Source organism: Mytilus edulis, chromosome 7 (genome assembly GCF_963676685.1).
Source record: "Mytilus edulis chromosome 7, xbMytEdul2.2, whole genome shotgun sequence".
Taxonomy (NCBI): Eukaryota; Metazoa; Mollusca; class Bivalvia; order Mytilida; family Mytilidae; genus Mytilus; species Mytilus edulis.
In genome coordinates, this window is record NC_092350.1 from 56,995,088 (window position 1) to 57,067,176 (window position 72,089).

A 72,089-nucleotide genomic window follows, 5' to 3' on the forward strand; every position below is an offset into this window, starting at 1 on the left:
CTGTGACGAATATCATTATATCATGACATGTTAAGTGTTGGATGTAGCTACAGATAGACAGACATTTTATACTCGTCTGGAATATTGCTGCAAATTTTATATCAAAGGAATCGCTTTCACATTCTATACTATTCTGTACTATATTAATACACACTTAATCATGTTTTTTAAAGTTCAAACTCTGAATTGAGACAGCACTATCGGTCATCTTACATAAAAATAATCTAAATTTCTACAAATGTTACAGGTAAATTGGTCCTGCAAGCTACATGCAAGTTAAATCAAGGTTTTTTTTCAACCAATGTGCATGGTATTAATAATTGTAAATATATATTTTCTCTGTTACTATGAAATGTAGTTTTAAGGTAATAAAGTTCATTCGTTCATTATAGTATTCTTTTTAAGATACTGATCTGTCTTATAAATATTCTAAATTCTAATTCTAAACACAAGGACACCAGTATGGGTTAAGCCAGAGAGCTTCCGAAAAGGGGAAATCCCACCTATGTTTACCTAACCAAATCACTCATTTCTGCTCAAAATATCAAAAAGAAATTTTACAGAAATTCTCTTAGATGACCTTACATTCACATTATAGCAAAAAAATGGGGAAAAATTCAAAGGAAAGGCAAAAAAAACTTTAAGAAAAAATATACTGAAATTAAAGGGAACTATATTTGTGAACGAAAATTGACAACGAAAATTGAAGGGGGATAATTGTGTTCCCGGACCAGTACTAACAACACAATTCATAAACAAAAATAAGATAATCCGATCAATTTTGTTGATTCAGGGACTTTCCTGTTTGGTTGGATAATTCACGGCTCAGTAATTGGTGTCATTTTTTCAAAAGAATTAACAAATCTATCTTAGTTCGATTTCAAATTCTACCAAAATTTAACTCTTAGATAAGCAGCGTGTAACGAATATATGCATCCATCCTGTGTGCAAATACGATGAATATGAAGGATCCTGAGTGCACATTGTATGTCCTGAGTGCACTCAGGAGGTCATTAGCGGTATTCAGACGTACCCCAAATAAAAGATTGGATTTTTTTTCAAACTTAGCGCACATGCAATGCAACCTCTTCGGAGTCCTCCAAAAAGGTAACATTCACATGTATTTGTATATCTGGTGTATGAAATTCATTGTGTATATATTACACGTTCCATCTACAATATACGGCAATGACACGGCCGGGTATTGTAAAGCTATTGAGGGACTTTTAATGTCAAATTCATATCCCTGGGCGAAGAAATTACCGGTTTGTGAAAACACTGTGTGAACGGCTTATTCTCATTTCGCCTTAGCTGTCAAAATATATATATATAAAATTAATCCCAGTTTGCCTTAGTACAAATTTTTAGGTACACAAGAATTAACTAAGGTGAAATGGGAGCTTCTGTAAACAATGTAATTAAGTTAAGTTTTGTTAGTATTGCAATAAGTTGATATTTGTTATTTTAACCCATTTTGATGTCAAATTCTACCATGAAATACTTTTTTAAGGAAAGATATTTTTTTTAATTTTTGGGGTCGCACTTTTTATAGTTACTCTTTTTTTTCTGAAAGTGTTTTTTTTTTACTCATGTGTTATATTTTGTAAATAAAGTCTTATTAGAGATTTATATTTTAATGAATAAATAAAGACAAATATCATACAAGTACAAGGCACTGATATACACATATGAATGTTCAATGTTCATTTAGTTTCCAAGTTAGAGGATGTAAGATGCTGCATCACCATACTGAATATTATTAGTTACACAGTGTGCTAGTGACCTAATACGGTATATATGGGGTCAGTAAATTCCATATGGGGTGCCAGCCCTCTAAATGCTTATTTGTCCTTCTGTCTGGTGGTGGTTCCAAGTTGGTTGCGGGTATCTGCCATCTCTTCATATCACCGTTGAATTATACGTTAACTTGGTGCAGGCATTAGTTTGTGGTGCGTTGGTTAAGTATTTGGTAAACGTGATTGCAGTTTTGTCTGATAGAGTACTAATCTCCTGCTTTCGAATACCATGACTTATAATAGTGTGGTTTTGGTCTTTCACGCTGTCAGACCTTTTGTGTAGACACCTGTTTCTTGTTGAAGACTAAACATGCGCTCTTGATTCATTTATGATTTTTTGTCGTTTGGTTGCTGTCAAATTGAAATATATCCCACATCTCCTATAGTATGTGTTCCGTTTGATTAAAAAAGGTAATTATAAAGAGATAGATTATTTAAATTCCAACGATCACAAATCTAATCTAAATCCGATTTCAATTATTTCGTAAAATACGTTTTTTGACAGACATTACCTTTATCTGATTATCATAATATTCCCAGTTTAAGGAAAAGAAAAGACATTTTTTCTATATATTTTTTTACAAAGTTGCTAATGGTTTAATTATGTCGTAATTTGCTAGGTCAGTGTCGGATTCCGGGCGACATAGCGTACACTTTCCTTTTAATTTTTAGCGTTATTAATATCGTAATTTTTGTATCCTTGCTATCCTTGCTAAATCTTCTACTGTATATCACAGCTATTGAATACGTCTAAATGTCCGTACAGTGTATAGTAAGATCTTTTTTCCACACATGGACATTTCATTAGTATAGAAAGTTCGCTATAGTGTTCCATCATGGTCTTAGTGCAGTTTCGTGAGCTTATAGTGCACTAGTATACTAATAGTATAATATTTCCCTTTTAAATAGTAATTGTTATGAATGATAATATTTTATATGTATGCTGTCTTAGTTTTTAAATAGTTATTTGGTTAATATGGTGTCTCGTAAGTCATTTTTGGACAGGATATTTTTGTTTTATAGTGTATGTATATTCTGCACGAATAATTTTTATCGCTATCATTATAAAAAACTAGACTATGTGAACCGTATGAGATCGCACACAAGACAGCTGATTGGATAAATGGGATGAATTGTTACGCCTACATAAAACTGATATCCAATCGAATGCCTGCAGACACCTGTCAGTAAAAACAAATTGTAAGCGTGGATGGTTAGAGATTTATTTGTGTATTCGATATTTGAAAAATAAGTTAGATAGTCACTATTCGTTTTCCCTTTTTTCAACCGGATTTCAATAACTGTTTTTACACTTTCTTAATTAACAGAAAGGTATTTAAATAGAAGCGCACCACATGTAACAGAGATTTACAAGCATTTAATATAGCGACTTGTGTTTTCCGGAACGTCCTATTTTCAATAATTCACAGACTTTTGCAATAATATTAAACCTTTATTTTTTACCTTCAAAAACTGCTCAAACTTTTATTCTCAGACTAGACAGCATGAAAGACATAAACACTTTTATAAGTCAGTGTACACACGGTGTTTTCCAAACTTGGTAATTTCTTCGCCCAGGGATATGAATTTGACATTAAAAGTCCCTCAAAGCTTTACAATACCCGGTCGTGTCATTTCCGTATATTGTAGATGGAACGAGTGATATACATACACCAGACATACATGTTCCAATACAGGTACATTTTACCTTTTTGGAGGACTCCTAAGTGGGGATGCGTTGCATGTGTGCTAATCTAAAAAAAATCCAATCTTTTATTTTTCTAAACTGCGTTACATGCAAATGCGAAATAATTAGTGTTGTTTGTTCAGTCCAATTTATTTATAAATATTAATTTATTCTTTTGAATAAAATAAACTACGCATGTAAACTTCAATGAATACAATAGTATTTAATACTAGTAGCCTAAATGTAAAACAATTGCAGCAAGATTTGAGGTTGAAGCGGCTCGATCAAAACGTGAATAGATGAGAAATTGTCATCATTCTTCTAATTAATTACAAAGTATTTTGTGAAAACAAATACTTATATTTTAGTGATGGTGATTCATTGTTGTTTGTCTCAGTCACCTCCAGTGGCAAATATTTCATTCGTGTTCATAACGAGAACACAAGTTTTAAATATAATAGGAAGAACTTCAAATAGTCGTTCGACAATAAGATTAAAAGTAAACTTGAAATACCACTGGATAATGAGAGAAGATTTAATAAGGATAGAAATTTAGCCTTGCAACAGCTCGCTACAGTGGGACCACTTACATAATTGAGGAAGAGTTTTCAATTTGCAGAGAGCGATGGTCCTCTCAATCTACTCTGATGTCGGCCATCTCTATTCATACGTGTAGATACCAACATCACATAACGGCATCTATTTTAGATAAGATCATGACTTTAAAATCGCATTAGTAACGGTGATAATTCTGTTAAACTGTATTGTTTATTATGCTCGAGTTTTTGGTATGACTATGCGACCTCTCTCCTGGTTGGTCTCGTGAGAATAAGTTCACCTCGACAGCGAGAGGACTTTAGTCCGAATCCCAAAGGGGTCTAACAAAGAGTTTTTTCTTTCTTTCGAACTGTTAGCTTGTGAACTTACACGTTAAAAATCCATCTCAGTGTGTCGGTCTAGTACAAAGCAGGCTTAATTTTCATATTATATTTCCATATCATAGTTTTGTCCTAAATCTACTGATTTATATCACACCTGCTATAATTTTCAACGATCGAAATAAAAAAAATGGTATGTGAAATATTTCTACGGAACACTTGCATTTTTGTCTAAAAAAAAATCACTGCTCCCGTATTATTTAGTCTTGTTGCGGTTTAGGCTTTTTATTCTGTATAGGTTTCTTTCTATTACAAAAATCTGTTGACTCTTAATGTTTTGATTGATATGTGTCGTTGGGTTGATGTCGTATTAATGTATACCTTTAAAATTGTTGACTCTTAATGTTTTGATTGATATGTGTCGTTGGGTTGATGTCGTATTAATGTATACCTTTAAAATTGTTTTCAAAACCAAATGATTGATTGGGTATAGAAATATTCACTTGACTTACCCCGTTCGACAGTATATCTTTGCTAAAATTGGGTGCGGACGTTTGGTTGTTCGGTTGTATAAAGAAGCAGCCGCATTTGGTAGAAAAAAAAATAGTCTATGCATGCATGGTGTAGTGAGAGTTTCACGCTATCTATTATACGTTAAAAAAAATTGAATAAATCGTTGAAGGGATATACGAACTTCGATTGAAATTTCTAAAAACGAAAAAGGTCACCTGAATCTCCAAGTAAGCCAGTCGCATGGTTGAATTTAACACTTTAAAAGAAACGAAACGGCCAAAATAAGTTTAGTCTTATTATAAATTGTTGCCAACTTTTTCGTCCGTTTTTGCTTTTATGACAACTTTACCAGATATATATATATATAAAGATTTGACAGTAATTGTTTCACCAAAACGAGCTCAACTACATGTCGTTGTTTTACGCTTCAAAATAAATGCATATGTATGTATACAATGGAGACTGTTTTCTGTTCTACTGCCCTTGTCTTAGATTGGCTGTATACAATCTAACCCCTGACACGGACTACTTTATTAAATGTTTACAAACAAATAAATGCAAAGAGAAAGATTCGGAAAGAAATTCTAAAATTTACGCTAAAAAATAAAATACACAAAAATGGAAACAGTTTTAGACAATTATCATTTGAGAACTATATATAATTAGCATGCATCACTAAATGAAACTGATAAATTGATTGCTCCCTTAATGTCCAGTGGCAAATATATCACGCATATTCATGACGAGATGCGAAATGGATCGACCTGAAGCAAATGATTGATACATCACCAAGACAGAGAGTTCGCTGAGGTAAAACGTATGACGTACTAGAATGCTGTATGGATTTTGCTCACTGTTAAAGGTCGTACAGTGACCTTTGAACGACTTTGACCCCCCCTGCAGAGCTATAGAAAAACAGTACATTAATGGGTGTTACACAGACTCTTTTTCGATGATACACAGACTCTTCTTAGTTGTTACACGGACACTTTTTATGAATAGAATCACTCGTGCATGATCAGTGAGTTCATGGGCACTTTAATTTTCAATTAGATTTGAACTTTTTGGTTCACTGACTTATTTCCTGTCTTTTTATTGGATAAAATATTTACGTTAGCATCAATATCTATTTTCCGAAACATTTCCAGTAAAATACTATTCATATCAGTACACTAAGGGATTAGACATTTAACTTCAAAAGGGGGGGGGGGGAGGGTATGGTATAATAAATCAAATTGTCATCACTGTTGGGTTTCTCGTCTGAATATTTTACATTAACTGTGTCAGATGCCTCATTACAGGCTAAACCTTTTATAGGGTGCTCATTATAAAGTTTTAGTTTTTGGTCATTGTTGAAGGGTGTGCAGTGACCTATTATATAGTGACTAACAAGTAAATCACTTGGTCTACATGGTTTAAATGGTTGATAGTCGTCTCACCATATCTCCTTAGGCCAAAATAAAAATTGTTTGTTTCCCCTCCCCACACCCAGGTAAAAAATAAGCCCCCTGGGATGGGAAACAGACATTCTTTTAAATGTGGCCTTATTGATGATCTTTTTATTGAAATTCTGTAATAAGAAGATTTTACTAGTCTATAAGTATCACATAAACTTTACATTTTATCAATAATCCATTAAAATGCAGTCCAGTCAAAATAACCATGCCAGACAGATATACATGTATGACAGATAATTTCATGAATTTCATGAATTTCTGAATTTACACAGTTCTTCCATACCCCAAATTTATGGTTAAACGTTTATAGTAACCATAGAAACAGAGAAACAGACTAAACATAAAAACCATGAAAATGGTGTCATTGTCAGACGAAATAAGCCATTCAAAAATGTCAAACATGTACAACTTACATTTATTCCATAATTATGCCAAAAGTAGTGATCCTATACATGTACAATGTAGCTTATAGCAGTGTCAATTTTATTAGGAAGTATAAACTGAGAAACAAACCTTAACCACTTAAATTATCCATGAAGGTCAGGTCAACCCAACCTGATAGACAAGTAGATCTTTCAAGATACTCATATTGAACAGATATATCATGTTAAGGAGGGGTATTTGCGAAAAATACCAGTCGAGAGAATGTTAAATTTCACGAGCCGTAAGGCGAGGGAAATTCATTCTCAAGACTGGTATTTTTTGCAAATACCCCTCAATAACATGATATATCTGTTTAATTACACCGAATGTTAATGTACTAAAACGCATTGATGATCGTGGCGTTACAAGCGTCCAGTCGGATAGAGTATTTTTTGGAAAATACCACGGCAGAGAGGGTAAAAAAGGCATATCCTTTTAGCAAATACCCCGGCGGCGTTAAAAATGAACGATATTCATTTGATGACAGTAAATTGGTGAAAAATACACTGGCTATTAACCAATCAAAACCCCGGATTCTAACATAAGGTGTAATTAACAATAAAATGTATCCAATTACATATATAAAATATACAGTAAAAGAGAGCATTTCATTGATTAAGTAACAGTATATTTTACATGCAGTCATTGAACCATGAAAATGGGGTCAGGTGCAATGTACATATAATAGCAAACTGAAACATCATAACATATTAATTAGCTACTAGCATCTGAATACAAGACAAGAAACATCCAGCTCGTTTAGCTTTTAAAATGTAAAGCTCTATAAAATAGCTTACATCATCACCCCAAGACTGTAATACAAATTTCTTGTATACAACCAACTTTCATGACTTTTGTGTAAGGCGAGACAAAATAAAATGATACTTTGAAGTACATGTATTGTTTAATATGTTTGACTACTATTATAAAATGCCAGTTTCAGAATGAACAGTAATTTAGAAGATTATTAAAATACATGTAGATACATTCAGACTATTATAACTATACAGCAAGCTGTCATTTGACTCTAACCAACAACCATGCCAGGGCTGTAAAGCTTGTCTAGGTTGGTAAAAACTTCCATCATCATGCATATAAATGACACTAACCAATAGTGATGGACCGTGACAGACCCTCATGGAAAGTAAAGGAGGTTTAACACTCCCTGGTGGTACATGTAGCCAACAATAGCAATGGCAGCATAGAAACTCTTATTATATCCAAATTCTTATTTCAAATGAATAATTATCCAAGGTGAATCAGATGATGTATAATCATGATGCTGCACTTTTAGTATTGACAATGATTGATATTCACTGAAACTAGAAATTTCCATTATTCCAATTTTCTATTCTTAATGTCAGATATAACTATCCAAGATAATCATGGAATTAAGATATGATGCACTACTAATATTCCTAGAAAACTTTAAATTCTCTTTATTTCAAATTGTTAATATTACTTATTTCAAATATATATATATATATATATATATATCAAAGGTATGCTCTGTCACCAAGTAATGTAGTACATTGTATTTCCTACATTTTTTTTATGAATTGTAAGTTTGCTATTTGTTCAATTCACAATTTTCTTTTTGCCCAATCAGATCATCCCATCAACTGTACATCATGACATAATGCTGTTAGCTCTATCAACGTTATTTCCAAACCAATAAGTAACACAAAATTATGAATGAATCCACCATTTCACAATTTATAGCTACAGGTACAAATGAGGTACCATATGAGAGTAACTTAGTGACACTATATATTTCCTATATATACATTGATATACATGATATATACCGCTTCATAATCTGGCTGGGAATCATGCTCAAACCAATGTGATATCTTATCTACAAAAAAAAATATACATTAAGAATAAAGTATTATATATAAACTTGTCTTTATCTACAAGAAAAACTAGCAATCATAATTTGCTTGACAACAAAGTTTAATGATGTAAAGAAATGAATTATGACTTATACAATTTAATTGATAAGTCCCTTATGAGAAGAAGAATAAAACCCTTTTTTGAGGTTCTATTTCTAAAACAAAATGTTCTCTCTTTCTACATCAATGTTTTCTTAGGTGTATACTTCATTGAAGGGTTACTGTCTAATAGAGGCTATAGCACTATACTTGTTGTGATCAATTTATAATACTTTTTTATTTTGAAATAGAATTTGTTGAATATTACTACCATCGTGACAGGGTGACAAAGCAAATAGTATTTATAAGATTCTTCTTCTTCTTCTTCTTCTTTATAATCCATCAACATACTGATGATAACGTGTCGGGCACTTATTTAACTATGCCGCGCATGCGTGGGATCTAATTTTTATTTAGTCATGAGTCATGACAGTGAATAATATACAAAAGATAAAAATAAAAATTTCAACATAATTTCTTTTTCTTCTGTTATAACATATATTTAAGTTCTACAAAATTTAGAGCATAACAAATCATTTATAACAAAATAATGAATCATACCCGGTAAAATCTTAAATTTCTTATCACAAAAGATGAAAAGTGTTAAAAATTGTTGTTAAGGACACAATGCCGTCTCATCATTTGGAATCAGGCATATCAGGGCACAATATCAATATACTCTTTTTTTGCCACGGGCAATTTTGAGGTTATTGCATATATACAAACCCAAGCCTTGAACATGTTGAAGGTATTCATAACACATACATGTGACAAATTATAATTATTGAACATCACCCACCAGTGGCTATATAAATAGGTATATCATCATCGTAACTAGTCCGAGATTACTCTGACGTCCAAACGGCTGTTTTGCCAGACAAGCTTGTCTCGGACTACATCGTAACATGTGAAGATTGGTCGGTTATTGGTTAATAAAAAAAGTGACAACTATTTCATGCAGATTTAGGACGTGACAGTTATCAATACTATTAGTTACATAGTCATTTACTGACCGGGTACGGAATTTACCCTGGTCAGTAGGTTTGATACCTGGTGAGGCGAATTTACCCCATCGATTCACATGTTTGAAACGACAAAAACCTAATGAGATCAAATGCCAAATGATGCACAAATTTGAGACAACTTGCCAAGTAATGCACATGTTTGAGAAAACAAAGGACTAGAATTAGACAACAAACAACAAATGATGCACATGTTTGTGACAACAAATGCCAAGTGATGGACATGTTTGAGACGACATTAAATGATGTACATGTACGTATGAGACGACAAATGCATACTGATAGAAATCATACATGAATATAAATAGACATGTTTAAGACGACAAACAACAAATGATGCGCATGTTTTTGACAACAAATGCCAAGTGATGGATATGTTTGAGACGACAAACACCAAATGTTGCGTATGTAAGAATCGACTGGCTTTTTCTTTGTTAAATACTACAAATATAAGTGTAAACAAAAATTTAATTCAACAATAACAACACCATGGCATGAACAACTAATATCACAGTCTCAGTAAATTTTGACAAATTGTGTCATTGAATGTTAAGAAAAGATCATCAATGTCATTTTGAAACATTAAAATTGAAGTTAATTGTTCCAATTGTACATCCTGAAAATGCGGGCAAGATTGGTTTATTTTGAACATTTGAGATATTTGCAATTGTCTCAGTTTGCAATGAACTTGATTGAAAGTCAGCAAAGAGATCAGAAATATTTAAACCCTGCAACTCTGAAATGGCGACTGAACGACAAGCTGAAGGTCCATCCCCACATTCTTTAATCATCGGCACAATACTTGTGTTTTCATTCACTGTTTCAGGTGGCGGCAAGGCAAGTAAAGTTGAATTTTCAGGTGCTGGCAATGCTAGAACAGCAGAATTTTGGGTGGCTAGACTTTTTCCCATTGCATGGCCCATTGCAATTTTCTCTTCAGTGTCAGTTCTCTGATAAACAGTGAGAGACTGAACTGATTTATGTCCGGTCACTGCCATTATTTGAGATGGATTAAACATACTTTATGTCAATATTGTTGCTCCAGTTGCACGAATGGAATGATTTGTGTAAATTTGTGAAAGTTTAGCCCCCTCACTCAACTTTGTCATGAATTTTGCCAATGTTTTTTCTCCTAATCGTGAGTTACAATACCAAATTGTATCGTCATCATTGAATGATTCCTTCGGCCTCTGCCATAAACTAGTGCATAAAGGATGAAGTTTGCTGATATATGTTTCATAAGATTTGACAGGACTGTTGTGATCCCGAGTAAATACTAAGATCAATATATACCTTAGATGGTCGTTCCTGCAGTCAGGAACGGCCGATTGCTCTTCTAGTATGAATAGACGTCTGCATTGTAGCCATTAGTTCAACTGGAAGAGGATGGTTTCTGGGAAGTTCTTCGGACATTGTAGATGGTCTGTCTGATGACCTAAAACTACCCCCCGGATACTACACTCCCCCCAGTTTTATTAATAAGGCCCCCTCTACTGATGGGGGCCCTGTGATTTTCGCCCAAAATCAATAAAATACTGAAATAATACCAAATTTAGAGAAAATATGCATCAATTTAAAAAAGTATATACCCTATCCCCCTAATAATTTTTAAAAGAATAAAACCTATCCCCCCAAACGGACCCTTTGTATCCATGGGTCTACTGATTAACTAAAAGCTAGTACAATGGGTTCCCAACCAATTGGGAACCCAGACAACTGTGAATTGTTCTTGTCTGGATCGTATACCAACTCTTCCCTGTCTTTATACAAACTAGAACCGGGCCATTTAGTGGCTGCCTGTCCACTATATAGTTGGACCCAGGAAGTTGTGCTGATCCATTCTCCATCGTGAAGAGTTTGGTTTCATTTTTCCTCACTTGCACTGTCTTTATGCCTTTGTTTGGGTAGGGAATTCCAGGGTCCCACTGTCTTCTGTTGGGACCCGATCTAACTGTGCTCACACAAAAGACTGACGCCCCACTGTCTACTGGTGGCGGCTTCTGCTGATTAAAATACCTAGTGCCAACATTACCTGTTTTGAAAAGTAGCCCCAATCCCAAATCGAGGCTTTCTGGATTAATGTATACAGATTCCTGATTGACCGGATTGTTACTTTCTGTTGCGGCTTTTCTGTCAGTTTCTCCCGTTGAGGAAGGGTTCTCAATTGGAGGTGAATGACTGTTTTCAGTATTGTCGGTCATTTCTCCGTCAACAACAGGAGTAGGGAAAACTGTGACTATCTTCTCATCATTGGCCCCTTCTACCAAGGTGGTATGTGCCTCACTGTCTGAGGTGGAGTCCCAACTTTCTTGGGCCTCCTCATCCCTTGCCGAAGTTGTCTCTGTTGGGGCAGCAACCTTTTGAATGCTACTGTTATTCTCAATTGCCAAGATAGCTCCGTTGGGTCCCCTCACAATATTGGCTACTGGACCCTCCTGGTCTCCTGTGAGCAATGCTAAAGTATCCAAGTTGCCTTGGGGCACCTCACATTTCTCTACTAATGGTATGGCTGGGGTATCCACAATGAAGGAATACCCCTGGTTGGCCCTTATTTTCCAACAACCACTGTCTGAGTCCTTTATTAAAGTGAACCTCCTGTCCACATCAACCGTGACCAGTTTATGAATATCAGGTAAGGAGTACCTGGCAAAGCCTGGGTCCCTTTTAAGGATTTCCTCAACTAATAAATACCCACCTGGGAGAAGGCTGTGGTCCAACCCCGGTGCACCATGCCTCAATATGTTCGCGAGACAGTAGCAGTCCAATCCGCCTGAAGGAGTTGCCTCTTTGTCAGAAACAGAGCATTGCTCTGACTCGATCTCTGCTTTGACCTGTACTGACACACTGGGTTCTCTGTCCCCCTCTCTGTCCCTTGCACATATCCCTGGGCCAATTATAGCTATCTCCGCTACTCTTCCTTGGGGTACAGACTCTACTACTGAGAGGCCTAACTTTATTTGCGGGGACTCACTCCGGCCTCCTGAGTAGTCCCGTTTAAGTTAATAGTACTGTTGCCGTTCTGCTTGACTGAATTGTGGAGGTAACAGTTCTATCCCTCCCCTGTAAATCCAGACAGTCTTTCTTAACATGTCCAGGCTTAAAACAATGGTAGCACACTCCCTCCCATGGAGGCCCTCTATCAGTGGAGGGACTCCCTGAGACAGACTTACCTCCATAGTTTGGGCATTCCATTTTGGAATGGCCCCTCTCCCCACAGTGGTGGCAACTTTCTGTCCCTGTTTGTCTGCCAGGTGAGCAGCTTCCTGTTATGGGGCTTGTGAGGAGTTGTTTGAATTGGTCCATCATGTCGTCTAATTTTTCGTTGACTTTACCAAGTTTGTTTTCAAACTTCTTATTAGACTTTTCTAACTCCACTTTCCATGTACTGGCTGGGGCCCTCTCAAGGGGCCCCCGATACTCACAGATGGCTTCATGGTGGTCTCCATACTGCCCATCAGTTACCTGTCTAACCTCACGCCTATTTGGCTTCCCATATATTGCCTGGGTATTATGTTGGAATAGCCGTATTTTATCTACGGCCTCCTCTATGCTTTGGGGCTGAAGGTTGGAGACTTGCACTCCCAACTGTTTGTTTTCAATACCCTGGCACAGCCGCATTACGGCTTGCTCATACATATATTCTTCAGGGAGGTTTCTAAATGCCCTGGTGGCCAAGGACAACACCAGATCAGCCCAGTCCTCAAGAGACTCCTCAGGGGCTTGCCGGGCATTGTTAAACTGGACCTTGGCAGTCTCAGGGAGTAACTTGAAACCAAAGCGCTTGTGAAGCTTCTCCACAAGCTCCTTATAACTCACCTCCCTGTCTCTTTCTGTTATAAGGGCAAAATATCCGCTGGCCTTTCCCTCAAGGCACCAGCAAAGTTGGTCCTTGCATTCCTGAGGACCCCATTCACAAACCTCTGCGTACCTTGCAAATTTTGTGAAAAAGGCCTGCCAGTTACCCTTTCCGTCATACTTAATATTTTTTGGGGCACTGGTAACTTTAGAGACGCCACCTAAAGTTCCTTGTGTCCCATCTCTGTTGTCAGGTGCCCTTGGGTTTTTTATAGGCACCACTGTATACCCTTGATTATACTGGTTATTGGGTTGCCTATCCCCATAGTCATGAGATGGGGTCTGCCTTGTGTCTGCACCCCTATTGTCTTGTCTCTTGCCATACTTACTACAGGCCATCTCATACTGTCCCCCACCAGTGTAAGCTGGTTGGGTACAGGGTGCTGACCCCTGACCTGCATAGTTGCATGCATGGCCCATTGGATGTGAAGGTGTGCCCCAATAGTTTGGGGTAAGTTTGTCCCATGCACTGTCTTTACCTGCAGGCCAATACGGCTTGTTCACAATACTACCCCTGTACATGTGATGAGGGGGACTACCTTGGTTTGGGTCACCAATTTCATGGTGACTCCACTTTTTTTTCTGTAACTGTTCCCTGTAGCCCCCATCCAAATTCCCTGTGGGTTCAGATCTAGCATTAGCATCCCCGGGATACGGACTATTTTCAAGGAAAGCAGAGTCCATCTGCCTGCCTTGGGCCTGAGGTGGTGGCCCAATATTTTGGCCACCTCCACTTGGGCTAAAGTCCAGCCGGGATATGGCCCCTTGTTACTCGTAGGTGGGAGATTGTGGCCAAGTCTGACTCGGTTACAAAGCCCTTGCTCTCCCTAATGTCCATTATTTGCTCCCCAGTTTTTATGCCTATATCTGGGAGCTGGAGTAACTCTTGAAAGCTACAAGTGGTTAGGTTTACAACCGACATTTGTAACTGTAAATAACTCAACAACAATTTGTAACACAGTTTATTTATTTAAAGAATAAACAACAATAAACAACACACTTAAACCACAATTTATATATTTACTAACACAAATACTTCTGCTTCGGGTAACCCGTCCTTCTGGTCTGCGGTTATCGAAGTGAACAAAACAATAACAATACGACTGGTAACCCGTCCTTCTGGTCTGCGGTTATCAGAAGTAAACAAAACAATAACTTGTCGACTGGTAACCCGTTCTGGTCTGCAGTTACCGGTGACTGGTACCCAGCTGTCCCTTCAGGGTCAGCAAGGTAACCTGACATCTACTTGCACAATCCTAAACAACCGTGAAGTATTCCTCCAAAATACTCCACGAGTGCCTGAAATGACTTATTCCCGCGCTGGAATAAACCAAATCACCTTTCCCCTCCTGCCTGAAATGACTTATTCCCGCGCTGGAATAAACCAAATCACCTTTCCCCTCCTGCCTTACTATTTTTTGCCGTACACTACCGGCACGGCAAAAACATAAAAAAATATCCCTGAAAGCAATAACACTACCCGCTTATTGCTCGCAGCGCCAATGTTGTGATCCCGAGTAAATACTAAGATCAATATATACCTTAGATGGTCGTTCCTGCAGTCAGGAACGGCCGATTGCTCTTCTAGTATGAATAGACGTCTGCATTGTAGCCATTAGTTCAACCGGAAGAGGATGGTTTCTGGGAAGTTCTTCGGACATTGTAGATGGTCTGTCTGATGACCTAAAAAGGATACTACAGGACAATAGGGTGATCCAGGGAACTCGGGCATAACGCCTGAGGTTGATTCTCTGTCATTACCTCTATGATTTTTTGTGAGTTCATCTTCACACTTTGCCACATATTTAAGTCCAGTCTTTGGATCATTTAAAACTTTAAATGTAGATTTTGTCATTCCATGCATATTTTCCTGTGATCTTCTACAAACATATAGCCTGATATCAAATTGCACTTTGTTCAGTAGAGCTTCTGGTGCGTCAGGGATCATTATAATAGATTCATATAATTTCATACGGTCTGTTTCATTGATGACTGGGTGGTGGTCAACACTGCCTTTACCTAACCTTTTTAACTCTGCAAGCGCTGCCTTAAAACACTCATTTGCATCACAAAACTCAGGGTCCTTTATTATATCAATCTTCCGGCTGTAAGGAACCCCATGTAGATGTCTGTTTAGAGCATGTCTGGTGTTTTCGAACGATGTAGCTTTGTAGTGTTCACCGTCTTGTTTACGTGCGTTCATGTAAAAGTGCCCCAACACTTCGTTTAGTTTTCCTGAGTTATATTCCTCAAACTGTTCGTCCTCGTCTGTTGCTTTTAAATATGCTTTAAGAAGTCTTGCTGCTTTTTTGGTTACTTTTGATTGTTTCTTTAGAATTAATCAGCATTTTCTTTTTTTCAATCTCGTCTGCTGTCAGGGACGCAAACCGTTTCGTCGCCATTTTGAAATTTTCTGTTGAGAGCAAAGAACGATAACTCTATCGTTGACAGGGTATTGCTAAAACAGTGACCGGGTATAAAAAATACATGGTCTCTGTCAGGGTATTGCTAAAACATAAACCGGGTATAAGTAATACATGGTATTCACGTGGTGCTAATTAAGGACAGGGATTGGTTGATTTCTTAAGAGGTGGGGTAAATTCACATACAATATGTAGGATTACTCGATCAGGGGTTTAGGTCTTGTAAGTACAGTACTGTTGTAATAAGCCATCCCGCACAACCATACCATTGTGAATACCCCACATGTCAATGCATGTTAGGCAATAAACAGGGGTGGATCCAGCCATTTTTAAAAGGGGGTTTAAACCATACTAGTTTATATGTAACTTTTTAAATCATGCATTGATCTTCCAAAAAACATGAAAAAGGGGGGGGGGGGTTCCAATCACAGGAACAATTTTTTAACAAGCCCAAATTCTTACTTTGCCTTTGAACAGGCTACTATCCAAGAGTGTGGAGTATTGGAACGTCGATTCATACCTGTATGCACAAATTTAACAAATGTGAATATTTTTCCTTCAAACTCTTGGATGATGATTCATGATCAATGATTATTCTGATAGACATGTATTAAAATATTATTCATTTCTACTCACCAATTGCAATTTCCAGCTCAGCTTATATTGTACTATAGTTTCCTTCTACCATGTCAACGATTTTGTGTAAAATAAGTTAGCTATTAGAAGCGCTGACACTGCCGACACACATGCGACATGAATGCAACAAAAATAAAGAGGGTACGGTAACGTTAAATCGTTTACGGGCGAAGAATTATTTTCCGTTTTTAATAAAACTTGTCAGATTTGATTAATTATCGTCGAAAAATTTCCCTTATGGATGGTCATTCAAATCAAACCAGCTTTATTATGCTGTATACGTGTAATATATATGTAACCTGGTCTTTAAATGTACTTTAAGTACAGTGTCTGACGTATAAACATTTTCTTGATTATTTATCCTATTTCAAATATAAATTTGAATGAATTTATAAGCCTTTTTCTGCTATAATATTCAAACTTTATTTTTTAACGAAGGCTTCTGGCATGTAGTTTTTTTTACAAAAGGCTCTCGAATTATAGACACATTAAAAAATAAAGATGGAAAGTCAAACGCATGAGTCTGGCAAAAATAAACGGACAATGTCATGACAATAAACGGAAAACGATAAAAGAGCTATATATTTTTTTCCCTGCCTCAAATTTACTCAAATGTAATTTATATAGGTAACATAAAAAGATAAATGATAATGCGTTCATTTACAATATTTAAAAATAGTTACATCTTAAATTTAATTTAACATATTAAGATCACGTTTTCAAGTGTTCACGGCCGACATCCGTTATTATTAAATAAGGGTGTAAAAATGAATGACAAATTCTTCACCACGTACGGCAGTCTGTAATTGCATATAAAACGTATTGCAATCACTTGTAAACCATTAAATATAAAGGTTCAGGTGCTTATATTCAATAAATAAATATTATTTCGGCAATCTGTTGATTTTTTTTAGTCAATTCGCGGCGATTTGTGCAGCAGTATGACTTTGAGCTACTTTTTTTTAATTTATATAATTATAAAACAATGTTAAATAATTAAATAGGAAGAAGTTAGAATTCAAATTGAATATTTGTTTTATTTAAATAACATGATTAAGGGGACGTGGTAGACTTTCAGTTAAAAAAAATCGTCTTCTTTCACAGTTTTATTTTATTCTTGAAAGGGGAGCAACCCCTGATAAATAATGGGAAAGTTTCACTCGTTTTGTGTCCAAATTATTAAAATCTGAACACGACTGGACACGGTCTGACAACATCTTGACGTCAGTTTGTATCCATGGTCTGTTTTGGTCTGACACGGTCTTAACGGATCTAAACAGCTCGCTAGAAGATACAGTCTTAAATATCTGGACATGCCTTAACGGACTAATTTACCTAATGAGACTATCGATCCGAATGGAGACTTAACGATCTGACAAATCTTGACGTTTTCCTCTAGCGGTAAATCCAGTCAATTAAGATACGATCAGACCAAAATGACCGTTTCAGACTGAAATCGTGCTACTAGTGATTTGATCTTTACTGTTGTAAGTTCCACTTGGTTTACCCTTGCATTTATTTCGTAATCAATCTGATTCAACAGTATGTGTGTATAAACATAGTTAAATTTACTAAATGGATGAATAAATGTACAGCCAAAAAAAAATATGAACGACACGAAAATGGGTAAATTTTCTAAAATAAACAAAGTTTGGATAATCAAATTTGAACAATTTGTTGCAATTGCATACAGGAAATTAATATGAATTGAACCACTGTGCAAATATTTATCATGTATCAAGGCAGGAATATTGCAGTTGTTTTAAAATAGTTCGTCACTATGAAACCACGTCAACTTTGTGTTTTTATTAGATGTATTCTATTTGTATCCATATGTCGAGTTAAGCCTTTTTCTGCTGATCGTTACAGTTTGTTCTATGGTTGTACTATAAAATCAATGTCGCCAGATGTTGTATGTGCCTTTCCTTAGTCAGGATTCTGTTATTCAATGTTCGTCGTTTTTTGTTTCGTTTATTTTTTCTTTCATTATTTTGTACTAACATTAGGCCGTTAATTTTTTTCGTTTGAATTGTTTTACATTTGTCATTCCAGGTCCTTTTATACTCAGTGTATGTAAAGTACGGATTCTAAAATATCATTTTTACTGTATATGCCATAAATGTCTAATGTAGAATGATAAATAAAACAGACGAACTTTTTTTAATTTTTGAAGAAAATGAAGAAAATGAGTTAAAATGTATATGTTCAGAAATACATAATACTAATAAAACAAAGTAAGAGATGCGAGCGGGGTTTTATCGCGCCTAAATCCATCCAGCTGTGAAATATATACCAAAATAAGTGAATATTAAGGACATTTCACGAACAGATCGTGCAGGTGCTTTATAACTAACAGGTAAGATGTTGTTGCAGTAAAAAATATTCATTTTAATACAATTAATTAAAGTTGTATAACGTAGAATATGTTTTGTCATTCAGTTTCTTCATATTTAACTAAATTCCACTATGATGATTTCGTAATGCTAGTCATGTTAACTGTCGAATAATGATACTATTCTTTCATTTTTACTGTAGAGCGAATCATTAGTATTGTATATGCGGTGCATTTTCACTGTATAATTTTATTTTATTTTATCTATTACAGGTCATTTCTTTAAGCATGTAGAGCAAGCCTTTGGTTGACTTGCTTGCTTTTTTTTTATTGGATAATCATTATGATAACACTCAATTTAATTCAAATATTAAAAATACAGGTTAAACTATGCCTATTCATATTGTTTAAAAATGTCAATCTTATTTACAAAGTTTGTATAAACAATTATACAAACAAAGCAAGCAAGCCAACCAAAGTTTTGCTTTACATGCATTAGGAAATTAGCTGTAAAGCCTTAATTTAGCCGACTTGCTCAAACAATAGATAATGTAAGAGAAAGATTTGATAAAATTTAACTTACGGAGGAAAGTTTGGTTTTAAAACACTCTAATAAATTCAATAGAAATAACATTTATTTCAAATGTATTCCATTTAGTTTCTTATAAAGCGTATAGGGATCTTTATCCTTATTTTTTTTATCCATTTCCATGACACTTCACCACTAATTACGTACATCTTAATATAGATTGAACCTTTGTTTTCCCGTTTAAAAGGTTTTACACTGGAGCCCTTTATAACTTGCTGTTCGGTGTGAGCCAAGACTCCATGTTGAAGACCGTATTTTGACGTATAATGGTCTACTTTTATAAATTGTGACTCGGATGGAGATTGTCTCATTGTCACATACGACATCTACATATATGGCTCAAAAACGAAACGAGACGGGATAAAAAGGGATAAAAAAAATCAACGCTACTTCTTTAATATATTTATAATGGGCTTAATATGAGTAAGAATAGAGTTAAATAGTGGGTCGCATTTGGATATTCGCATGCGTATGTATTGCGTGGAAGATAACGTCCTCAAATGTACTAGTTTCAATTTTACACAGACTGCACTTAAGGGGGTACCCAACACTATACCCCAAAAAATTCCTGTCGTTTAATTTTTCTTAATTTTTTTTCATTGATAAACTAGACCAACCTAAACATCTTGTAAAAATTTTAAAAGATTTGAACCATAGGTTTAAAAGATTTGGCAATTCAAATATGGCATCTTTTACATACTAGTATCGGCCAAAACTGGAAGTTTCTGAAATATGGGTATAGGGTAAAATTTGTTAAATTTTTTTAATTTAATCCTAAATTGACAATAGCATAGCTAATAATGATAGCTGGAGAGAATATCAGTTCACTGATACCCCATTCTTGTAAGTTTTGTAATCCGGTTAAAAAAATTTGCCAGAACTTAAATAGGGGGTATCAGAATCAGCCCCGAAAAGTGAATGCTGTGCTTCTAGTATTTGAAGAAGATTTTTTTTTTTGAAAAAAAATGTGTCGTTTAATTTTTTCATAAAACTAAACGTTTGGAGTGCTATACTAGTTGGTTGTTCTTGCAAATTTTTTTAAAAATTTAACCGTTAGAATTTTTGGAATTTGAGTTTAAATTAGGCCCCACCCTCAAATTGGTTCATTAAATAAGAGCAAAATCTACTCAAAAAGTACATAATGGCCATGATTTTGTTTGTCTTTTGAAGTAGTGCTTAGCTATTTGGCATGTGGATGTATCATCACAGGGTTAAGTGTCTTGCATCATGATGACCTTTGTGTGACCTTCAGATGTGACCTCAAGGTCAACTTTAAGGGTGTTTTTCCGTGAAAAACACAACCATGTAGGCCATAACTTCTTTGCCTTTTGACCTAGGCCTTACATCTTTGGCATTTGAATGTATCACCATGAGGTGGTGTGCCTTCTTTAAATTTTGACCTTCATATGACCTTGAACTTTGACATCAAGGATGATAATTGTGTTTTTTTGGTAAGAAACACTTGTACAGGCCATGACTTTCATGTACATGTAGTTATGAATTCATATTTTTTTTTTAAAATCATATAGCAAAAGCTTTAATCGACCATACAACACATTTTATGACATTTCAAGCCATTCAATGTACACGGAATACATAATGGACATGAAGTCACATACAATTGTTTGAAAAGGGAATCGTTTCTATTGTTCACAAAAGCGCAGTGTACGTACTCAAATACTCAACAGACTGCGAAGTGAAAACTTTCTAGGAATCAAACAATAGGAGGAGTTATGCCAAATTAACGATATATCAATAAAGGGACAGACGGACAGGGGTAATCCCCCCCAAACCGACAATCAGTTGCAGGGGGAAGAGAAGGATGTAATTGATTTTTGATTTGAGATACGAGCTGTTGAAATTAGAAGCATGACGCACCAAAAATACACATCATACATAGGCAAAAGCTTTAAAGTTGGCAGATGCTTTACATGATCAAGATTTTAATTTATTGGTCGTTTGGCCAGATTAAAAAATATACGATTCAAAACATAACGTCAAAACCATTGGTGCAAAGAATTACGGCTTATGAGAGATGAAATAGAGCTATATGTGCAAAATCCTTATACTGTTAAATCAAGTTCGTTAAACATAGACCTTTTTTTAGTATTTCTGGAGAGGTTTATAAATATGACCAATAGATACTACTGATTTTTAGTTAAAAGCACGGCAGTTACAAGTTTCACATTATTTTTGGGCCCCTTATTATGATAGAGAATGATTACTCTATTCGGTAATAATCTTGAATTGAGACTTGAAAATAAACATTTTCACTAGTCACTTGCAATAACACCACACTTTCTTTTTTATATTTATTTCAAAATTGCATTTGATAAAAAAAAACAATCGGAAAGATACACAAACATGACAATGGAACAACTAAAGAAAATAACAAATTTTGCTATCCCTTCGAAATTGAAATTTGATAAAGCGAAAATAACATGTTCTATTTATATCATATATTTGTAGTTTCAGTTTCAACTATGATTCTAAATATAGACTTTACTTTCCCTAAAATTGCGGACGGAATAGAAGACACCCGTTAATTTTCTACACATATGTCAAGATAAAGGTTGGAAAAAGATACTAGATAGATATATTTTTTTTTTATTCAGATGAATTAAGAAAGCAAAAAAAAGTGAAGTGTTTTTTGGACTGAATGAGATGTTTTTTTCTTCTGTTTCCTTGTTCCGTGACATGTTAATGATGCACTGGTTGTTGAGTATCCCTCTGGGTATCTTCGAACTTTTTACATGAATATAAATCATTCAATAAAATATTCAATTGCACTTTAAATAATATGACAGCAATTATAAAATCAGGAATTATTCGTAATCTTTTTTACATTACTACATGTATAACTAAGGCCAAAGTGTATTTTATTTAAAAATACTAGTTTTGTTTAACAAAAAAAAAGAGTGAGAAGTCAATTTAGTTTTGATTTAATCAATTTGATAAGAAGATCTACCTCAGAGATCTACAAACATAAGTATTGTGTAATTGTCCAGGGATTCTTATTTATTTGATTAAAATTTTATTGTCAGAGGGAGCTACCATTTTAGAGGAGGGTAGGAGGGGTCCTGATTCCAAAATCTCGGCTTAAAAACACAAAATCCTGAGGTCCCGAATTTAGATAAATCTAAATCCTGAAATCCCAATATTCGAAAATAGAATTTCTGATCTCGAAAGGGTCAATCCCTAAATCTTGACATTAGAAACACTCGATCCTGGAGTCCCAATAAAGGTCCTATCCACCCTTATTTGAGGAGGGGTCTTGGATGAAATTTGAAAAAGGCAAGAGAGGCTTTGGAACAAACAACGGCAGGATCAGTAATTTAGCATAACAGGATGACAATTTATGAAAACAATTTCAGTAAACTAATGAAAGTTACAGGTCCGTAAAGAATGAAAAATAAAAAATGCAGGACAATATAATGACGAGTTCAACTAAAAAAAAATGCAGGACAGAGTTTTATAAATCCTAGCCCTCCCCCTTAAAATCAAATGGTAGCATCCTTAGACTTTTTGCACTTTATTTCATTTTATTTAAGACCTACATGTAGGCATTGCCAAGTAAAAAACGAAAACAGTTATGGTCCCTTCTCTTTCTGTTTCCCTCCTTTTCAAACGTCCTTGTTTTCTTTTGGTAAATTTATTTCACTTTGAAATTTCCTTATTATATGTCTCATTGAAGGTTCATTTATTGAAAATGATTAACTTTATATGATTTTTAAGGATTAAATAAATAACAAAGGGTGTACAGCTAGTCTTAGCAATAATGTAAAAATTCTGATCATGATCTTTTAAAAGCTTGTATATTGCACATAATTTTAAAACGCAGCAATGAATCAGACTATGAGTAAGAGTTATCTTTTCTTAGGTGTTCTGTACCCCCTTAAACTCCGCCATATCAATCTTTAACTGCAAAAAAATATAAAAATATCTTCTAAATTTTGGTTAAAATCAAGGAGAAACGTAATCTGAAGAATACAGTATGATATTTTGAGAATCGCTTTTGTTACAAGTTTGAAAAGCTATATATTTGATGAAGAATGAATGAGGAGTTTGTATTTCAATTTGGAAATACATGTATCATAAATCCCAAAGTCATCAACTAAGTTTTTTCATTTGTTGCAAGTGTATTTATCACATAATTCTACAATAAAAATTCCTCGCATCTTTGGAAATTCTACATTAATAATGACTGCACTAACAGTGATAATTCATCGCATCTATAGTTAAAATGGATCGCTTTCAATAATCGATATGCTATATTATGATGCTTTTATAACACTTATTTGAACTTTAATGCTATGTTTGTATATTATAAAGACATATCACAATGAAAATATGTTAAAACTTACCTTCAAATCACTTAACTTGATATTTTCAAAACGTAAACAAATACAGTTTTCCCATGATCCTTTATTCTACAATAGACATACCCGCATATAACAGTAAAAATGAACTAGCTGGATTCGCACTTTATATACACTGATACTAGTAGCTGACTATGCGGAACGAGCTTTGTTAATTGTTGAAAGCTTTACTTTGGCATAAAGCTGTTCATGTATGTGTCATTTGGTCTATTATGGAGCGTCATCTCATTGGAAATCATGCCACATATTTTTTCATACTTGATGAGGATGTAATTTAAGTCTCATATAAAGTGAAATTAGACTATGTTGTCGGTAACGTTTACAGCATTATTTTATGCAGGTAAATTCCACAATCGTTAATATTGCACTGTGCTTGGACTGATTTTGGAAATATATCATTAATGTACGTGTAATCTACCATCAGTTTATTTCTTGTTTACACTCAATGAAAATACATGGTATTTTGTAGAATTTAGTTGCGGTATAATTGTAAGACACACAATATTTTCATTTTTTTTGTATTATTTTAAATTTTGTTAAACAATGCTCATATATTTGATCTACTTGAACGGTCATGAGTACATGTTGTGGTGGATTATCATTCTTTTCTTTATAGTCCAAATGAAATCAATGGATATCCCAGTTGCTTATTCTGAAATATTGATCGCCCAGCTGTATTACAATTACGATGATTGCAATCTCCATCAAGATTTTTTTTTTGTATTGACAAAGAATTTGGTTGTGTACTATTGTTGTTGTTGTTGTTGTTATTTAAATTGATTTCTACTAAATGTTCCCATGATAATTCAAAAGCCAGGTAAAATCAGTGTTTGTCATTAGATTGAGTGAAATACAAATAAAGTCATCAATGTCGTCTATACATTAACTCTGATATTTGGGTTAAATACATCAAATTATTACTTTGATCAAACGACATAATCAATAAATTATCTGTCAACACACACGTTTGATATAAATAAAACATATTAATTCGTCGCCACAAGAACGATTAATCAGTAGAGTCTACCAGCATTGGAAATAAAACCATTGCATGACAAATGCAAGTATTTGTAGCTTGCAGTTATCGTACATTTTTAATTCTGGTCTTCTGTAGAACTAAAGGTAGAATACTCATAAACGACAAACAAACGTTCTTCACTGTAACAACATGCATAACATGAGATTAGTTTTTTGTATAGTAAGTTTGCTTTTATGCGGATATGTTCAGTGCACAAATCATAGCACGATTAATAAGAACTTGGTTGATTCTAGTTCAATGGAATTGCCGATAGTGTTCCAATCGAAGATGGTTTCTATGATTACAACTGGTAAGTTAAGATTTAAAAAGATAAAGATAAACATTAACAATTTCATTCCATAATCTATACTTTATTTGCACATTTTTTGTGAACCAGTACCTCATACATTCGCACACTGTGGGTTCATTACTATTCGTGAGATACTATTTTTTGTTGATTTCGTAGTGAACCTAAGATTTAAATGTTCAACGAAGTACACGATTTCTATAGACTTGCATGCAGATCTTAAACAAAAAAGAACCAGATCACAGTAATCAAATATCTCAATCCATGAAAATTGGTGACCACGAAAATGAATGAATTCACAATATGTCAATTAAAAAAACATGACATGTATTTTAAAATGATAAATAACGAAACATACGAAAAATAAAAAAAGGCCCAAATATTAAATATTCAATCTGAAGTGTTTGATTATTATAAAACAATGTCGTAGGTTTGTCAGTATTTGGTAATTACTAGAGGCACTGTTAAAATGTGTCAAAAAATCAATTCCAGAAAACTGAGAAATAATTTTAGAGGAATATACAATACACGTACATTGTCTGAGAAAATACAGGTTATTTTCTTAATACAAGCCTTTGAAAAAAGATAGGCTTGATCACTTTTTCTCCTTTAGCAGTGAATACAAACAATGTTTATATTTTCGACTTTTCGACTATGTACATAAATTGTTTTTCTCTTTTTTGTATACCATTAAATTTAACTGATTGCTTATGTTTGTTGAAAACATCCCAACAATTCAACGTGGACCCCAAATAGTTTCAAAAACAGTCATGCAAACAAAAAAATATATAATACTGTTTCCTGTGTGTTTGCCGACATGAAATCGGAGTAGTAGAATACTTTATTTGAACAAGTAGAATAAAACAGATATGTATTTATATATTTGATAAATGAAAACTAGTTCTATATGACTGTTGACTTACAAATTAGAAATCTCAATTAATGCTGCTTTATACATGCAACAAACCCAAGTAAACCCAATGTTATGAATTTCATTAGGTGACATCAAGTATTCAACAAAAGAATTATACCAAGCATGCACTAAAAAATGTATATGTTGGACTGTAGAGTTACATTTAACACTCAGTGATTAGCTTTTTAAGGCTTACCAGTGTTGAATAGTTCATAGAAATCCAAAAGATTCCATATTTGTTTAAAACCTCATATACAAGGGTTTTTGTGTCAATGCATATTCAATTTGCAACCGAACGAAATCAAATTACAGTGAAAAACAAAATATTTGAAATATTCACAGAATATGTTTGTATAAATATATACCATTAACTATAAAAAAATCCATTTTTTAATTTTTTTATACTTTTTTTGGTTCATTTCGTGTTATTATCTATTATTTGTAGTTGTACTCGTAGATACATTTATTCAGATACATATTATTTTAAATATTGAACGATTCGCATAAATGCTTATAATTCTTCAAAACTTACATTGTATATAATTTCAGAAACATACACGGAGCATGTTGACATCACTATGATCACATCAACAACGTATTTTGCTTTATATTCAGAAAAAAAACCAGGTAAACATTATCATGATTATACAGCACTTAATGTTATCAATTCTAACAAAGTATTGCCAATTTTGAAAATGTAATGATGTCTATCATATGTCTATCATATATTTATTATCACCTTAAGTTGGTGTATGGAAACATTCGATGTACATGCCATTATATAATTTATTATTTTGAGTGATTTCAACCGCACTGTATACATAACGGACTAATTTACTAGTTGTTTATCAATAATATAGTGTACATGCAACTTGTTGATGTGAATCTTAACCAACCAATTTGAGACTGTATGTATCGAATAATGAACCAGCATTTCAAACCATAGTATCAGCACCAATATACGTTTGTATCTCAGCACAGTGTTTTCTTTTCAAATTGTCTTGAAAATTGATGATCAAGTATAATTTATAACAGGGATATATTCACATAATGGACGGTATATTATCAAATGTTCGTGCGATGAATGCATCCTGAATATTTGTGAACGATCGTCTATTGTTTGTAGATTCAACACCCGTCAAGTTTTGTTTTCGGTGTGAGTCTAGCTAGACCTATACAATGAGACATAATGTTTCCATATTTTATTTTCTTACATGATCTTAAGAATATGTACTATATTTATTGTGTTGATTATCTAGCATCAGAACTATCGTGTCTAAGGTTCCTTATGAATATAAAAACAATAATAAACTTTATCATTTTTCATTGTTATTTAGATGGGTATACTAATTTTGTATTTCTTTATTCTCAAATATCTGTAAGCATTGTACAATGCTATTGCATATCCAAATTTTAGTTAGTTGGTTAACATTTTTTGTGGATGAAATTAAATTTCGAACTTGGTTGAAGCCACAATATAGTGCCAGCTTAAGTCTGAAAATCTATGAGTAATGTCCTCTATGTGACATATATCAGTCCTGAGATAGTTTGGTTAATAAATAATTTTTAATGTGCACTTCTTCTCAGCTTAGTATTAAAAATTATTTGATATTGATAATTAAACATGTATCAACAGTAGTCGTTATATATTCTAAAACTAACGTATTTCTTGGTTTTGATTTGTTTTGATTTATTTATTTATTCAGGCGGAAGACACATGTGTGACATGGATGTTTCTTTGTATTCTTCTGTTGTTCCAGAAATATTTCCCATGGATAATACCGCTACGTCATTTGTTGGGAAGTTATCAAATGACATTTTTGTTTTGTTTAAATGTAGTTTAAAGTGTTCATTGGAAAGAATTAGTGCTTTGCATATCACTGATTTGCTGGAAGAAAATCCTGTAAACGCGACTTTGACTGGAACCCTGTTTTGTGGAATGCCTGGGAACTACAATGTACATTTTGATGAGACGCAAACAATTCCGTACTTCACAGGTTATAACGTTTATTTTATAGATGAAGTTGATCATTGCACTAAACAGTTAATTTACTTTATTGAAGAAAACACAAATCTAAGTATTCATTCATTGATTACCTTTCTGAATACAACTAAATGTTGGGACGTCATGTATCACACAAATCAGCAAACAATTAGTTTTGCAGTAAGCAACATTACAGAGACAAATACATATTTTGTAACCGGAAACATGCAGTCAAGAAGGTCGCTTTATCATTCAAGTAAAATTATATTTACTTCAACTCAAAATGATTGCATTCAAACGTTCCTTCAATACATTAATTCGACTGGTTACAAGAAGAAAAATGAACAAGTCCTTATAAGTGTACATAATATTAACATATTCACAAAAGAGTATTCTTGTTTAGAGGTTCATTACCAATGCATTGGTGATGCGTTTCAACAACCTTTCCTCTATATTCCAGATAGGGCAGTTGTTTATTTAGAAGAGGCAATTACAGGGTTAATTATAATTGCAAATATATTTGTACTGTTTGCATTTCTCAAAAAAGAGAACCAATCTCCTGTTACTATTCTTCTATCGGCATTGGCTGTGTCTGACTCCTTGACTGCCATATTTTATACCATTCATTTTGCTATCTCTTACCATTTTTATGATCACCATATCGATCATAGAGGTATCATGCCAGCGGTGTATGTTTTTCACTATCCATTTTGTGTTTTCTACGGGGCAGTAAACCCACTAGCAAATGTGTTTCATAAAATATTTACAATCAGTTTTGTTATTTATACTCCAATAATCAAAATTGGTCTCAGTACATTAACAGATGTTGATGGTAAATGTTGCCTTGTCAGAGATGTTTACATTAGTACAGCAAAAGTCCTAGGACAACTTTACATCGTAGTTGGTTTTCTAAATACACTAGAGGTTTTGGTAGTTTTTGTCTGTACAATCTATATAACTCGAAAGTTAACATGCCTCCGAGATAATTTGCCTTGGACCGATAACCCAGTGGTCAAGAAAAGGAACCGTGCTTCTGCAACTACAGTAGTAATCATTTGTGTCATTTTCATTTTGTCTGAAATATTGAATATTGTTCAAATTATCCAATACTATCAGGCTGGAATTAGTTTAAACGAACCATATCATACACGGTTTGAAAAAATGAAACAATTCCAGTTTCTTAGTGTAATGATAGGTTCCTCTCTAAATTTTATTGTATACCTAGTAATGAGTGAGAATCTAAGAGAGGCGATATGTACCCCTTTCCGTAATGTTGTCCGATGTATAAAATGTTTGTAATTTGATTGATTCATTGTTTGTTTGGAAGACTGTACGGGAGCCTTTAATTGCTTACGTCTACTTCATTTGAAATCTTTAGACAATTGTCTCATTGGCAACCATGCCACACCTCTTTATTTGTATATATACATTTATATATATTGTAAAAAAGGTTATCTTGTACATGACAATTTATTACACTAATTTTTGTTCACTGGTTTCATTGATGAATAACGTCTGATTATTTCAGTTTGTATGGACTCTTATTCACCTTCGAGTTCGGTATTTTGTCATGCGTTTGAATTTAATATGTTGATGTTTGTACTTTTATACAGACTATGTTTAGTTGAAACACTTAATGAAATATAATATTGTAAAAATGTACTGTAATTTTAATAAAGTAGCAATTACACCCACTCTGATTTTCAGCATTCGCTAAATACTCCATTCTAATTGAATTTATAATTTAAAGAAAACGTATGTTATTGTAGCTTTTCCTTGAATCATAGATTCAAATGTTGTACAGTTTAATTATATGTTATTGTTATGTCAAGCATAATGGTTGGATACATGTTACATTTATAATGACAACACAAATAAAGAACAACTTTATGAATGAGAAGACATAATACATATGAACACGACAATATATAGTCTTACCCTTTAACGTTTTAACTGTGACAAGTGTTTTAGATATACTTTAGTTTTATACATCGCTTACAAACAAAAGCAATGACTTATTTATTTGTTGCATGAAAAATGAAAACAACATTTCATAAGTAGCATGCGTCTGATTTGCTGCTCTAGGCTTATCCTAATCAGGAACGCACAAAGTCGAATATGTAATGACAACGTATGTATCATAATAAAAACATAAGATGAGCTGTTTGACTAACAAAGGTCCATGAAAATATCCAAATCTATTAATAGTCAACTCTGCATTCTCTTTGAATGGTTTTACACTAGTTATTTTTTTGCTCTGTATAAATGTTATAGCTTGTCTTTTGTTGTGAGCCAATGCTCCGTGTTGAAGGTTGTATTTTGACCTATAATTGTTTACTTTTTCAATTGGTGACTTTGATGGTGAGTTTTTGCATTGGCACTCATACCACATCTTCTTTTATCTACTAGTATAGGATCATTTTGAATTCTGTATTTGATTGAACATGCGATATTAATGTGGGCTAGACAATATTAATCTATCTTCTCTAAATGATCCGAAGCAACTCAAAACATGCACAATGAACACTCAAAGGAATAAATATTATATGAACCCTTATTTATTATTTGTTCTGTACGTATTGCTTTGGGCTTAAGTGTTTTACTTTTTTACTTGAAAAGATATTCAGCTAATGTATAACAAACATAAACATTTATTTTCTTACCTTGAAATTAATTGTTTTTTTGATTACTTAAATCCATAACATTGCCTTCAAGCAAAGGGACAATTATATTTGCCTCAACATGTGTTGTCGGTATATATTAAGTATTTTTTTATCTTTTTCCATGCTATTTGATTTTCAAAACTTCATATACTAAGTTCTATTGTTTTGAATGTTTTTGTTAAATTTGTTTGTTCCAATTACAATTTAAGGAACATGAAAAATTAATTTCCGTTAACTTAATGATCTCATACATGTCATGTGACTCTAACAATCAATACTTCACATTATGTGAAATTACTTTGCGAGTTGGTAATAACTATGACAGATCAAAAGTGTTTGTTGTTATATTAAAGTTGCTTTGGGCTTAAATATTTAACTTGTTTTAGTTGCAAGTCTAATAATCGTATAGCTAAATGTATATAATGAGGCACACAAGTCTACTTTCAAAATCAATAACTAATTGCTTTTTGTTTTTTCGATTCTCACATGAGTCCTTAATTATATTATGTATTTAAAGTAATAATGAAACATGATGTCTCTCAGGTCATTCCATAAGTGTGGTTTATGTATTGCTGATCATAATAATTATTTCGTCCTATTTTCTATTCAAAGTGTAGGTTTATTATGATGAGTGGGATTTTTGTTTGTAATAGTTGTATAATCTTTTTTTTCCCGTTTTTTCAAGTCAATGTGTAAGTCTTCAACATTTCTACTCATGAATTTTGAATATTATTTTTGATTATATAAAAGAGAGACCTCAAGATTATAACGTGCAGTTTTTAATAACGAACAGGCAGCTATACCCCAATCAAGGCATTTGTCATAAAAACACATGACTAAAAGGAAATGAAAACCTGCAAAAAAAAAAAACAACACAATAATACTGAACTCTGAGGAAAATTCAAATAGCAAAATCCCTTATCAAATGGCAAAATCAAAAGCTAAACCACATCAAACGAATGGATAGCAACTGTCATATTCCTGACTTAGTATAAAATAATGGTACCTATACGAAGCGATGAATACACAGCATTACATAAATTGTGTAATTGTTAGATTAGTATGTTTTTTTCATTTAGTGAGTGCAAAAAGATTTTTAAATATTTACCAAAATAATTTAAAAAAACACCAACAATACACATTGCTGCGAGAAAGAAACTATACAACACTTTACTTATACTGTTATTTTTATTTTTACAAGTTCTACATTTAAGGTAACATCATTTTCGTAAGTATGCTGCTTCGGGATTTCAAGTACTTGTAAGTATTGCATGCTAGAGCTCACTTGCCGTATCCGTAGGTGCATTGTCCGTACGAACATTTGTGTCTGAAGCAGCACGGATGGAAAACACTGCAAGATCGTCCGATGCACCCTACACTTCTTTTGACAAGCTTAAAACAGGACACCAATAGAAATGTATATTGTTGGAAAACATTAAGTATCATACATTGATTTTATTGTTAATTTCAAAGTCTAACCATTCGGAGTAATTCACTTGAATAAGGGAAGACTATTTAACCGATCGATTTAACAAATAATAATATTTATAATACAAGACCATTTTTTTTTTACAGTATTTGATGTTCAATTAGCAAGACTATAAACATCGATAACCATACATTCTGACTGGCCTATATATATCAGATTTCACTGGTCAAAACATTACAAGAGTGTGATTTAGCATGCGTGTTAGCTTAATAATAAAATCCGACTCATCTTCTGTATTTCCAAGGAAGAGCAACACACTAGAAAGTTATGAACATATCATGAATGTATGGTTCGGTAAACCAGTTTTACACATATAGAGGCTTAATACATATAATTTTTTCCATTTGATCTTCTGTGATTATTATGACAGGCTTATATTCTGACTTATTGTACAATAAAACATATTTGTCAGACTTAAATAAGACTTTATACAGAAAGAACACACCACAATATGTGAATATTTTACTTACTTCTCGAGAAGTCCATTGTCTTCCAACATTTCTTCATTTGCCATGTTAACTTGAATTTTTTAAATGAAAAATATTAATAACGGCTTATCGGTTGCTTCACATGTAATTAAATACTGAGGATTTATTATTATTCGTTGGATATCAATTTTTGTGGATTCCATGGCTTAAGGTGAACCACGAAAATGAATTCTCAACGAATGACAAATTATCTATAGACTTGTTTTCAGACTTTCCGCAGCTTTGCTAAAGTGGTCCACTGAAACACTTAATGGACCAAAGTTTAGTTTACAATAATTTTGCTCATTATTGCTATATGGTGACCTGTTGCTGGTATTTGCTATTTTGCCTAGTTTTTTATTAATATTTGTTTCCCTGACAAACATATAACATGTATAAGAGATATACATTTTTGTGAACAAAATATTTATATGTATACAATGTAATAAGAGTCGGCAATGCCATTTTAGTCTCTGTAGTTTATTTGTCTCTGATTAAAAAACAAAACTGCTGAAATTCGGTTGTTCTCTATTTGCCTTTACTTTTCAAGCTTCATTGACCAGTTTATTGTGGAGAATGGCGTCTCTGGTAGACATAATTTTGATCCTATTATATGTGATAAATTCTTTGAACAGGGAATTCCTCTACCAACACCAAATTCGCCAGCGATAATATTGTCAGCTGTGATGGCAATTGCATTACACAAACAAAATATCATCCAATCAATTCGTATGTCATTAGATGAATTTTACACTTGTAATTGGAAAAGTTAAAATCATCAACTATTGCTTTATAAACTTTTGTATTGTGATTATATTTGTGCGAATATTGTTAAAAGATACAAATTGACAGTATATGTGATAACAGATGTATTCATTTTATGTTCATATATATACCTTCAGCAAAAACCAACAGCAGAGAAATAATCAAACAAACGGAGACTTTCATTCTTCTTTTTTACTCTTTTTAGAAAAAACTGCAAAAATATACACACATTCTTTTATTGAAAAGTTGTAATTATGTTGATGTTAAACGACAGCAGAAATATTATGCATTCTAGTTTGAATATGCTTTATTTTTTTATTGTTGTCGTGTCTTCACATTTTGTTTTAGTTTGCATTAAAATTTCATTGCCTATCATAACATCATTTTAAACATGTAAGTAAAGGGATTTACATACCACAACATTCTGTAAAACTAATTTCCTCTCACGAGAAAATTGACAACATGTCCAAAAATCCCAAATTAATACATATTACATAAATGTTTATGTTTGTTGACATCCATGGTACATCAAGAAGGTTACATCTAATTTACATAAGCTTAAAATTAGATTCACAGGTATTTTAAAGTGACATTTGAGTTGTAAAATAAGATAACATTTTTGCTCTGTCAGATAACTCTTACTTCTTTCATATTTGCGAAATGTCATACATGAGCGGCGACAAAGACAAAAACGATGGGCGAAATATACCGAAGAAACAATCAAACTCTTTTGTCGCAAATTAAATGACATCGCCATGACAAAACCAAACAGAACAAAAATACAGTATACAAAACCCAACATCGAAAACTTAAAAGTAAAATAACAACATTATACAAAACTGTGAGAAAAAATTCAAAACAAAAATACTGAGCAAGATGAACCGACAAACAGTTGTAGGGGTGATCTCATGTCATCATGAAGGGTTAACAAATCGTCGTGTTACTCCTATGTGAAAGGTTGAAGAGCTTTATCTTTAAGTACGGTATCGTACAATAAGTAATGGATAGTCTATTCTGAAACTAAGACATCCTATAATTTGTAAAAAGTAAAATAACAAAAAATACTGAACTCCGAGGAAAATTCAAAAAATTCAAAAAGTCCGTAATCAGATGGCAAAAACAAATGCACAACAGTGTTTGTTAAATTCCTAAATTGGTACATATATTTTCAAATGTAGAAAATGGTTAATTGTTTTTTAACATTTGTGTACCTCGATTCTTTGCAAATGATCAATTTGAATAAGACATATAGAACAACATCAATTACAAAATTGAAGAGCACTTTTGCCCAATAATTCTCAAACCAAGTGCTCAATATGCGTCGAAGAAAACAACCTTATTATCCGAATGTATAAAAGTTTTCACTGAAAAGGTATAGGAAAAAACGGAGGATTGAGTCTTTTAAATACGAAAGATTACCGTGAAACACCAACATCCTTCGAATTAAAAAAAAATAAAACTAAACAAATTTATATTGTGCTAAATAACAGACGCACGTTCCATTTAACACAAAATCACAAGCTGCCTCTGACTATTACTAGGTCGAGACTAAGTAAACATGATAAATAACAAAAAAATGTTGAAACGAAAACAAAATTAGTAATACACCGTAAAAAATAAGATACATGTGTATGTTACTTTGCACAATTCACACAAAACGCTAGGCTATTTCATCGCAACAAATATGCTACGCTACGTCGTTGAAATTCATTGATTTAAATAACTTACTTTTAGCAAATGCAACTGTTTACTCTGTGTGAACGTCTTTTAAAGAAACATATGCCGGCTTGAAGCTTTTGTACGCAGTTATTACGCAAACAATTAAGTAAACTCCTGTATTGTGGTTGCACGTCCCTTCGCGGTTAATGTTTGTCGTGTTCAAACAAGATTTACAGCTGCTGAAAATTGTCTCCTTTAAAAACAATTAAGTTTTGTCAATTATGTAATTTACTTCTTAACTGAATTGTAAACCTTGATGACGACAATTCATCTAGGTATTTCTTAAATACAAGACGACAATTCATCTTGGTATTTCTGAAATACAAGACGACTGAACATTAGGCCAACAATATGTACTAGGAATACATTATTTAAAAGAACAGGTTCAAATACAAGATATGCCACCTTGATCATTGTTGATATATCATGCATAATTGTTCGTGTCTTTTGAAAGTACGGTAGATTGATTTTTTGAACCAACGTTCCTTGCATATATTTTTTTGTGAATAGTTCATTCCATAAAAGTTAGTATGAGAACCTATACATGCTATCGAAAATTACTACTTCTTTGAACATTTAAGTTTTCAGTGTGTCCTTTAACCAAGAAATTAACACAATTGGTCCAATTTGAATAATATTTACCTATAGAAATAATCACTGAGCTATATTGATTTACTAGTGGTAAAAGTAAAAAAAAAAAGACAGACTAAAGTTTATTTTTTGTCGTTGATTTTTTTTCAATTGTTATTGAGACGTTCAAGGGTTAAGATCTCTTATTTTGCTGCCTTTATTTTTGTGAAACTTTTTGTTTAATATATAAGGCCAAATTTAAATATCAAAAGTACATTTCAATGATAACACTCTAGCGTATCGTGTTTAACTTTGTTTTCGTTTGTGTAGAACTAAATATTCCTACGCATTGACATTTTGAGAGGCTTAAGTCATATCGCAATTTATTGTTAACCATTTGATTGCTATCTGTTAAACAAATGATTGACCTTTGATAGTTGTTTGTATATAATGCAAATCAATCTGTGATATTATTTAAACCACTTTTGAATCTGTCCGTTATGTATGATGGTACATTCATAGATGCATATCGATATTTAAAAGTTGTATAAAAAAGAAGTGAATAAAGTGTAATAAAATATTGAAGATTTTTTCGATTTGTTTACTGGCTTTATGTAAAAAAGCTTAATTTTCATGATCATACTATTTGGATGTTTATGATAATAAAACAGTAAATAAAGTCCACTTATTATTACTTACATATATGTATGCAATTTGTACTGTCTGTTTATGAGAGAGTAAACATGATTTGCCTTTAACAAAGAACAAGTAATGTTGACATATTGTTAGTTTTGAATGCTGATACAATCCTTAACGTGAAATGTTGTATGTGATTACTGACATGTTATGCCATCTGTATATCCTAAGATGTACAAACCTGTGCAAATACCTTATTTTCAATAAGCTGTTTCGGTTTTGAAACATGTACAATTTTATCCTTATTTTAGACCTGTTCCTTGTTTATGTGGGTTTTTTTTTTTATTGAAAAAGTCTCGTGCAAACCAAAAAGTCATCCGAAGTAATGAAAAATTAAATACATATGATACAATATATTTTAAAGAGCTCATTTTGTTTATTTTTGAGCTTTTCACGTTGCATTCATTTACTTGCTATTTTTCATTTAGTCTATGTTGCATTATTTCTAATTAAACGCCATTGATTAAGTAAAGTATGCTATTGCATATAAAACAATATGTAAAGCAGACATTGTAGAACATTAATCAGTAAACTGTTTATGAGTCAATTGTCATAACTAAATTATTGCTATGGTGTTATGGTGTTCAGGGAATTACATTTATGACGAAAAGCTTGATGACAGAATAGTGGTTCATCGCGGTGATATTATGGAAACAACACTCAATGATATATCACGGATGTGTGTTTGTATTTTAATTTTAAAAAAAGACAACTTTTCATGAATGCAGCACTTAATAGATAATATCATAAACTGGATATTGATAACATTGCTTAATTACACACGATTTGCAGTACTATTTGTTACTTGTGACTACGAACTTTGAGTTGTGATGGAAGCCGAAATGTTGTGAACAACAACAGACCTTTGGCATGAACTATTGTAAACCTGCTCATTGGAAAATGGTACATCTAGGCATCACCTTGTGAAAGAGCACTTGTAACTCTCAACCTCAGTGTTGACTGTCTTTTACAAAAGAATTGAAAACAACACGTTTAATAATTTCATGCGTCCGAAGCGCTGTTCTGTATTTACCTTCATTAGGAACACTCAAAGCCAAACATTAGAAATCCGAGTGATGTATAAGTACCGAAACAGTTGAAGAGCTATATGGCAAACATACCTAAAACAAATAGCCAAATTCATCTAAGAACAACTTTGCCTCAGGGAGTTGAAACCTTAGATAGTACAAATATAGATTTTTTTTATACAAAGTGCATTCACCTATAATGGAATACATTTAACCAAAGGAATAAATAAACAGAATAGTTAAATCTCTTTAAAAAGAAAACACATTTCACTGAACTGTTTCCATCGAAAATTCAGTCTAGTTACACAAATCTGTAAACCACCTTCTTGTGTGTGATCGTAATTATCAGTATATGATATACCTTATCATTGTAGATTAAATTTTTTATGTGGACATCCGTAAACACGATATCGTGTCACAGTTTACAATTTAAACAAAATACCATGATATCAATTACTTTAAAAGTAGAACTAAAAAATACCTCGTGTTTCATATGATTGATACAGGTTTATCGTACAAAGCGTACGCATTTTTTGTGAACATCGGTAAACTAATGCCTTCTTTTTTAAACAGTCATCGATACATACTTATATATCAACCAGCAGTTGGTACGAAAGTAGGTGTCAGTTAATTTGAAATTATGTCTTTCATTAAAAGTTTATTCATTGGTACTAAATTTCCCATAAATATCACTGCACACATTTGCGACCAGTCTTTCACTTGATGTAGAATGTTTTGTAGGTTGCGGAGAACCAATTCATACTATTTGAATTAGGCTTCGGTTTACATTGGATACATACATGTACCTCATGCTCTCGATGATGTCTTATGCCTTAATGGTGGTAAGTGAAGCAATAAAACACATCTGTATAACAATTAAATAGATTAAACTGTTACATTTATTTTTATTCTATATGCTTTAATTACTTAATATAATCAGCATGTTTACCAGTGTTTACTTAATAATTCATAAACCAGATGTACTTTCGTCTACAAAAGACTCATCTATGAATCTTAAATAAAAAAAAAGACCAAATAAAGAACGAGATTGTTGAAATGAGCCTTCGTTATAATTCATTAGTATTATCCATTTTTTAAATTTTCAATGAAATGCGGCATTTCTGTAATTTATATTTTTTTCACTTTTGTGCTACTTGTAACGACATCAGATACACATCGGTCATTTTTATTCTTAATAGACACGGTCATTCTATCGAAATTTATTGTTAACTTGTTTATAAACGTTTAAGACATTGACTACACATACGGGTCTTACATGGTCGACCCTGGCTTGTGCCTTTTGGCGCATTTAAATTATTTATTTCGACCTCAAGATAATGGATATAATTTCAGTGAAAAAACAAAACTTAAATGAATAAAAAGTAAAGTAGCAAAACATTTACAAAAAACAAACAATAAAACATAAAAATAGGAGCCATCAAAAGCCGGTACAGGAGAAAAGCTAAGACAGCGAAAGTTGACATAAGCAACGTTGTAATGGTACATCAACTGCCAATGGATTGAAAGAAAAGATATGCATAATTGTGTATGTGCCGAGGTATGTGCATTTTGTTGCCATTTTTTTTTGTATCAACCGACCGAATTCCTAATAAAGGAATGTGAATAAAAGAAACATATTAGTATAAAACTGTTTTACTAGTATAAAACAATTGGGAAGAAAAGAAAAAAAATCCAAAGGGTGTATGTTCATTTTTTTTTTTGGCTTTGTGCTAGCCTATTATTATTGTAGGACTTGAAAGTGCTAGTTAAGCAGAACTATGTCCAACAGAAGACAACAGTCCTACGATGATTAACTAAAGTCCGAAACGGTAGACACAAACATAATGTTGGTGCCAACAACTTTGGGGAAAATGCCATAGATAAGCGCGAGATACTGTTAAGTTAACATAATTTGAATAGTTTCATTGTTTTTAATATAAACTGACCTGTAACGTTTGCAGTATGGTTGGTTATCTTGAATAGTCTGTTGTAGAACTGTCGGTTATAACGGTTTGACGCTATTTCACATTCACTGACTGGTAACTCTTGCAGTTTGGTTTGATCGTTTAGGAAAATATTCTGTTGTTCTACAAGTTATGGCCAGACTCCGGGTACGGCTTGATTATACTTAGCAGTCATTACTGTTGTTATTTTAATATTTATTTTGATTAAATAAATTTGAGTTAGGGAACATTAGAACGTCATTGAATAATGTGTGTCTGTGTTTATATAAAAAAGAAGATATGAATGCCAATGAGTCAACTCTCAACAAGAGACCAAAATGACTCAGAAATTAACATCTATAGGTCACCGTACAGCCTTCAACAATGAGCAAAGCCACTACCGCATAGTCAGCTATAAAAGGCCCATAAATGAAAATATAAAACAATTTAAACGAGAAAACTAACGGACTAATTGAAGTACAAAAAATGAACGAAAAACAAATATGTCACACATTAACAAACGACAACCACTGAATTACAGGCTCCTGACTTAGGACAGGCACATACATAGAGATTGTGGCGGGGTTAAACATTTTAGCGGAATCCTAACCCTCCCCTTAACCTGGGACAGTGGTATAACAGTACAACATAAGAAACGAACTATAATAATCAGTTGAAAAAGGCAGATAAGTAGGTCTTTCCACTTTTTGTGGAAAAACCTATTGTATTTGTTCTGATTATTATTATTATTAGGTTTTGTCACTTTTCTGTGGAAATACCTATTGTATTTGTTGTGATTATTATTATTTTTTTTCTTTTTTTTTTTTTTTTTTTCTTCCCCTAAATTTTTGTTCTTGCGATAAATATTTGTTTCGCAATACGTCACTTTGTTATTTCTTCTATTGTATCGTACAGAGTATGAGATTTTAAATTTCACCCTGCTAAGCCGAACAATTTTCTTTGTAAGAATTATCTACTATTCACTGTTTATCAAGTTATCTCAATTGATTATTACTTCAACTTTGGTCATTATAAAGCTTTATGATCTTTTACAAAAGGTTCGGTGACATATGACCTTGAAAATGGCAACCTGAATTGACCTTGAGAAAACAGGAGTTATCCATTTTTGCACTTTTTCATTGAATAGACTCGAAATCCATATAGTTTGTAATTTAAATACATTTAATTATTAACTAAAGACAAGAACTGACTTTCGATCAACCGGAAGTAGTCAATTATCTCCCGGTTTACAGGGAAAAGTATATAGAAACTATATATTTTGGAATCAGTGTGAAAGAAGCTATCATATGAGACCTGAATTGACATTTACTTCACTTGAAGTAGCACATTATCTCCCTTATGTCACTGAAAAGTTTATCAAAACCACTCAAATAAACTTATGATTAGATGCCAATTTTAACTTTGAGAAAAAGGAACTCGATTCTTTTCAATAAGTTTGAAAACTGATATGAAAAACCTTCAATTGCTCTCTGAACAATAGGTTTGTAACTATCTTTATTTCTTCCACCAAATTGTTATCTTGCGTTTAATTTTTGTTTCACAGTATGTCGCTTAGATATTTTGTGTATGATATCTAACAGTTATTGTTCTTTTAAGACTGACCCTGTTGAACTGAACACTTTTTATTGTAAGAGTTGTCTCCCAAAACACTGTTTTTTTTCATTTGTGTACATCTCATTCGTAGCCGTAAGAGATTACGAAAAAATATTTCACAACCTTGCTTGTTATATCCTCAGGATTTGAGGATTAATTTTTACCGATGCCATCCGGAAACTCCATATGAAAGTTATTTTCTCTCATACATTTGATATAAAGGATTGTGTTTGATATTTCAATAATATGTCTTTGTGTGAGTTATACTGAACTCCGATGAAAATTCAAAACGGAAAGTTCCTAATCAAATGGCAAAATCAAATGATAAAAAACATCAAACGAATGGACAACAACTGTCATATTCCTGACTTGGTACAGGCATTTTATGAAAACATATTAGAAATTAAAGTCTTAAGTTTTCTTTTTCTATATTTTCATTAATGAAAGTCAATTTTAACAAAAATCCATAGAACTAAGTAAGCCGAAATCGTCAATGTAAATGTTCATTTCGAACTTAAATGTGATTTTTGAAGTTATGGTACAAAGTATAAACTATCAAATGTCGATATGTTGCAGTTTTTTTAACAATTAAAAAACGTGGCATTCAATTGTTCTTCCTTATGGATATTTTGAGATTGGATTCTTGATCAAACAATTACAGAAATCCTGGTTGAAAAAATAGTTTTCATTTGTTTAAACCAAACGTTTTAAGGATGTTTGCTTCAACTTTTTACTTGTTTGGCTTTATAAATATTTTGAGCGTCACTGATGAGTCTTATGTAGACGAAACGCGCGTCTGGCGTACTAAATTATAATCCTGGTACCTTTGATAACTATTCTTGATCTGGCAATTAAAATAGTCGTTCTGTGTTAAACTAACCTTGATAGGTCGTACAACTGTAATAAATAATACGTTAGTCAACGTAATCTGACCATATGTTAAATGGCATGTACATCACACTAATTACGAACGTATTGAAACTACAGCGATATTTTAAAAATAGTTTTATGTATCTGATTTGGTATGTTCAACATTCCCAAGGGGAGATTTTTGAACGATAAGAAAACAAGTGCCATCTAATTGTGAGGTGTTGTGTATCTTGGAAAACTTAAAACATCACCCATATGTACCCTTATATGAGTAGTAATTTAGAGAATCGTATTTGAATTGAATGACAATGATTAGTTATCACAAGTATCAAATTAATTTTTTTTTCTTCAAAGTATCGCAAGTGACTTGTATAATATAAGGTAACCCCAGACATATTTTTTTAAAAGATTGTGTTAGGTGAAATAATAAAATATAACAAATATATAGTTTTTATATTCGCATGCATTCTGGCGTTCGATAATGCTGTGTTATACATGTTATAGTTTTGTAAATAGAGATAAATTGTTTTCAGAAGTGTCAGAAAAAAATTACTATAAAGTATTTTAATACTATTTAAACATACATCCTTAATATTACACTTCAAATACTAGATCACCACGAACAGTAAGCTATAAAGGGCACAAGATGACTACTGTAAAACAATTCAAAATTCAAAACGTTCTAATTGTATTAAAACGATAAATTACGTATATCTATGAAACACATTAACTAACAACAACTACTGCACAACGGGTTCATGACTCAGGACAGATTAGAAAAGAGTGTTATCTTTTTTTATTATATGCTATTCCTGTGTAGTTATTCACACATATTCTAAGTCGGACTAGGACTTCTTTACGAGTTTTACTGTGCGGATTGTTGTGTGTTCCTTTATTCTAAATTGGGTAAAATTATAGGGGGATGGTTGAGATCTCACAAAATATGTTTAGTTTATTTTTCTGTTTTAGAGTTTTACAGATACTTGTCTGATGGTTGGAATAACGTAGACAAAGAAGTTGAAGAACATGTTCCTTATATAAACATTTGGCATGGAAAATTCCCGCATATTACAATAATATAAGTTTGACGTCAATTTTCCCTAAAATAGTTTTATACACTTTTTTGGGGGCCAGCCGAGGCTGCTTCCAAGTGAGGGATTTTCTCCTTATGTTGAAGAACCATTCGTGGCCTTCCGCTGTTATGTTACCTGCACTCTGGTTGAGTTGCTGTCACTTTGACATATCAATTATATGGATTTGATTTTTTCATTTTTCTGGTTGACTTAAATTCGAGACGTGAACTTTTAGAGTCTCGTGTTCAAGATATATGTTCTGCAAATCTTATTTCATAGTTCAATTTTTGTCTATGGCCATTTTTATATGTACATAATATCTGATTATGTCGTTATAAAGTAAGAAAAATGTAAAAAAAATATGTCTACAAAAGTTAATAGACTTGTAAATCGTGTATATCCGTGACTGGTAGTAGAGCCAGTGAACAGTACACTTCGATTAACCTATTTGAACACAATCCTGTATTAATTGTAAAAAAGAGAAACAATAATTATCATTCTTGAATCAACACACAGTTACGGTTGTATTTTCATGTATGTATTTTTTTTTATTTATCTTAATTTAAAAATTGAGACCTTTTTGTATTTTCATTTAAATGACCAGTGAATAGCGGAACTTGTGTCCTTGCTTTCATCAACATGTTCAAAACCACTACCAGACATCCTTATAATGCTAAATGCAAAAGGGACTATCAATTTTTCGACATTTGCCAGGAAAAAAAACGTTCATTAATGTTGTTCTTGATTACAAATCGTGTAACTGTGAATACGTGTACAGATTCGAGAAGACTTACTTTATATGCTTAATTTCATAGCAAGCTAAACCAAATAAAAATATCCATATCGATTTCCGGGTTTTTTTTAGATTCAACAAGCGATACTATCGTAATCCTGTATGCGCGCACGTACACCCCAGTTCTATTTAAATCAAAACATGTTTTTTCATAAAGCTATGCAGAGGGTAATACTAGAACTGTGGTGAGATGAAAAATAGCAATATATAATTTGACTCCATCTGTTTTCAGGTGGGTCCCACATATTTAGTCCAAGTAAATGCTTTGTGCTGAAATGTTATATTCCTTATTGCCAAGGGGTAAATTTCGATATTAATTCATATCAAACAATAGGTTTACAAAGAATAAAACTGTCACATGTAAACAAATGACTAGTTAAAAAATAGTTTGACCAATTGAGCATCTCGGATGATAAACACATCTGTTAATATTAATCAGTTTTCCATAACATAAAATTATGTCTTTGTCAATGCTAAAAGCCAATTCACTACAAACCAGCGACGAGAAAGCAGGATAATTATGAATGTTACTTTGACAAGTAAAACCTGGTATTTACTTTTTTGTTCCTACTTAGATATAGCTATTAAGGCGCATATGTGTTTGTATTAATAATCATTTAAACAACTAAACTCATGATCAATAACATCAAATCATTATCATGAAAATCTGTATATAAAACATCCGTTATTCCTCATACAGTCACAAAATAATACTAAGATAATGTTTACACATACATACAGTAACGCAATTACACTAAGATAATGTTTACACATACATAAAGTACTAATGTGCAAAGTTTGGTCTCACAATGTGTGTTGCTCTGGGTTATACAATCAATTGAAGATAAAATAAGGAAGTTTTTATTAGGTTTATTATTATTTAATGTGTTTCAGTATACACTTTAGAATACTAAGAAGAATGACGAATTTTATTTGGTGTGTGTTGTTATTGGTGTTGGTGTCTGTTGGAGTAAGGAAGACAATCTACTGAGTCTTAAATTGAAACAGAACATAGTATGAGTTCTTTTTTGTTTAAACCAGATCGAAATATAGATTTTATTGAAAAGAACATTTGACCAATTTAGTTGTATTAGACACTATTCTATATTTGTTTAAAATGGAACGGTCATTTGAAAGCAAAGACTGTACTAATAAGCAAACACACGAAACCTAACTCACTCACAGAAAATAGTATTGAATGATTCAAAAAGTAAGACAGAAATTAAAACTCAGGAATAAAACTGAAATGAAGGACTACCGTTAGAAAAGCTCACGGACAAGTGTCAACGGTTTGTAAATTTGAGATTAATTTTTTTATTATAATTTAAAACTGCGAACAAATTTCAAATCTATAACATCGCACGCACAAGATATGTATTTCGAAGAACAAGATAAGAATATCAAACATCTGAAATACTGATTATATATTAGACAAATGAAACACATAGGAATATAAAACAAATGAAAACGGCACATTTTGCAAAAGACATCATGTTGTTTAAGCGTTTAAGTCTCCATGAAGGTTACGAGCTATTTATCCGAATTTTGGTACAATAAAATTGAGAATGGAAATGGGGAATGTGTCAAAGAGACAACAACCCGACCAAATAAAAAACAACAGCAGAAGGTCACCAACAGGTCTTCAATGTAGCGAGAAATTCCCGCACCCGGAGGCGTCCTTCAGCTGGCCCCTAAACAAATATATACTAGTTCAGTGATAATGAACGCCATACTAATTTCCAAATTGTACACAAGAAACTAATATAAAAATAATACAAGACTAACAAAGGCCAGCGGCTCCTGACTTGGGACAGGCGCAAAAATGCGGCGGGGTTAAACATGTTTGTGAGATCTCAACCCTCCCCCTATACCTCTAACCAATGTAGAAAAATAAACGCATAACAATACGCACATTAAAATTCAGTTCAAGAGAAGTCCTAGTCTGATGTCAGAAGATGTAACCAAAGAAAATAAACAAAATGACAATAATACATAAATAACAACAGACTACTAGCAGTTAACTGACATGCCAGCTCCAGACTTCAATTAAACTGACTGAAAGATTATGATTTCATCATATGAACATCAGGCACAATCCTTCCCGTTAGGGGTTTAGTATCATACCATCATAACATATATGAGAAGAACATAACCCGTGTCATGCCAACAACTGTTTTTAGAATAAATGTCTTTAGATCCGACGCAAAGACCTTATCAGTGACTCAATATTAACGCCAAAATATACAATCTTTAATGACTTGACAACAGTATCGTAATTATATCCCTTCTTAATCAGTCTATTTAAAGGTTTTGTAAGTTTCTGAGGTGAATACTGACACCTTTGTGCTTTATAAAGAATATTTCCATAAAAAATTGGATGTGAAATACCTGAACGTATAAAAAGTCTGCATGTTGAGCTATATTTACGAATGATGTCTTTATACCGATGATAAAATTTAATGAAAGTTTTGACTAGTTTGTGATATCGAAAACCCTGGTGTAATAATTTTTCAGTAATACATAAATTTCTCTCGTTAAAATCTAAAACATTGTTACAAACACGAGCGAATCGTACAAGTTGAGATATATAAACACCGTAAGATGGTGACAAGGGAACGTCACCATCTAAAAACGGATAATTAACGATAGGAAATGAAAAATCATCCCTTTTATCATAAATTTTAGTATTCAGCTTTCCGTTAGTGATATAGATATCAAGATCGAGGAAAGGGCAGTGGTCATTATTAGTATTAGCTTTATTTAAAGTAAGTTCAGCAGGATAAATTTCAGTAATATACATACTGAAGTCGTCATTATTGAGAGCCAAAATATCATCCAAATATCTAAAAGTATTATTAAATTTGTTTATCAGATGTTGTTTTGATGGGTCTTTGCTTATTTTTGTCATAAATTGTAACTCATAACAATACAAAAAGCATAGTATACATCTGTATTATACGTATAAGAACACTTGTGAGTACCTAAACTTCCCTTAGATGTCTATTCATTATTGAAGTTATTGAGCAAAAAAGATAAATGAGAAATTGTCTACCTTTTCTTGATACATTAATAAAAGCAAAAATTTGCTTTCAGTCAACAAGGCAAATGAAGAAATTATGAAAGTCAATGGACAGATTCAAAGGTACGTATAACGTAAAATTAAAGCACCTTGTTCCTTTACCGATTAATCTTTATTCCAGTTAAAATCTAAAAAAAAATATGCTTTTGATTGAAAGCGTCTGTTTTACAGGTTATTTTACATATAGTTTTGTCAGAAAGTTAGTAATTATAGCATACATGTATATCAAAATCAAAACATTCAACGCTCTTTGCACATGTTGAACACATACACACAATTTGTTTGTTTTAAGTTCTCTCATGCATAGGTACTTTAATCGTGTAACAGGTAAATATATAGTACTAGAAGTTAAAATAAGCGAGACCCTCTATTCCTATATTCAGACCCATACGCAAATGCAGTTAAAATTTAAAAAAAAAACGCAATGCTGAACAAAGTTCATTTAAATGATTTTTAAAAAAACTGTAGAATGAAAATATTATAGAATTTAGCTTACAAATAGTAATCAACACAAATATGTCAATGATGAATATGCCAAATGGTAATCATAAGACGTTCTGTGTTCAATATGCACATATTGTGTTGCTACTTTTGAGTAGAAACATTGTACTAAGTCACATTTACATTTTATAACCGTCCAAGTCATCCATGTTTTGTCAAGGATCTTAAATTCCCCCTCCTAGTCATCGACATTTGATGATGTTACACACATACATGATACACACTGCTGAATCTTATAAATATCAAACACGTTATGAAGTCGTTAGATAGTGCAAGATATTTGTGTGAGTTTGACAGTGGATAAATTCAGGACAGTATATTTGTTGGTTACAAATGATACTAAAGGCTTTATAGGCGAGTGATATGAGAGCCAAATTTACATTTTTAATACACCTACCTAACACATGGCTAAATTATATATCACTGGAAAGCTAAGAATGTGTACTTTCTAAATATCCCGGTCGTCAAAAGAAATTATGGTGCATTTTTTTTTAATCGAGGTCAAAGGTCATAGGTGCAATTTCAATTCACGGATACTTCCAGTAGATAAATCGATTCAAAACAAATGCAAAAACGAAACAATTTTATAAGAATGCTGTATTACAATTGGGAAAATATATTTCTATCATACTATTAATCAATTTTGGTTGATTTTAACGGTAACGCATGTTGCGTAACGTTTTCTCTCAGAGTCTTTGAAAATCAACCTTTAAGTCACAAAAATGTTTCTGTGATCGCGTTTGCATGATCTAAATCTTATAATACCTCCATATCATTTGATTACACGTATTTACATACATGTATCTGCAAATTTGATATAAATAATCCGAAACAAAATATTTGAAGCAAGGGGAAAATATAACATATGACGTATTTTCAATTGTTTAGAAAAAGTCCCACGATGAGCTGTACATTAAAATTGAGGAAGTGTATGGTCTCCTGTTAGTTTGAAAGCCTGCCAACCGCTTCAAGATTAGACAACCATAGGGCAGATTTTTTTTTATTATTGTAGTGCAATATGTTGAGTCTGGATCATTCCGCGTTTTCATTTACATCACTAAATCAGATATGATAAGAGTACTATAACTAACATTACTAAAATGAGTAAAGCACTACTAGTATATTTATATCAACAAATTGACCATTTTGATTTAAAACATCACAAGAAAATATGATCACTCATTGTACGTCAAACTGTGTTTGAATTTACTTTAGTCGGCCGCCGTGTATCTTGAGATATCTAATTATTCAAATAACACTTGACAAAGAAGCTTTTTTTTTTAATTAATTAAATTGAGAATGGAAATGGGGAAGGTATCAAAGAGACAACAACCCGACCATAGAAAAAACAACAACAGTAGGTCACCAACAGGTCTTCAATGTAACGAGAAATTCCCGCACCCGGAGGCGTCCTTCAGCTGGACCCTAAACAAATATACACTAGTTCAGTGATAATGAGGACAAGGTTATCATTTAATATAAATATTGAACCTTTTATTTGGCTTTCTTATGTTAAAATCCCGTTAGCGTATAACCTAAATGATCGAAACGTTGGACCAATGGGATGTTGGACCATTTAGATATCGGAATATTGCGATATCGGAATATTATAGCTTCATTTTAACTTGTAATCTCATTCTTCTTATCGGTCAACATATCCATACATGCAAAGACAACTGCCTTGGCATGGGCATATATCATTATCAGTACAGCAGAGGTTTTGCTCAAAGCGGAACAAGATCTAGATCTGCTATTTACAGATTGAATTACAAATTGGGAGTGGACATGATGGATTTGTCAAAGGGACACCAACCCGTTCAAAAAGCAGGTAACGGCCGAAGACCACCAATGGGTCATCAATGCAAGAAACTCCCAAACCCGGAGGCGTTCTTCAGCTGGCCCCTAAACAAAATTTGTACTAGTTTGAAATGATAATTGACGTCATACTAAGCTTCGAAATATACTCAAGAAATTAAGATAAAAAATCATACAAAACTAAGAAAGGCCAGAGGCTTCTGACTTGGGACAGGGGCAAAATTGCAGCGGGGTTAAACATATTTTTTTGGAAATCTCAACCCTCCCCCTTTACCTATACCAATGCATGAACAGATCAAATCTTGTAGAAAGTTGCATGAAATCATACCAGACCGATGTTGCCTTTTAGCCAACCAAAGTCATACCGAAGAACTTTTATTGTTTCTGTAGATCTACATTGTCTTGGATAAAGTATTGACCACCAGGAGAAAAAGAATGCCATGTAGAATTTAGGCCCCATTTTCAATTTTTCCTGAGCAGTCAAACTTGTTAATAGTATAGCAAAGGTGTGTCCATAAATACGGTGCATTTGTAATAATAAACCTAAATGAAAAAGAGTAAAAAAAAATATTTAAAGATAATATACATTCTACTTAAGCCATAGCTACATTTAAGCTTTATTAACTGCCACAGATGCGCCATCATCCAAAAGACAATACAGAAATGTTCTGAAAGCAGGTGGCATAATTTCAAAGTTTTTATGACACATTTCTCGGTTACAACAATTAATCTTTTCTCATATAACCAATGAAATGTTAAAGATTCTATTGGAAATAAATAAATTGTTTTTAAAGTTTGCACTTTATTTAATGAAATAGATATACAGTCATATTAAAAGACCACAAAAGAATATCATCCAAGATATAGAGATTTTATTCGTAAAGGGGGAGTAACCCCTGAAAACCGAGAAAGTGTCGCCCGTTTTATTCAAAATATTTAAAATCTTAACACAACTGAACACGATCTTACAGCAACTTAGCAGGTGTTTTACCTTTGGTCTTATTTGATCTGAACGTGATCTAATCAAGTCTTATTTGAATGCTAGATGAATCTGTCTTGTTTATCTTGACACGACTGATCTGACTGAACACGGTATATCTTAAAAGAGTATGAGTGTCTAAACTGGTCTTAACGTTTTTCTCTAGCGGTAAATTAAGTCGAATAAGACTTGATCAGACCAAAATGACCGTTTCAGACCAAAATCTGGCTACTAGTGTTTGTGACTAAGTGTCCTTTTTTGTTGAGATTGGAGGGACCCGCCCCCCCCCCAAAAAAAAAAAATAATAATTAAAAAAACATTTAAAATAAATTAAAAACATATAAATCAATAGCAGTTTTAACGACATATATATCAAAGATGCATTAAAAAAGATTGGTTCCTTATATTTATTATGGAATACTATCGAATAAATATGGAAATAAATGAAGAAATTAAACTGTCTTAAAAGACATTTTATCTCTTTATCCGTTTTAATTCAATATATAAATATATATTTTTCGAAGTTGCCTTACACTTGTATTAACATTAATCAGAATATATGAAAAATGGGTTATGTTATTATACCTTTCTTGACACCTTTGATTTGTTTATGAAGTGACCAAATTTCATTTCTCTGTGACTTTCAAAATTCAATCTTTATTATTTGTCCTCAAATAAGTATAGGAAAAGATTAGTCTACTTTGTTTGAACTATAAGAACTAGCTAAGGCCATATGCACTGCTAATATATTAGTCTGTGTGGCCCATAAATCCACGCAAAATATATCTATAATTCAGTGATCTGCTGTTCTCACGCAGATAAAGAGTTGTTTTTGTAAAGTCCAGCGTGCTTGGGTGTAAAGTCTAGCGCTGTAGATCTAACGTCGTACGCGAGGAATGATTGTCCTTAACCAAGTCAGGAAAATGTCAGTAGTTATCTTATAGTTCGTTTCTGTGTGTGTTCCATTGTCGTTTTTTTTTTTTTTTTGCACTTAAGTGTTTCTGTTGTTTCGGTTGTTTTTTCTGATAGTTGATGCGTTTACCTCAGATTTAGTGTTTTACCCGGATTTGTTTTTTCTCAATCGATGTATGACGTTCGAACAACGGTATACTACTGTTGCCTATTTTTTTACAGTCCTCTACAAAGAACTATGAAATCGCCCTTGTTAGTAAGCAGTATTGTTACAAAATAAATGATAACGTAAAATATCTTTGATTTTTTTTGGTAGCAACTGTTCTCTGAGTCTATTGCGTCAGGTTTGTTAGGTAAGTCTCAATGTGCATGGCAGCGTCCACTTACGCACGTGTAACCAAGACAGCAAGGACAGAGTCTTCTACCGCATTTCGGACTTCTCTTTACTAACCTAAACAGAAAAACTTGAAAATGACTACCCAATTTACATAGTTTTGTGACAGTCATATACATCGTTCATTGTATATAGATCGATGTATATCTGAATGTACACATAATAACAATTTCTTCATGTAGGTATATACATTGCGTCAGTAGTTATAGCAATTCATCATGTTTATAAACTCAAGTACTAACAGCCATGTCTTATAACTATAAATGTTCAAGAGATAATTTTTTCTTCACATAAAGATAAAGGAAGATGTGGTATGAGTGCCAATGAGACAGCTCTCCATCCAAATAACAATTCATAAAAGTAACCAATTGTATTTGCTAATTGAAAATTAAGCTGAATAAAATAATTTAAGACATCATAGAAGATAATTCTGTTTTAATTGGTTATTACTAAGACTTGGATAAAGAGTGAGCTATTTGTACTGTACAGTTATGATGTCTCTAGTCTAGTCAAAGGGTCAGAGTGTCCTAATTGATTAAACGATAAAATGTTGAAGTTAGATAACATGTTTTCACGTGCAGAGAAAGTTCACTTATGACCAATGCATGATTGGATTTCATCTTTCTCATTGGTCAATGATATTGCGGGTCAGCACGAGTTCACGTGTAAGTGCGTTGTGGTCACTTCCTTTAATCATCAGCATTTGATGTGTTAACTTGTGATTCTTGTCCAACAATTTGTTAAAAATTCGCACCCACATACCTCCCTTAAAAGTATCTTTGAAGTAGATATGTATAAATATTTATTTATGGGGCAGATTTTTCTCCCTAACTTTGCTATTCTTTGTCATTTATTTTATTGATATGATATCAGTTGATGTAATTCGTATTAATTATGTATTGTTATTTCATATTAAATATGAATTTTTATGTCAAATGTTTTATTTGCAAAATATAAAAAAGAAAATGTGGTATGATTGCCAATGAGACAACTATCCACAGAAGACCAACATGACACAGACATTAACAACTATAGGTCACCATACGGCCTTCAACAATGAACAAAGCCCATATTGCATAGTCAGCTATAACAGGCCCCGATAAGACAATATAAAACAAGTCAAACGAGAAACTAACGGCCTTATTTAATGTAAAAAAATGTATTTTTTGCATTTTATGATTTTGAATAAATGACATTTTTTCGTCAGTTTAGTTTTTATATCTAGTTTTTATATCATATAGGAAATCAAGCTCAGACTCTGGCTTTTGTATACATAGTATGTTTATGGTATCTAGCTGTCTGTCTTAAAAATATTATAGGTCAATGTACGGCCTTCAAAACAGAGTCTTGGCTCACACCGAACAACAAGCTATAAAGGGCCCCAAAATTACTAGTGTAAAACCATTCAAACGGGAAAACCAACGGTCTAATCTAAATAAAAAAACGAGAAACACGTATAAATTACATAAACAAACGACAGCTACTGTACATCAGATTCCTGACTTAGGACAGGTGCAAACATTTGCAGCGGGATTAAACGTTTTAATGGTACCAAACCTTCTCCCTTTTTCTGAAACAATAGTATAACACCACAACATAGAAAAACACTTGATAAAATATTAATTGGAAGGCTTAACTCAATCAAAAAACGTAAATTAACACACTATGAACGAATAAATTTGATCCGCGATACCTGAATGCTAATACATAGTTAATAAAATCATTAGGGACAAAAATTCAAGGCCAAAAGCAAACAAACAAGTTCAAACAAAGCCATGGCAAGACACCACTGAAAAATATTTAACAACCCTTAGAAAATCATCACTTTTGAAAAAAGACGGTTTCATAATATATACAGGTAAATGAAAAATAACTTTGTCGTTTTAGGTATACTACTTCTGTGTAAATAAAATCTTTCCAATAAGGAATACCAAGAAAGTTCTGTAATATAAATAAATCTAATTTAACACTTGATACATATGGGGTGGATATCAACAATAAAACTATACAATTAGAGGTATATATTTTGATTAACACTACTAACAATTTAGCAACTTATTTAACTGTGTATACTTTATTTCGGACTCAAATTCGAACGATAGAATATGACAAAAAAACGTCAGACCGCGCAACATTAAATTCAAACAATCAAAAGAATTTCTGTTTTTTTACCAGCCGAAAACTATTGTGCATCCCGAGAAAAGTGTTTCATAGGAATAGTTGTAAGATAAAATATTTGGTTAAAAAATCTACTTTTCAAGAACATGTAATTAGTTTTTAGTGGTCTATATGGCATACTATTTAAATCAACATACTTCTGACGAAGTCCATTGTCTTTCAGCATTTTCTCATTTGCCATGTTGACTGGAAATTAATGAGAAAAACATGTAAGAAGTGATGGTAACCAAACGACAAACCTACCACTAATATTTAGTCAATTGATAATATGTACAGACTGCTTTAATGTAGTATCTTAAACATGTAATATATTTTTCGAAATCTTTATTCAAGACATTGCAAAATAATACAACAATCCACTTTATTTATCAGATAAATTCAGTGTTATGTAAAGATATATTTTTGGAAAGAACTATAAACACTGTGCATCAAATTATTAATCTTATGGCCGTCCCTCTTTCATTACTTTGAAGTATTTCATAATTGTCTATGATCGATTTTTCAATATGTTTTTCCTCATATTCGAAAGAAGTAAACAGTTTTGTAACGATAACAGCGAGTGATAATCCATACACAATTCGACAACGATAACTTTTCTTAATTTTAGTGTTTAATGTCAACATCATCCCCCCACATATTGCGGGCAATTATTCTTATACTATGATGCACTCATCAGCCTTCAAAATAGATAAATTACTACTAAATGTGAAATGAAAATATTTAAAGATCTATGTTTTTCTATATCTATTTGAGATATTTATTTTGTAAGTGAAACATATGCATGCAACCCACATCTTTTTTCTCAAAATTATAAACAGTCTTGATATTTGAAATTAAAAAAATCAAAATCCTAATTTTTTCTTTTTTTCTTTTTTGGAACGTTGAATATATCCATGGATGCGGAAATTCCCTTAACATTTTGTAGGGATGATTATGCCATTACAAATAAACATATTCAATTCATAAGGACAACGTTATTTTCGTCAAAGGAATTGAATAAATTTTATAAATCATGCATATGCATCAACTACGTATACATGCGAATTAAAACATCAATTTGTTAACACATCTTATAGGTTTATTTACCTCCAACAAACATCAACAAAAGAGAAACAATTAAAAAAAAGGAAACCTTCATTGTCTGTTTTACTTCTTACTTGAGGCTACACAAAAAGTTCATTATATTTTATGTTTCCGGAAAACGCACATTAGTAGGTAAAGAATATTTTTATGGTATAAGAGGGACGATCGTAAATCGCTGCAAATACCAACATTAAGGTAGCACAATACAAAGATTTTTCATCCTCAATCAGACATCTTTAAACTAATGTTATTCCACTCATTTTTCTTTAAATGTTATAAATGAGGTACCAAAAGAAAGAAGAAGGATTAATCTTTCAAATTGTGATAATTTCATTATGACATAATTATTACATAATTAATTATCATGTAATTAGTTGCCATTCTGTGATGTCCATACTTGAATGAATTTAGCTTCTTTGTTCTTCATAGCATCCAAATAATTTTTATAGATTCTTACACAATACAGTTTGACCTCCAAAACTGTGTCTCAGATTTTTTCTATTGTATTTTATTCTCTTATAAATCTTCAATGAAGTTTGCAACATCAATTCATTAGAGACCACTAAATTCAATTGGGTATAAAATTTGTTCTATTGATGTTTTTGGAAATCTGAGACACTGTTTTGGAGGTCAAGCTGTGTTGTACAAGAATCTATAAAATATTTTGGGATGCTATGAAGAACAAAGAAGCTAAATTCATTCAAGTGTGGACATCACAATAAAGCAACTAATAACATAATAATTAATTACGTAATAATTATGTCATAATGAAATTATCACAATTTGAAAGATCAATCTTTCTTCTTTCTTTTGGTACCTCATTTATAAAATATAAAGAAGGATGAATTGAATTACATCAGTTTAAAGTTGTCTGATTTGGAGTGGAAAAATCTTTGTATTGTGCTACCTTAACATCGTCATTTAAAATAAATATTGAATAAATCTCCTTTTTATACAAAGAAAGACGCACATGAATGTCAACGATGCTTTTCTTCAACATATTCTAAGATAGAAATGTGCACAATGTCAACAGGACTATTCTGTGTGAATCGGTTTCATTTATTTTTTTAAACATAGAAAATTTAGGTTTAAAGCATTTTCTTGTAAAAAGTAAAATCACAAAAATAATGAACTTCGAGTAAATGAGTGAACTTTTCGACATAGTTAGAACAAATTGAACAACCTCAGAAAGCTATGTTATAACTGAAAATGGGAGGTACAAATATACATCACTGGCATTGTCATCAGCAGGGTATATCATATTATGTAGTTATAATCATACATCTGTGTTTTAAAAAAAAGATAGCAATACCTTGATATGCATAAACTCATCATAGTTTACAGCATAACATTTTGTATAAATATGGCCTTATAGTTTCGGTAGTATCATATTTGTCAAGTTCACTGGGAAATGTGTATGGCAACAACAGCGGTATTTCTATAAAAATGGCTATAGTTTGAAAAAAAGGTGACCAAATATAACCATGTTGAAATCTGATCAATCGTTATGACAATTGGTATAATGTTACTTCAAACTAACTATTGAAATAACAATAAATGCATGTTATGTAGCACATTTTAAGTAAAGCATGTTAAATTCGAAATCGTTTATTTTTTTTAAAGAAAAACAACGTTAATTGCTACTTCAGTGTGTAAGATTCCATATAGTTGCGATGCATTATTAACGTATTTATATTGTACTTACATATTAAGTATTATACTATCTCGAGATGATAACTGATTGAAACAGTAATACATGTTTTCAGCTTTTATACGCAAACGTTTTACAAATACAATATGTTAAAAACATAACATTTTATGTAATTTCTTGTCTTGCGGTTGTGCCACCTTTCACGGATGGTCTTTTATCACATTAGTTACTAATATTGAGCATTTATTTTTAAATTCGAATTTGAACAAACATCATATATGTTTTTTGCAACCTGGTTAGTTTAGTGCAAAGCAATATTTACAATGATAGATAATCTGTTTACAACATGTAAGTATACTATTTATAGCAACAAAGGACTGGTAAAAGGTAGAACCATTTAGTACGTAATATTTGTTGTGTTACTACAGTGATGCATAACTGAAAGAAATTACAAATCTACGAAAATTAAAGCAGTAAGTAACACATTCAAGTAAGAACGTGTAAATAAACAACGATAATAATACAATGATAATAAAAATTGTATATTCTTTAAAAGCAGTGTTACAAAACGTTAGTGAAACCAAATGAATGTTATACATATTTCATATCCCAATAATTATAGTGGCTAAGTCTGGTTATATTTGGCCTGCTAGTTTGATTTATTAAGAGACGATGTACGACGACAAACGACGGACGATGGACGTCAAGTGATGAGAAATTGTGACTTTTAGGTCAGGTGAGCTAAAATAGGTTTGTTTACATGTAAAACACATGTACTGAGGTAAGTAAACCTTATTAAAGTGCATCTTGTATGTCATGTCTTTGATCTAGACAAAAAGTCATTTAATTACAATGTTCGATAGGAACAAAATAAAACAAAAACATAAATAGCAGCCACAGAAAGCCGAAACTGAAGAAAAATCAAGACATGCAAACGAATGTGGGCAGTAGCAACGTTGTAAAAGTATATACCAACAACTTATTAAAGGGAGGATATATTTGATATGTTAAATCGTATTTGCGAATTTAGTTGCAAAATATTTTGCATTGACGAACTTATTCTAAATATGTGTATGTGAGATTAGGAAAAGAAATTAGCATAGTGTTTTATGTGTACATGTACATAAACAAGACGAAGTAAAGAAAAGACGTCATCATGGTGTACATATAATTTTGGTTGCTTTTTACTAGCTTTTTATTATTGCAGGACATCAAATTGATAGAACCCTGGAACTCTGTTTACAGGAAGACAAAAGTCTATGTCTGATTAAAACTAGGTTAGCGCAAACCAGAACTTGCGAAGAATATTTTTTTAGACTTTTATTTGATTTGCAGCTATATTATAAAACTAGAAATCCCTCATGTCCGAAACGGTTGACACAAACATAACGTTGGTACTCTGAATTTAATAAAAAAAAAAGCAAAGATAAGCTCGAATAACTGTTTAGTTAACATCTTGTATCCAGATTTTTATTGTGTTAAAACTGTAAATATTTAAATTGTTCGATACATTTTAATACTATTTTTATACGTATCTATATATTAATCTATTTATGCATTGTTTCCCTTTTATTTTATTTCTTTATTCCCTTTAGATTTATGAAGTCCTTTATATCACGGACTGACCTTATTTTTAGAGTCACTGACCGGTAACGTTTGCGTTATGGTTTGGTTATCGTAAGGATTCTGCTGTAGAACTGCCGGATATTATAACCTGACTCCATTTCTGAGTCACTGACCAGTATCTCTTGCTGTGTGGGTTTGTTGTTTAGTAGGCAGAATCTGCAATAGTACGGCCAACTATGGCCTGCCTCCATGTTTTAGTCACTGACTGTTTACTGATGCAGTGTAGTTTGGTCTACTTCGTTGTTCATGAAGTTATTGTCTTTTGCACTGACTGGTACGGACGGCCTAATTCCATTTTGGAGTCATTACTGTTGTTACTAAAAGAAATTATGAATGATTCAATATTTAGTTTGAGAAATTTAAAATGTCATTGAATGGTTATGTATCAATATGTGTTTTACAACTTGTTAATTGTTTTTGTATGATTTTTTTATTACCTTTCTTCGTGATAATAAAGCAGGTAATTGTTGCTGTTGATGCCCTTTTTGCATTGTTTAATATATTTTAGACCTGAAGAAGGCATGGTATGAAAATAAGCTTCAGATTTTAATGATTTGCTTTCTTTTGACTGTAAGTTGTTCAAGCAATAGTGTGCCTAAATACTTGCAAAAAGTAACTTTGGAAAATATAAAAAAAAAATTGTTTAATTTCCAAGGGAATATATAAGTAAATTATTAAATACAATATTTTTTGTATAATGCTAGTTAAAAAATTTCAAACTATTCAAAACTGTTAGCAATTTTAATTTATGAAATAGTTTGTTTCAATAGCAACCATTTTAAAATTATATCATTAACAAGAATGAATCAAATATGTATTGCTGTTTATCTCTCTCGATTAGAGAATATCTCAATATGTCACGTACAATTTTGTAAGAAAACATTACACATTTATTAAGTTGAAAGAAAACTGTATGGTTTTTTTTTCTATTTTCTATTCATTTTTCTTTTTGACATAATCTATGTAATTGTGCATTTCTGACTTGAATGTAAATATGTTATTTTGAAGATGTGGTACAAAATTGAAACTGTCTAATCCTTATATGCTGCAGTTTTTCACAAGTATACAAATTGCGGTATTGAATTAAACATTTTGAGATTGAATTGGATTGTTAAAACGAGCAGAAGCGCTGATTAACATGGTACTTTTAATTTGTTTAAATAATACGATTTAACAATCAAGCAATAACAAATATCAAAATCCACCTAATATCATTTAAGTACAATTTAATTATTTATAGAAAAGCAATAACTTTTTTTCGTTTTTGGGGGTCTGTATCGTTCTTTTTTATTCAGTTTTGTTTTATACTTTCGTTCTACCTCTCATTAAAAGTAGTGACAAAATAAAAAAGGATAATGATGTGTACCTTCCACTACATCAACGGTGTGTTACATATTACAGAAAAGTAATTTATTGTCTACATTAAATAAAGTACACAAATAAGTGATGAGATACAACAACATATCTGTCTTCTTGATTTTTCATTCAAAATAATCGTTCTTTTACATTCAACTATAAACACACGTAATTATGGTAATGAATTAATGACTTGTACATCACACTAATGACGATGCAACACCGATAATAGTTGCATATGGTTAAAAAGATTTATGTATCCGATTGTAAAAGTATAGCATACACAAGTGCAGATTAGTCATCTTGAAAAGTTAGTCAAATTAATTGGATTATCAATTATCATAGTTTCCCGATTATCGTATTGCCTCAACATTGTAACAACAGATGACAAGGAGATGTAGACATGATAGATAGGGTTGTCATTCATTAATCTAACATATATGACATTAACGTTGCATTATTTTACTATAATTGTACACAATGAAGCTGACGTTGCCCTTTGATGACTCTTACAGAATTAAGATTGTGTTGGTACAAATGGCGGAATAACCTGAAAAAAATAAATATTTGTATTTTCCCGCGGTTCGTATAGTGAAGCGGGAAACTATTGTATTGTCGTTACGTTTTCATAAATATTCATAAGGCATGACAAAATTGACCAATCAGAAGTCGAATGTTGTCTTACGATATAGTTGTGTTTTTCAAGCGCTTCACTTTCTAGCCAGTTCAACATAGTCAGCTGCATGGACGCTGATATTCAACACACTATACGTGCTGAAGTGCATAATGCGGTACAAAACACCCAAGAACAGTTATTGGACAATATGACAACTTTACTAGAGTCTCGTTTAGACGGTTTCCAAAGAAGAATCCAGGAAAACCAGAAATCCTTGTCTGACACACAGATAGCCAAGATAGATGAAAGTATGCCCGACACATATAAGTTCCGCAAAAGAGGTAATGAAGAGCAGTACAAACATAACCACAAAGTATTCGTGAAGATGAGGGAGGCCACAACCGAGATGGAAGCAGACAAATATTAACAACGCGAAACGGAAGATAACTGAAGGTATGGACATTATGAAGAACAGACAAAAGTTAATCAAATTAGCTGATTCGTCAGACGCAGGGTGGCGGGTAGTAGCTGAGTATATTGCTAATCCTTTGGCTGAGAATTCCGAGAACGAAAGGAAAATGTACAAGGCACAGTCACGGGCAGATACCAAGATGAAAAAAGAAAAACTAAAAAAAACGTACAGACCAAAGGACAACACCATACAACAAAACAACGACATCAAATTCTACGGGAAGTCAGTCGATACCTGTTAATGTCAGCAGTGGATTTGGAAGACCTGGGAGATGCTTTTATTGTCATTAGAGTGGGCATTGGATAAGACAGTGTCCAAAGTCACAACAGAACAAAAGAATAAGATAAGTATAAATAGTACTTACAATTTTAGTCGCATAGAATCGAGCGCACCTCTGTTGTGTAAACAAATATCAGCTGCTTTTAAATCAATGAAAAGTACACACACTAATGTATGTCAAGGTAACGGTACAGGTGTAGGGTATTTAAAAGAAAAGGTAGATTCTTGGAAAGAGATGGGTGCTACAAATTTTGTTGTTGATATAATAGAAAACGGGTATAAAATACCATTTAGCACAGTACCTCTAGAAACAGAATTAGAAAACAATAAAACTGCACGCGACAACTCTTATTTTGTCGCCGATGAGATAGAAAAACTTTTAGAAAAAGGTTGTATACGTCGAGTGAAAAGTAAACCTCACGTTGTCAATCCATTAACCGTAGCAAATAATAAAGGCTCAAATTTAAGATTGGTTTTAGATGCGAGGCATTTAAACCCACATATTGTAAAATTCAAACACAAGTATGAAGACGCAACAACTGCCAGACAGTTGTTTGAGAAGGGAAACTATGTATTTTCCTACGATTTAAAAAGTGAATATCACCACATAAAATATGTCAAGCAGATACAACATTTTTAGGTTTCAAATGGGCAAATGAATACTATGAGTATAATGTTTTGCCATTTGGGTTATCCTCTAGTGGGTATATATTTAGCAAAGTAATGAGAGAGATCGTTAAACATTGGCGAGGTAGAGGCATGAAAATTGTTATGTATTTGGACGATGGCCTAGGTGGAGGTAACGGTTTTGAGTGTGCTTTAGAATCAAGTAAAACAATCAAATCCGATTTAGAAAGGTTTGGATTTGTTTTGGCACATGAGAAATGCAACTGGTTGCCAGTTCAAACGTTAGAATGGTAAGGTTTTTTATGGGACATGTCGGAAGGGGTTTTAAGACTCACAGAGAAACGCATAACTAAATTGAAAGGCACTTTGGTTATTTTCATTTACCAGTTTAGAAGTGGTATTAGGCTATTCAGAGTAAAATGTGTGGCCAGTATTGTAGGCCAAATCATATCTATGCAGGCAGTATTAGGTGATCAGGCACGATTAAGAACTAGATATTTATATGAATCTATATTGTATAGAGCAAGTTGGAATGCTAAAGTACTAGTTAGTACAGAAGCACTTAAAGAGTGCACATTTTGGTTACAAAATATAAGTAGTTTAAACGAGACAGGATCTCAATTGTGTCAGTTGACATTTAATGAAGATCAAGATTATCACTTGTTCTGTGATGCATCTGGCAAGGGTTTTGGTGGTCATTTGACCGCAGGTTCAAAGGACGAATCATTGGAAATGTTTGGAAGTTGGTCAGTAAATGAACAAAACAAAAGCTCAACTTGGCGAGAGCTAGTAGCAGTAAAGAGAGTAGTACACAATTTTACAAATGTAATGAAGGATTAGATTATCCGGGTATACACAGATAACAAAAACGTAACGCACATACTCAGGGTCGGAGGCCGAAAAGCATCACTACATGAAAACGTGATGCAAATATATGAAATTTGTAAGAATCAATCAATTAAATAAAGTTCTATTTGGATTCCACGCGAACAAAACACACACGCTGACATTTTAAGTAGACGGTCAGATTGTGATGATTGGGAGGTACAGGCCGAAATATTTACATATCTTGATCACTTGTGGGGTTCTCATAACGCCGATAGGTTTGCACATGACAACAACACCAAGTGTAAGCATTTCAATTCAAAATATTAGTGTCCAGGAACATCAGGTATTGACGCTTTCACAGTTGACTGGAAAGGTAAAAATAATTGGCTTGTACCACCACCAAATTTGATTCCTAAAGTGTTAAACAAATTAAAACAAGAAAAGTGCAATGCTACTTTAGTTATACCAGAGTGAACCTCTGCACCATACTGGCCTATGCTAATAGATGAGAAAGGGAACATGAAAGCTTTCATAGTTGCACACATTTTCTTTCAGGGAGAAAACTTGACCAAGGAAAGCCGCGGTCAGAGCGGTATATTTGGACAACAATTTTTGAAATTTAGATTGATTGGTTTAAGAATACAATTTTAGATCAAAATATTTATGATAATTCTCTTTTTTAATAGGGACCAAATTAGATCGTACAGTAAAGGAGGCCATTAGAAATAGCGGCATCGAAGGTGACAGTTATCTTTATGAGCTTTATCCAAAAATGTGCGAACTTTTAATAAACAGCAGAAGTGACAACACAGTCAAATCTTATTTTAATGCTTTTAAAAGATGGGAACGTTTCATATCCCTCCATGGACATGCTGCTTTACCAGCTCAACCAGTGCACGTCGCACTATACCTTACAGACTTAGTTAACAACTGTTCCACTTATCATGCGGTATATCATGCAATATATGGTATAAAATGGGCACACGAAATCAACAGTTTAAAAGATCCTACCACGAACACTTATGTTAATTCAATACTAGAAGCGTCTAAAAGAGTTGCGCCAAAGAAGACTAACAAGAAAGATCCAATTACTACAGACGTTTTGATAGAACTTTGTGATAATTTCAAAAATTGGTCTTACCTACTTGTGTTAAGAGATTTGACTATGATGCTACTTTGTTTTGCAGGTTTCCTTAGATACGATGAACTTAGTTCTTTGCGTTTCCTTGACATTGATATACAAGATTCTTTTCTGATTTTACATATAACTAAGAGCAAAACTGACCAATACAGGCAAAGCAATGAGGTTATAATAGCAAACGGTTCTACAATCGCATGTCCCTTTAATATGTTAGTTAAATACACACGTTTGGCTGGTTTTAGTAGTCACGAGAATACATTTTTATTTCGTCCTATCTACAGGTCAGGAGAGTTATGTAAATTGATAATAAGGATAAGAAACTCAGTTACACGGCGGCTAGGGAGTGTCTTCTTAAGAGAATTAGAATTATTCGTCATGTCTGTAACATAGGTCTTCACTCGTTCAGATCAGGTGGTGCCACAGTGGCTGCTAACGCAGACGTTAGCGACAGGTGTTTGAAAAAACACGGCAGATGGAAATCTGACTCGAGTAAAGATGGTTATATCGTAGACTCCATAGAAAAACGTTTGAAAATTTCTCAAGTTTTAGGTTTATAGTTTCATATTTGGGATCGTGTACCCTTTCTTTGTATATTTCTATCACGTTCGACGGGCTGTCGGCAAATTCATATTTGTGTTTTAGTTATATTTAGTTATGGAGTAGAGGCAATACTTGTATTTTCTCGCGGTTCGTATAGTAAAGCGGGGAAATATTGTATTGTTGTTACGTTTTCATAAATATTCATAAGGCATGACAAAATTGACCATTCAGAAGACGAATTTTGTGTTACGATATATTGGTGTTTTTCAAGCGCTTCACTTTCTAGCCGTCGTTCAACATAGTAAGCTCCGATTGCAATTAAAGTTGTTTTTTCTGATTTACTATTCGTATATGTATTTGCTAATTAAAAGTGTGGTCCGCCACTTTTATCCGGAGATAGGCTCGAGCATTGGCACGGATACAGGTTTCCATTCATATTCATATATCATGTGAACGATTGTTGGTTTTTCCTGGACGGCCTTGACTATCTATGAAGGGTAAACATTCAGAAATTTAAGCGAATACACTGTGGGCACATTGATATTTGAAATATTGTATATATATATATGTTTTAATAATTGTTAAAATGTGTACTGTTGGAAATTATTTGAGATACAAATTAAATACGGCGTCTATCACGTTCGACGGGCTGTCGGCAAATTTATATTTGTGTTTTAGTTATATTTAGTCATGGAGTAGAGGTAATACTATCTTTTTCATGTTTTTGTATGCATTATTTTTCACGCTATCGCTGTTTTCTTCTTTTTTTTCAGTACAAAAAAATGTTAGCATCTTTTAATTTGTATTTTCCTAAACGTCTAAACGTCAGAAGAATAATAAATAATTATGGTATTATAATATAAACGGTATTAGGCTATTCAGAGTAAAATTTGTGGCCAGTATTGTAGGCCAAATCATATCTATGCAGGCAGTATTAGGTGATCAGGCACGATTAACAACTAGATATTTATATGAATCTATATTGTATAGAGCAAGTTGGAATGCTAAAGTACTAGTTAGTACAGAAGCACTTAAAGAGTGCACATTTTGGCTACAAAATATAAGAAGTTTAAACGAGACAGGATCTCAATTGTGTCAGTTGACATTTAATGAAGATCAAGATTATCACTTGTTCTGTGATGCATCTGGCAAGGGTTTTGGTGGTCATTTGACCTCAGGTTCAAAGGACGAATCATTGGAAATGTTTGGAAGTTGGTCAGTAAATGAACAAAACAAAACCTCAACTTGGCGAGAGCTAGTAGCAGTAAAGAGAGTATTACACAATTTTACAACTGTAATGAAGGATAAGATTATCCAGGTTTACACAGATAACAAAAACGTAACGCACATACTCAGAGTCGGAGGCCGAAAAGCATCACTACATGAAAACGTGATGCAAATACATGAAATTTGTAAGAATCAATCAATTAAATTGAGTTCTGTTTGGATTCCACGTGAACAAAACCCACACGCTGACATGTTAAGTAGACGGTCAGATTGTGATGATTGGGAGGTACAGGACGAAATATTTACATATCTAGATCACTTGTTGGGTCCTCATAACGCCGATAGGTTTGCACATGACTACAACACCAAGTGTAAGCATTTCAATTAAAAATATTGGTGTCCAGGAACATCAGGTATTGACACTTTCACAGTTGACTGGAAACGTAAAAATAATTGGCTTGTACCACCACCAAATTTGATTCCTAAAGTGTTAAACAAATTAAAACAAGAAAAGTGCAATGCTACTTTAGTTATACCAGAGTGGACCTCTGCACCATACTGGCCTATGCTAATAGATGAGAAAGGGAACATGAAAGCTTTCATAGTTGCACACATTTTCGTTCAGGGAGAAAACTTGACCAAGGAAGGCCGCGGTCAAAGTGGTATATTTGGACAACAATTTTTGAAATTTAGATTGATTTGTTTAAGAATACAATTTTAGATCAAAATATTTATGATAATTCTCTTTTTTAATAGGGACCAAATTAGATCGTACAGTAAAGGAGGCCATTAGAAATAGCGGCATCGATGGTGACAGTTATCTTTATGGGCTTTATCCAAAAATGTGCGAACTTTTAATAAACAGCAGAAGTGACAACACAGTCAAATCTTATTTTAATGCTTTTGAAAGATGGGAACGTTTCATATCCCTCCATGGACATGTTGCTTTACCAGCTCAACCAGTGCACGTCGCACTATACCTTACAGACTTAGTTAACAACGGTTCCACTTATCATGCGGTATATCATGCAATATATGGTATAAAATTGGCACACGAAATCAACAGTTTAAAAGATCCTACCACGAACACTTATGTTAATTCAATACTAGAAGCGTCTAAAAGAGTTGCGCCAAAGAAGACTAACAAGAAAGATCCAATTACTACAAACGTTTTGATAGAATTTTGTGAAAATTTCAAAAATTGTTCTTACCTACTTGTGTTAAGATATTTGACTATGATGCTACCTTGTTTTGCAGGTTTCCTTAGATACGATGAACTTAGTTCTTTGCGTTTCCTTGACATTGATATACAAGATTCTTTTCTGATTTTACATATAACTAAGAGCAAAACTGACCAATACAGGCAAAGCAATGAGGTTATAATAGCAAACGGTTCTACAATCGCATGTCCCTATAATATGTTAGTAAAATACACACGTTTGGCTGGTTTTAGTAGTCATGAGAATACATTTTTATTTCGTCCTATCTACAGGTCAGGAGAGTTGTGTAAATTGATAATAAGGATAAGAAACTCAGTTACACGGCGGCTAGGGAGTGTCTTCTTAAGAGAATTAGAATTATTCGTCCTGGTTGTAACATAGGTCTTCACTCGTTCAGATCAGGTGGTGCCACAATGGCTGCTAACGCAGACGTTATTGACAGGTGTTTGAAAAAACACGGCAGATGGAAATCTGACTCGAGTAAAGATGGTTATATCGTAGACTCCATAGAAAAACGTTTGAAAATTTCTCAAGTTTTAGGTTTATAGTTTCATATTTGGGATCGTGTACCCTTTCTTTGTATATTTCTATCAAGTTCGACGGGCTGTCGGCAAATTTATATTTGTGTTTTAGTTATATTTAGTCATGGAGTAGAGGTAATACTATCTTTTTCATGTTTTTGTATGCATTATTTTTCACGCTATCGCTGTTTTCTTTTTTTTTTCAACACAAAAAAAATGTTAGCATCTTTTAATTTGTATTTTCCTAAACGTCTAAACGTCAGAAGAGAAAAATCTAAATAATAAATAATGTCCAATTTTTATTTAAATTCACGTTATTAACACATCAAACACTAAAATGATGGTTACAATATCATCACAAACCTAACATACACGCCACAGGTAATCTCTTTTTCACTGCAAATTACATGTGTTAGTGGGATCCCAATTATCCCGTAACATGGGACAGTATTCTGACAGTGATGCATCAGTACACCAAAAGTAGGAACCAAACAAATCAGTTAACAAAAAGGTTCAACAATGGTTTTTACGGTTTACTTTAACAAATCGTGACTTGGATAGAGAGTTGTCTCATTGGCACACATACCACATCTTCTTATATCTATAAACTCATCAGATGGCTTCAAATAGAAATACCTATAACTAAAAAACATAGAGTGGAATTGGCCAGGTATTTGTGGATCCCAAAAGCAAAAATACACTTAGCCCACCAATCGGTAAGGGAGTTTTTCGGTGTGTTGGAGAATTATTGAAGGCCTTTTGTTGGTGTTCTTTGAACTTGTTGATCACTCTCTGACGCACTCCCTGTTTTCATGCTATTTTTAATCAATACAACCTTCAATCGGGAGTTCACCTTTGCATGCGATTGGTACAGGTGAAAAACTGCGATTCGTATCTTGATCAGACGCATTTTTTAAAGCACCGAAACATGTATCGAAACCACTGTGAATAGAGTGCTCAATATTGAAATTATGGGTTTAATTCAAATATGTACCCGTTTGCCAAACTAATCAGATACATTTATACCAGTGATGTGAACAACTCTGAACTCTTGATTACCCGCAAAAAGTAGTTATCATATCTATGCTCTTGTGTATTACAAAAAAATAAAGTAACAAAAATATCAAAATTTCAAAGACAATTTAAAACACAAACTTTCTATCCAAAGGGCAAAACGATGTGCCCAAGCACATCAAACGAGTGCATGGAAAACTAAAAACATACAAATGTCTTGGTAATGTAGAAAATGGTGGTTTAAATCGGGTTTATAGCTAAAAATGGCCTTGTATTAAAAAACTTTAGTTCGAAAGAAATGAAAATATTGGCATTCACATCACAAAAAATAAATTTCATTTTTTATTATTTGAAATCATGTTTAACAAATACTACTTTTTACGATTCAACATCTCTTGGATCTGTCTCATCAAGGTTGATAGTACTTGTAAATGGTGGATAGACATACTCATTTTCCGTATGATGCACGGATGCATTCTCCGTACTGGCAATCATAACCATTACAACAAGGATTATAGTCGCAAGATACTGTACTACAGCCTGATATACTTCTTTTTCCACGACTAAAACATAAAAAATGTAATAATGTATATTTGATGCATACCACATTGGCTTTCCTTAATCATTTTATTGGTGGGATTGTTGTTTATTCAGTGAAAACGAATAATATGTTGTACGATGAGATATTTCACAATTTATATGTAATGTTCTTAATTACAAGTAGAAATTATTCATATAAAATTAACGATTTTTTAAAGCAGGTAAAAGCGTAATATATATATATACATATATACAACTCGTCTAAACATCAACCCAACAATGTTAGATCTGTAAATTTGCTTTCGCAAATTTTTGGTTCTTCCCTCGCCGGGATTCGAACCCATGCTACTGTGATATCGTGACACCAAATCGCCTGCACTGCAGCCGTCCCGCTAGACCACACGACCACCTGGGCTCTCAAAAAAGAGCTTTCGGTGGCCATATGTTACCTTTCCACGTCAGTTTTAATCTAGCGGCGTACTACAGTACATGATATATAAGGCATATATATATATATATCAGCGCCCTCGTGGGGAAAATCGTTGACTACTATACAGACGTTTTATATATATATATATATATATATATATATATATATCTAAACCCCTGTGAATATAGCGCTCAATTGTGAAATTATGGGTTTAATTCAAAAATACCTAGCCGTTTACAAAACATCCTATCAAGTGATGTGAACTTTTAATTAACTGCAAAAAGTAATTACCATATCTATGTTGTCGTATACACATGATATAATAAAAAAAGGAAAATCACAAAAAAATCTAAATTCTAAAGAAAATTTAAAAATGGAAATTTCATATTCAATTTTAATAATGATGAGCTCAAACTAATCAAAGGAATGCATGAAAAACAAATATCATGAACATGACTTAGTACATGCATTTATTAATGTAGAAAAATAGTGGTTTGAATCTGGCTTAAACATGCACCTTCATACTTTAGTTACAACAAGTTGAAAACTATTGGCATTTACGATGAAAAAATAATTTCAATTCGTTTTTATTAGAAATCATGTTGAACAAATACTATTCAAATATTCAACATCTCCCAGATCAGTATCCTCAAGGTTGATAGTAAAAGTGCACTTGTAAATGGCTGATTTAAAAACTCACTTTCCGTATGATGCACGGATACATTCTCCGTACTGACAATCATAACCATTACAGCAAGAATTATATTCGCAAGATACTGTACTACAGCCTGATATACTTCTTTTAACCATACTACAACATAAAGATTATAAACAAATACATTCTTTAAACAACCTTCTTGAGGTTTTTTTATAATTGTTATTGTTGAGATCGCTTTTTATTGACCCATTTAGTGATCGTGGTTATTATGACGTACGATGATATATTTCACTACTTCACCATCTCCAACTTTGTACTTTATTTGGACTGTAACATTTTGTTTTATTCGAGCGTCATTGATGAGTCTTTTGTAGACGAAATGCACGTCTGACAGAAATATAAATTGTAATCCCGGTATCTATGATGACTTTATGTAATATTCTTAGTACCAAGAAGTAATTGCAATTTTTACTGTCTACCTTGTGCACCAATACAATTGTAAGGGCGATATTATGTTAGATCAGTTCCCAAAGAAAGTGGTTTGGAACACTAATCTGAGAATCAGATAACTGATAATTTTAACCATTCATATCACATTTTCTTATATCTTTATACTTGTTTAGACTTTAAATTACGTAACACTTGTTTTACAAAACCTGGTTATTCAGTCGAATTAAGGTGGTACCTAACACTACAGGGAGATAACTCTGTAAAATCAGCTAAACGTTTTAATTACGTTGTGTTGATAAGGGAATATTAAGCTTCTCGATGATCAAAATTAGTGTTTGTCAAACTGCTATATAACCAGTGTAATTTTCCCGATAAAACGGTTGGTTCAAATTTTTAAAATTTTATATATTTTTGTCAAAGAGTCAAAGTAAATACTCTGTCAAAATTTTATGATAATTAAACGATCCAAATTAATTTTAGTGAAGGTGTTGGGTACCACCTTAAGTATTTTTTGTAGAGATATATTCATGTAAATTCACATGTATGATGTGAAATGTCATCAAATTTGGTTTGTAGAATGATAATGACCGAACTCACCCGTAGTTATTGTCTCGAATACAGGTTTCATAAGAGCAAGTATAACCATTACAGCACTGACGATAGACACAACTATCTCCATCATAACCACAGAGGTCAGGTGCTGCTCTTTTTACAAGACTAAATGAGACGTAATTAAATTTATAGTAAATTAATTAATATAATACTATATTTGTCTTAATTGTTTTGATCAACAAATATTTGAGATTCGATGACCTTGTTGCAAAAGATATTTAAAAAACATTACAAGTTTTATTTATAAAACCATTAATCCTGTTGACTGTTTTGTCATTCTAACATTCACAAATTGTCTAAACTTATATGCTGGGGTAGTATTCGTTTGAATGGAATCACAACATAATAAGAGGCAGTGTTGTATCAAATAATCTTGAAAGCTTATTGTGTTTTTTTGTAATATAACATGTTCACCCCTTATAAAAACAAAATGATAAATTATACTTTATAACAGTATATAAGACGTCAAAGACTTGAACAAATGGAAACTTGTATTCGATATTTCATATTTATAAATACAGTTATGATTATCAAACCGAACAATCTAAACAATATTAAATAGTTATTTAAGACTCATAGTTAATAAACTTGAACTATTAAAAATAAAATGCAAATATACAACAATCAACTTACTTTTTTATAAATCCATTGTATCCCAACGCTTCTCCATTAGACATACTAACTGTATGAAAAGAAAGTAAGCAATTCAACTGAGTATTTCAAAACCTAACTGATTGCATATGTTTGAAGAGCTGTATGATTAAAAAAATTACTAAAAAAATAATAAATCCATCTTAATAGGTATTTTTTTCTTGGGGTGAAAGTACATTTTTTGTTTTATACATGTGATAAGAATTAACAAATATATTTTTAAAAATTAAATAGCAAAATCATGATATAAAAAAATTTAGTACCGACAAATTACAACTGAGCTGATCATTTCCCAGTAACATCCGATTGACCATTTGCGCATGTTGCAATATGAATTAAGTGCTAAAAACCAAACAAAAACAATGTCATATTTTTTCACCGACAGCGATGCTTAATTATTTAAGCAGCTAGTGATGAATGTGTATGTTTTTTGTAACTTAATGTGCAAATCATGACAAAAAATACAACACAAAATTAAGAGACAAAGTAAACGTAAATTGTGATCCTTATAAATTCTTACCTCCAACAAACACCAAAAACAGAGAACACACAACGCAAAGAGAAACCTGCATTTTGCCTTCAATTCTGTGCCAAAAAAAAATAGTTTGCTAGATACTACAATAATCTTCTATTGTTTGTATATTTTTCTTATGTAGTTATGTTATAGATAATGCATATTTAAGGTTTTTCTTGTCGTAGAAAACATCGAGGGGTGTAAGGATTGATCAAATGAAAGACCGACCGTAGGGAGTTTAATAGCAGTACATTTTTTAAACAGATAATCGGGATAAAATTATATACCTTTCCCCATCCGACGCCATTGTGAGGTACGTAAATGTTATTCAGTAGAATA

General features: G+C 32.7%; 1 protein-coding gene and 1 long non-coding RNA gene across 2 annotated transcripts; both read right to left on the reverse strand.

Moving 5' to 3' along the window:
* Window positions 1–32,033: 32,033 nt before the first annotated feature.
* Window positions 32,034–35,355, reverse strand: LOC139483529 (uncharacterized). The gene is made up of 4 exons (XM_071267548.1): window positions 35,259–35,355; window positions 33,662–33,741; window positions 32,769–32,817; window positions 32,034–32,190 (listed from the first exon to the last, which is right to left on the reverse strand). The coding sequence occupies exons 2-4, from the start codon at window positions 33,711–33,713 to the stop codon at window positions 32,091–32,093; spliced, it is 201 nt and encodes a 66-aa protein (XP_071123649.1). The 5' UTR covers window positions 33,714–33,741; window positions 35,259–35,355; the 3' UTR covers window positions 32,034–32,090.
* Window positions 35,356–50,630: 15,275 nt separating this feature from the next.
* Window positions 50,631–56,591, reverse strand: LOC139483530 (uncharacterized). Its single transcript, XR_011655019.1, has 4 exons — window positions 56,483–56,591; window positions 54,781–54,857; window positions 53,832–53,880; window positions 50,631–51,573 (listed from the first exon to the last, which is right to left on the reverse strand). It is a non-coding gene; the product is annotated as an uncharacterized lncRNA (long non-coding RNA).
* Window positions 56,592–72,089: the final 15,498 nt, after the last annotated feature.

Coding starts and splice junctions, on each gene's coding strand:
- LOC139483529 (XM_071267548.1), bottom strand. CDS start 33,713: ATGAAAGTCTCCGTTTGTTTGATTATTTCTCTGCTGTTGGTTTTTGCT. Junction 32,818..33,661: donor GCTGTTGGTTTTTGCTGAAG/GTATATATATGA, acceptor AAAAAATTCAAG/TTAACATGGCAAATGAAGAA. Junction 32,191..32,768: donor GACAATGGACTTCTCGAGAA/GTAAGTAAAATA, acceptor GCTTGTCAAAAG/AAGTGTAGGGTGCATCGGAC.